At 44.0% G+C, this 72,089-nt stretch overlaps 3 long non-coding RNA genes across 4 annotated transcripts; all 3 read right to left on the bottom strand.

Annotated features, from left to right (window-relative positions):
- Window positions 1–22,293: 22,293 nt before the first annotated feature.
- Gm46149 lies at window positions 22,294–30,876 on the bottom strand. The gene is made up of 3 exons (XR_001779354.1): window positions 30,819–30,876; window positions 25,917–26,162; window positions 22,294–23,014 (listed from the first exon to the last, which is right to left on the bottom strand). It is a non-coding gene; the product is annotated as a predicted gene, 46149 (long non-coding RNA).
- A 16,263-nt stretch (window positions 30,877–47,139) lies between these two features.
- Window positions 47,140–49,461, bottom strand: Gm33357. The gene is made up of 4 exons (XR_379736.2): window positions 48,956–49,461; window positions 48,724–48,873; window positions 48,298–48,418; window positions 47,140–47,393 (listed from the first exon to the last, which is right to left on the bottom strand). It is a non-coding gene; the product is annotated as a predicted gene, 33357 (long non-coding RNA).
- A 10,154-nt stretch (window positions 49,462–59,615) lies between these two features.
- On the bottom strand, window positions 59,616–65,770 carry Gm33302 (predicted gene, 33302). 2 transcript variants are annotated; one of them, NR_168655.1, is made up of 3 exons: window positions 65,594–65,770; window positions 62,566–62,800; window positions 59,616–60,043 (listed from the first exon to the last, which is right to left on the bottom strand). It is a non-coding gene; the product is annotated as a predicted gene, 33302 (long non-coding RNA). The 2 variants fall into 2 exon arrangements; NR_168654.1 differs by lacking the exon at window positions 62,566–62,800.
- Window positions 65,771–72,089: the final 6,319 nt, after the last annotated feature.

The raw sequence follows: 72,089 nt of genomic DNA, 5'->3' as shown, positions 1-72,089 counted from the left end.
CAAGTAAGTTTCCCTTTTGGTTTTTTTAACATCTCCCAAGAAACTGACCTTTCAATGTCCCGCACTCCTCTGATACTCTTAGACAAGGGCATTTTCAGCCGCCGCCCTTAATGCTTTCATGAATCCCGCCTGAGTCACCTGTTCCCATTCCATCACCCTGGAAGCTGCAGCCCTGCAGTTTCCATAGGCCCTGCTAAGCTATAGTGCCCCTTCCTGCTCTCCTTTTCCTCAAATCTTTCCTGTGGATGGAACCCCTTTCTGTAGCTCGGTTCTCTGACTTCTGGCTTTTCCAAAAGTCCTGGTGCCAGGCACTGAGCCCCTGTCCACCCCCCACTAGCCCCCCACCCCCACCCCCCACTTAGCCAAGCTAAGCTCTGACACACACTGCCCCCCACCCCCCCCCACCCCCGTTGAGTGTGTGACTAAGCACTGAATGGCTTGTGTCCACATTTTTGTCCTCCCTGGATCTGAGGACACCCATGATTACAGGCTGCAGTGACACTCCACTCCCCCTTTCTCATCCACAGGAAAGACCCTCTCTTTCCCCGCCCTGGGATGCCTCTCAAAAACTCTAAGTCCTAAACTTATTCGCCTTTCCGATCAAATTTCTGCAAATACTATAAGCGATCGGGAAAAATGGAAAGTGATTTTCTATTTCTCTTTTCTCGAAGCCAAGCCTTGCTTCTTCCTGCCTGGTCTCAATCAAACCACCCCTGGGACGTTAGGATCATTTCTCTGTGATTCCAAATTCTACTGCGGTTCATTTCCTCCGCAAGGAACCAGCTCTCCTAGTGTGGCTAGCCAGTGTGGATCCATGTTCACCCCTCCCCTATCCCACCTTCTGGCTTCCCTGCCCCTAGTCTACAGACATCTGCCTGAGGACACTTGCTCAGGCTCCAAATTTTATTTCTTATTTCCAGATTCTCACCATAAATGATTCAAAAACCTTTTATACTTAATTTGTTCTGCCTACTCTTAAACTTCTACTTTTAAAAACAAAAACAAAACAACAACAACAAAAACTGATTTCTTTCCATTCTGCTCTTAAACAAATATAACAAACAAACAAAATGTTTTAATCTAGGTCGACTGCTGGGTACCTGCTTGGTTGAGTAAGGGCACCAGGAGGGGAATCTCGGCCCAGAGCGTGCAGGCGCACAGGTGCCCACCTAGTATGATCTATACCTTTTCCTGGAGGCAGCCCAACATGCCTGGTATGGATTTTTGTATTTTGTATTCACTTGATGTGAATGATTCTGGGGATGTAACCAACACATGGCTTATTGCCATCTTTGTTAAGGGCTGAAAAAGACTGAGTCATAGCTTCACCACCATGATGAAAGGCAGTCACATGTCTGCCAGCCATCTTTGTTGTGTGAAGTCCTGACTTCACCGCCATCATGCTTGACAGCAGCAATGAGTGACCTGAGCAGACTAGGAAATTAGGTCTCCAAAAATACTTTTGAATTGAGATAAGATTCTCATATGATCTCTATCCTATCTCAGGAAATTGTTGTGATATGTTTTGACTCTTTAAAAGATGGTTTATTTTAATATCACTTTAGAGGTTTATAATGTTTAAAAGATTAAAGATTGTTGCCTTAATGGTATGTTAGCCATGTTTTTGCTAATGTTATTAAGTTATAATGTAGCGTTATATTTTTATAAGCTATAGATACACCATGTGAATATCTAAGGTTCCCAAAAGTTTATCCACTATGCTTATAGATTGAAAGGTTTCCTGTTTTGATACTAAAAGAGCTTCAACTCAAAAATCATAATTTTTAAGGCTCAAACCTAACAGGCTTTAGTCTCAAAAGCCACTATAACAGTTCTAGTCTCATAAAAGCTACAATAATTTAAAAATACAAGCTGATAGTCAGTAGCCCTATAAATAGTGACATCCTCTAATGTGTTTAGAAATAATTTTAAAGCCATGCTAAGAATCAATGCAGTTAATTACAATATTAAACTTAAGCTTCTGGCCCTTCCGGTCCACTCGAGCACCGGGGTGCCTCACCAGTGGAGTCTCCCGACACCCTCAAGGGCCCACACAGGATTCCCCACGAGATCCTAAGACCTCTGGTGAGTGGAACACAACTTCTGCCAGGAGGCAGGTTCGAATACCAGATATCTGGGCACCTTCCCTGCAAGAAGAGAGCTTGCCTGCAGAGAATACTCTGACCACGGAAACTAAGGAGAGAGCTAGCCTCCCAGGTCTGCTTATAGAGGCTAACAGAGTCACCTGAGGAACAAGCTCTAACCAGAGACAACTATAACAGCTAGCTTCAGAGATTACCAGATGGCGAAAGGCAAACGTAAGAATCCTACTAACAGAAATCAAGACCACTCACGATCATCAGAACGCAGCACTCCCACCCCACCTAGTCCTGGGCACCCCAACACAACCGAAAATCTAGACCCAGATTTAAAAACATTTCTCATGATGATGGTAGAGGACATCAAGAAGGACTTTCATAACTCACTTAAAGAAATACAGGAGAGCATTGCTAAAGAGTTACAAGTCCTTAAAGAAAAACAGGAAAACACAACCAAACAGGTAGAAGTCCTTAAAGAAAAACAGGAAAACACATCCAAACAGGTGATGGAAATGAACAAAACCATACTAGAACTAAAAAGGGAAGTAGACACAATAAAAAAAACCAAAAGCAAGGCAACGCTGGAGATAGAAACCCTAGGAAAGAGATCTGGAACCATAGATGCGAACATCAGCAACAGAAAACAAGAAATGGAAGAGAGAATCTCAGGTGCAGAAGATTCCATAGAGAACATCGGCACAACAATCAAAGAAAAGACAAAATGCAAAAGGATCCTAACTCAAAACATCCAGGAAATCCAGGACACAATGAGAAGACCAAACCTACAGATAATAAGAGTTGATGAGAATGAAGATTTTCAACTTAAAGGGCCAGCAAATAGCTTCAACAAAATAATAGAAGAAAACTTCCCAAACATAAAGAAAGAGATGCCCATGATCATACAAGAAGCCTACAGAACTCCAAATAGACTGGACCAGAAAAGAAATTCCTCCAGACACATAATAATCAGAACAACAAATGCACTAAATGAAGATAGAATATTAAAAGCAGTAAGGGAGAAAGGTCAAGTAACATATAAAGGCAGGCCTATCAGAATTACACCAGACTTTTCACCAGAGACTATGAAAGCCAGAAGAGCCTGGACAGATGTTATACAGACACTAAGAGATCACAAATGCCAGCCCAGGCTACCATACCCGGCCAAACTCTCAATTACCATAGATGGAGAAACCAAAGTATTCCACGACAAAACTAAATTCACACATTATCTTTCCAAGAATCCAGCCCTTCAAAGGATAATAACAGAAAAAAAAAAAAAAACAATACACGGACAGAAATCACGCCCTAGAAAAAGCAAGAAAGTAATCCCTCAACAAACCAAAAAGAAGACTGCCACAAGAACAGAATGCCAACTGTAACAACAAAAATAACAGGAAGCAACAATTACTTTTCCTTAATATCTCTTAATATCAATGGACTCAATTCCCCAATAAAAAGACATAGACTAACAGAATGGCTACACAAACAGGACCCAACATTCTGCTGCTTACAAGAAACCCATCTCAGGGAAAAAGACAAACACTACATCAGAGTGAAAGGCTGGAAAACAATTTTCCAAGCAAATGGTCTGAAGAAACAAGCTGGAGTAGCCATTCTGATATCGAATAAAATCGACTTCCAACCCAAAGTTATCAAAAAAGACAAGGAGAGACACTTCATACTCATCAAAGGTAAAATCCTCCAAGAGGAACTCTCAATTCTGAATATCTATTCCCCAAATGCAAGGGCAGCCACACTAATTAGAGACACCTTAGTAAAGCTCAAAGCACACATTGCACCTCACACAATAATAGTGGGAGACTTCAACACACCACTTTCATCAATAGACAGATCATGGAAACAGAAACTTAACAGGGACACAGTGAAATTAACAGAAGTTATGAAACAAATGGACTTAACAGATATCTACAGAACATTTTATCCTAAAACAAAAGGGTATACCTTCTTCTCAGCACCTCACGGGACCTTCTCCAAAATTGATCATATAATTGGTCATAAAACGGGCCTCAACAGATACAAAAATATTGAAATTGTCCCATGCATCCTATCAGACCACCATGACCTAAGGCTGATCTTCAATAACAACATAAATAATGGAAAGCCAACTTTCAAGTGGAAACTGAATAACACTCTACTCAATGATACCTTGGTCAATGATGGAATAAAGAAAGAAATTAAAGACTTTCTAGAGTTTTTTTTTTCCTTTCCATTTTTTATTAGGTATTTAGCTCATTTACATTTCCAATGCTATACCAAAAGTCCCCCATACCCACACATCCCCACTCCCCTACCCGCCCACTCCCCCTTTTTGGCCCTGGCGTTCCCCTGTTCTGGGGCATATAAAGTTTGCGTGTCCAATGGGCCTCTCTTTCCAGTGATGGCCGACTAGGCCATCTTTTGATACATATGCAGCTAGAGTCAAGAGCTCCGGGGTACTGGTTAGTTCATAATATTGATCCACCTATAGGGTTGCAGATCCCTTTAGCTCCTTGGCTACTTTCTCTAGCTCCTCCATTGGGAGCCCTGTGATCCATCCATTAGCTGACTGTGAGCATCCACTTCTGTGTTTGCTAGGCCCCGGCATAGTCTCACAAGAGACAGCTACATCTGGGTCCTTTCGATAAAATCTTGCTAGTGTATGCAATGGTGTCAGCGTTTGGATGCTGATTATGGGGTGGATCCCTGGATATGGCAGTCTCTAGATGGTCCATCCTTTCGACTCAGCTCCAAACTTTGTCTCTGTAACTCCTTCCAAGGGTGTTTTGTTCCCACTTCTAAGGAGGGTATAGTGTCCACACTTCAGTCTTCATTTTTCTTGAGTTTCATGTGTTTAGGAAATTGTATCTTATATCTTGGGTATCCTAGGTTTTGGGCTAATATCCACTTATCAGTGAGTACATATTGTGTGAGTTCCTTTGAGAATGTGTTACCTCACTCAGGATGATGCCCTCCAGGTTCATCCATTTGCCGAGGAATTTCATAAATTCATTCTTTTTAATAGCTGAGTAGTACTCCATTGTGTAGATGTACCACATTTTCTGTATCCATTCCTCTGTTGAGGGGCATCTGGGTTCTTTCCAGCTTCTGGCTATTATAAATAAGGCTGCTATGAACATAGTGGAGCATGTGTCCTTCTTACCAGTTGGGGCATCTTCTGGATATATGCCCAGGAGAGGTATTGCTGGATCCTCTGGTAGTACTATGTCCAATTTTCTGGGGAACCGCCAGACTGATTTCCAGAGTGGTTGTACAAGCCTGCAATCCCACCAACAATGGAGGAGTGTTCCTCTTTCTCCACATCCTCGCCAGCATCTGCTGTAACCTGAATTTTTGATCTTAGACATTCTGACTGGTGTGAGGTGGAATCTCAGGGTTGTTTTGATTTGCATTTCCCTGATGATTAAGGATGTTGAACATTTTTTCAGGTGCTTCTCTGCCATTCGGTATTCCTCAGGTGAGAATTCTTTGTTCAGTTCTGAGCCCCATTTTTAATGGGGTTATTTCATTTTCTGTAGTCCACCTTCTTGAGTTCTTTATATATGTTGGATATTAGTCCCCTATCTGATTTAGGATAGGTAAAGATCCTTTCCCAATCTGTTGGTGGTCTCTTTGTCTTATTGACGGTGCCTTTTGCCTTGCAGAAGCTTTGGAGTTTCATGAGGTCCCATTTGTCAATTCTCGATCTTACAGCACAAGCCATTGCTGTTCTATTCAGGAATTTTTCCCCTGTGCCCATATCTTCAAGGCTTTTCCCCACTTTCTCCTCTATAAGTTTCAGTGTCTCTGGTTTTATGTGAAGTTCTTTGCTCCATTTAGATTTGACCTTAGTACAAGGAGATAAGTATGGATCGATTCGCATTCTTCTACACGATAACAACCAGTTGTGCCAGCACCAATTGTTGAAAATGCTGTCTTTCTTCCACTGGATGGTTTTAGCTCCCTTGTCGAAGATCAAGTGACCATAGGTGTGTGGGTTCATTTCTGGGTCTTCAATTCTATTCCATTGGTCTACTTCTCTGTCTCTATACCAGACCATGCAGTTTTTACCACAATTGCTCTGTAGTAAAGCTTTAGGTCAGGCATGGTGATTCCACCAGAGGTTCTTTTATCCTTGAGAAGAGTTTTTGCTATCCTAGGATTTTTGTTATTCCAGATGAATTTGCAAATTGCTCCTTCTAATTCGTTGAAGAATTGCACTGGAATTTTGATGGGGATTGCATTGAATCTGTAGATTGCTTTTGGCAAGATAGCCATTTTTACAATGTTGATCCTGCCAATCCATGAGCATGGGAGATCTTTCCATCTTCTGAGATCTTCTTTAATTTCTTTCTTCAGAGACTTGAAGTTCTTATCATACAGATCTTTCACTTCCTTAGTTAGAGTCACGCCGAGATATTTTATATTATTTGTGAATATTGAGAAGGGTGTTGTTTCCCTAATTTCTTTCTCAGCCTGTTTATTCTTTGTGTAGAGAAAGGCCATTGACTTGTTTGAGTTAATTTTATATCCAGCTACTTCACCGAAGCTGTTTATCAGGTTTAGGAGTTCTCTGGTGGAATTTTTAGGGTCACTTATATATACTATCATATCATCTGCAAAAAGTGATATTTTGACTTCCTCCTTTCCAATTTGTATCCCCTTCATCTCCTTTTGTTGTCGAATTGCTCTGGCTAATACTTCAAGTACTATGTTGAAAAGGTAGGGAGAAAGTGGGCAGCCTTGTCTAGTCCCTGATTTTATTGGGATTGCTTCCAGCTTCTCTCCATTTACTTTGATGTTGGCTACTGGTTTGCTGTAGATTGCTTTTATCATGTTTAGGTATGGGCCTTGAATTCCTGATCTTTCCAGAACTTTTATCATGAATGGGTGTTGGATCTTGTCAAATGCTTTTTCTGCATCTAACGAGATGATCATGTGGTTTTTGTCTTTGAGTTTGTTTATATAGTGGATTACATTGATGGATTTTCGTATATTAAACCATCCCTGCATCCCTGCAATAAAACCTACTTGGTCAGGATGGATGATTGCTTTAATGTGTTCTTGGATTCGGTTAGCAAGAATTTTATTGAGTATTTTTGCATCGATATTCATAAGAGAAATTGGTCTGAAGTTCTCTATCTTTGTTAGATCTTTCTGTGGTTTAGGTATCAGAGTAATAGTGGCTTCATAAAATGAGTTGGGTAGAGTACCTTCTACTTCTATCTTGTGAAAAAGTTTGTGCAGAACTGGAATTAGATCTTCTTTGAAGGTCTGATAGAACTCTGCACTAAACCCATCTGGTCCTGGGCTTTTTTTGGCTGGGAGACTATTTATAACTGCTTCTATTTCTTTAGGGGATATGGGACTGTTTAGAAGGTCAACTTGATCCTGATTTAACTTTGGTACCTGGTATCTGTCCAGAAATTTGTCCATTTCGTCCAGGTTTTCCAGTTTTGTTGAGTATAGCTTTTGTAGAAGGATCTGATGGTGTTTTGGATTTCTTCAGGATCTGTTGTTATGTCTCCCTTTTCAGTTCTGATTTTGTTAATTAGGATTTTGTCTCTGTGCCCTCTAGTGAGTCTAGCTAAGGGTTTATCTATCTTGTTGATTTTCTCAAAGAACCAACTCCTCGTTTGGTTAATTCTTGAATAGTTCTTCTTGTTTCCACTTGGTTGATTTCACCCGAGTTTGATTATTTCCTGCCGTCTACTCCTCTTGGGTGAATTTGCTTCCTTTTTTTCTAGAGCTTTTAGATGTGTTGTCAAGCTGCTAGTGTGTGCTCTCTCCCGTTTCTTCTTGGAGGCACTCAGAGCTATGAGTTTCCCTCTTAGAAATGCTTTCATTGTGTCCCAAAGGTTTGGGTACGTTGTGGCTTCATTTTCATTAAACTCTAAAAAGTCTTTAATTTCTTTCTTTATTCCTTCCTTGACCAATGTATCATTGAGAAGAGTGTTGTTCAGTTTCCACGTGAGTGTTGGCTTTCTGTTATTTTTTTTGTTATTGAAGATCAGCCTTAGTGCATGGTGCTCTGATAGGATACATGGGACAATTTCAATATTTTTGAATCTGTTGAGGCCTGTTTTGTGACCTATTATGTGGTCAATTTTGGAGAAGGTACCATGAGGTGCTGAGAAGAAGGTATATCCTTTTGTTTTAGGATAAAATGTTCTGTAGATATCTGTCAGATCCATTTGTTTCATCACTTCTGTTAGTTTCAGTGTGTCCCTGTTTAGTTTCTGTTTCCATGATCTGTCCATTGGTGAAAGTGGTGTGTTGAAGTCTCCCACTATTATTGTGTGAGGTGCAATGTGTGCTTTGAGCTTTACTAAAGTTTCTTTAATGAATGTGGCTGCCCTTGTATTTGGAGCATAGATATTCAGAATTGAGAGTTCCTCTTGGAGGATTTTACCTTTGATGAGACCGAAGTGCCCCTCCTTGTCTTTTTTGATGACTTTGGGTTGGAAGTCAATCTTATCAGATATTAGGATGGCTAATCCAGCTTGTTTCCTCATACCATTTGCTTGGAAAATTGTTTTCCAGCCTTTTATTCTGAGGTAGTGTCTATCTTTTTCTCTGAGATGTGTCTCCTGTAAACAGCAAAATGTTGGGTCTTGTTTGTGTAGCCAGTTTGTTAGTCTATGTCTTTTTATTGGGGAGTTGAGACCATTGATGTTAAGAGATATTAAGGAAAAGTAATTGTTGCTTCCTGTTATTTTTGTTGTTAAAGTTGGCATTCTGTTCTTGTGGCTGTCTTCTTTTAGGTTTGTTGAGGGATTACCTTCTTGTTTTTTCTAGGGCATTGTTCCCGTTCTTGTATTGGTTTTTTTCTGTTATTAACCTTTGAAGGGCTGGATTGGTGGAGAGATAATGTGTGAATTTGGTTTTGTCGTGGAATACTTTGGTTTCTCCATCTATGGTAATTGAGAGTTTGGCTGGGTATAGTAGCCTGGGCTGGAATTTGTGTTCTCTTAGTGTCTGTATAACATCTGTCCAGGCTCTTCTGGCTTTCATAGTCTCTGGTGAAAAATCTGGTGTAATTCTGATAGGCTTACCTTTGTATGTTACTTGACCTTTTTCCCTTACTGCTTTTAGTATTCTATCTTTATTTAGTGCATTTGTTGTTCTGATTATTATGTGTCGGGAGGAATTTCTTTTCTGGTCCAGTCTATTTGGAGTTCTGTAGGCTTCTTGTATGTTCATAGGTATCTCTTTCTTTATATTTGGGAAGTTTTCTTCAATAATTTTGTTGAAGATGTTTGCTGGTCCTTTGAGTTGAAAATCTTCATTCTCATCCACTCCTATTATCCGTAGGTTTGGTCTTCTCATTGTGTCCTGGATTTCCTGGATATTTTGAGTTAGGATCCTTTTGCATTTTCCATTTTCTTTGATTGTTGTGCCGATGTTCTCTATGGAATCTTCTGCACCTGAGATTCTCTCTTCCATCTCTTGTATTCTGTTGCTGATGCTCAAATCTATGGTTCCAGATTTCTTTCCTAGGGTTTCTATCTCCAGTGTTGCCTCACTTTGAGTTTTCTTTATTGTGTCTACTTCCCTTTTTAGGTCTAGTATGGTTTTGTTCATTTCCATCACCTGTTTGTATGTTTTTTTCCTCTTTTTCTGTAAGGACTTCTACCTGTTTGACTGTGTTTTCCTGTTTTTCTTTAAGGACTTGTAACTCTTTAGCAGTGTTCTCCTGTATTTCTTTAAGTGATTTATTAAAGTCCTCTTTGATGTCCTCTACCATCATCATGAGATATGCTTTTAAATCTAGGTCTAGGTTTTCGGGTGTGTTGGGGTGCCCTGGACTGGGCGAAGTGGGAGTGCTGGGTTCTGATGATGGTGAGTGGTCTTGGTTCCTGTTAGTAGGATTCCTATGTTTACCTTTCGCCATCTGGTAATCTCTGGAGTTAGTAGTTATAGTTGACTCTGTTTAGAGATTGTTCTTCTGGTGATTCTGTTACCGTCTCTCAGCAGACTTGGGAGACAGATTCTCTCCTCTGAGTTTCAGTGCTCAGAGCACTCTCTGCTGGCAAGCTCTCTTACAGGGAAGGTGCGCAGATATCTTGGTTTTGGACCTCCTCCTGGTCAAAGAAGAAGGCCCAAAACAGGGCCTCTCTCAGAAGCTGTGTTGCTTTGGCAGTTCCCAGAACCTGTCAGCTTCTGTGGTGCAGACTCTCACCTGTGCAGACTAAATTCCTAAGTTCCAGGGAGTCCTGGAACCAAGATGGCGACCGCTGCTCCTGAGGCTGAGGCCGCCTCCCGAGCCAGGCGGACACCTGTCCTCTGGTCCGGACGGTGGCCGGCTGTCTGCAGCCTGCAAAGGGTACTGCCTCAGCGGCTCTGTGCTTCTGCCTGTCCCAGAAACTGTCCGGTTCTCTGGTGCACCCTCTAACCTGTTCAGACTAATTTCCTAAGTTCTGCTGAGTCCTGGAACCAAGATGGCGACCGCTGCTGCTGAGGCTGAGGCCGCCTCCCAAGCCAGGCGGACATCTGTCCTCTGGTCCGGACGGTGGCTGGCTGTCTGCGGCCCGCCAAGGGTGCTGCCTCAGCAGCTCTGTGCTTCTGCCTGTCCCAGAAGCTGTCCGGTTCTCTGGCGCACCCTCTGACCTGTTCAGACTAATTTCCTAAGTTCTGCTGAGTCCCAGAACCAAGATGGCGACCGCTGCTGCTGAGGCTGAGGCCGCCTCCCGAGCCAGGCGGACACCTGTCCTCTGGTCCGGACGGTGGCCGGCTGTCTGCGGCCCGCCAAGGGTGCTGCCTCAGCGGCTCTGTGCTTCTCGACTTTCTAGAGTTTAATGAAAATGAAGCCACAATATACCCAAACCTATGGGACACAATGAAAGCATTTCTAAGAGGGAAACACATAGCTCTGAGTGCCTCCAAAAAGAAACAGGAGAGAGCACACACTAGCAGCTTGACAACACATCTAAAAGCTCTAGAAAAAAGGAAGAAAATTCACCCAAGAGGAGTAGACGGCAGGAAATAATCAAGCTCAAGGGTGAAATCAACCAAGTGGAAACAAGAAGAACTATTCAAAGAATTAACCAAACGAAGAGTTGGTTCTTTGAGAAAATCAACAAGATAGATAAACCATTAGCTAGACTCACTATAGGGCACAGGGACAAAATTCTAATTAACAAAATCAGAACTGAAAAGGGAGACATAACAACAGATCCTGAAGAAATCCAAAACACCATCAGATCCTTCTATAAAAGGCTATACTCAACAAAACTGGAAAACCTGGACGAAATGGACAAATTTCTGGACAGATACCAGGTACCAAAGTTAAATCAGGATCAAGTTAACAATCTAAACAGTCCCATATCCCCTAAAGAAATAGAAGTAGTTATTAATAGTCTCCCAGCCAAAAAAAGCCCAGGACCAGATGGGTTTAGTGCAGAGTTCTATCAGACCTTCAAAGAAGATCTAATTCCAGTTCTGCACAAACTATTTCACAAAATAGAAGTAGAAGGTACTCTACCCAACTCATTTTATGAAGCCACAATTACTCTGATACCTAAACCACAGAAAGATCCAACAAAGATAGAGAACTTCAGACCAATTTCTCTTATGAATATCGATGCAAAAATACTCAATAAAATTCTCACTAACCGAATCCAAGAACACATTAAAGCAATCATCCATCCTGACCAAGTAGGTTTTATTGCAGGGATGCAGGGATGGTTTAATATACGAAAATCCATCAATGTAATCCACTATATAAACAAACTCAAAGACAAAAACCACATGATCATCTCGTTAGATGCAGAAAAAGCATTTGACAAGATCCAACACCCATTCATGATAAAAGTTCTGGAAAGATCAGGAATTCAAGGCCCATACCTAAACATGATAAAAGCAATCTACAGCAAACCAGTAGCCAACATCAAAGTAAATGGAGAGAAGCTGGAAGCAATCCCAATAAAATCAGGGACTAGACAAGGCTGCCCACTTTCTCCCTACCTTTTCAACATAGTACTTGAAGTATTAGCCAGAGCAATTCGACAACAAAAGGAGATGAAGGGGATACAAATTGGAAAGGAGGAAGTCAAAATATCACTTTTTGCAGATGATATGATAGTATATATAAGTGACCCTAAAAATTCCACCAGAGAACTCCTAAACCTGATAAACAGCTTCGGTGAAGTAGCTGGATATAAAATTAACTCAAACAAGTCAATGGCCTTTCTCTACACAAAGAATAAACAGGCTGAGAAAGAAATTAGGGAAACAACACCCTTCTCAATATTCACAAATAATATAAAATATCTCGGCGTGACTCTAACTAAGGAAGTGAAAGATCTGTATGATAAGAACTTCAAGTCTCTGAAGAAAGAAATTAAAGAAGATCTCAGAAGATGGAAAGATCTCCCATGCTCATGGATTGGCAGGATCAACATTGTAAAAATGGCTATCTTGCCAAAAGCAATCTACAGATTCAATGCAATCCCCATCAAAATTCCAACCCAATTCTTCAACGAATTAGAAGAAGCAATTTGCAAATTCATCTGGAATAACAAAAAACCTAGGATAGCAAAAACTCTTCTCAAGGATAAAAGAACCTCTGGTGGAATCACCATGCCTGACCTAAAGCTTTACTACAGAGCAATTGTGGTAAAAACTGCATGGTCTGGTATACAGACAGACAAGTAGACCAATGGAATAGAATTGAAGACCCAGAAATGAACCCACACACCTATGGTCACTTGATCTTCGACAAGGGAGCTAAAACCATCCAGTGGAAGAAAGACAGCATTTTCAACAAATGGTGCTGGCACAACTGGTTGTTATCATATAGAAGAATGTGAATCGATCCATACCTATCTCCTTGTACTAAGGTCAAAACTAAGTGGATCAAGGAACTTCACATAAAACCAGAGACACTGAAACTTATAGAGGAGAAAGTGGGGAAAAGCCTTGAAGATATGGGCACAGGGGAAAAATTCCTGAATAGAACAGCAATGGCTTGTGCTGTAAGATCGAGAATTGACAAATGGGACCTCATGAAACTCCAAAGCTTCTGCAAGGCAAAAGGCACCGTCAATAAGACAAAGAGACCACCAACAGATTGGGAAAGGATCTTTACCTATCCTAAATCAGATAGGGGACTAATATCCAACATATATAAAGAACTCAAGAAGGTGGACTTCAGAAAATCAAATAACCCCATTAAAAAATGGGGCTCAGAACTGAACAAAGAATTCTCACCTGAGGAATACCGAATGGCTGAGAAGCACCTGAAAAAATGTTCAACATCCTTAATCATCAGGGAAATGCAAATCAAAACAACCCTGAGATTCCACCTCACACCAGTCAGAATGGCTAAGATCAAAAATTCAGGTGGCAGCAGATGCTGGCGTGGATGTGGAGAAAGAGGAACACTCCTCCATTGTTGGTGGGATTGCAGGCTTGTACAACCACTCTGGAAATCAGTCTGGCGGTTCCTCAGAAAATTGGACATAGTACTACCGGAGGATCCAGCAATACCTCTCCTGGGCATATATCCAGAAGATGTCCCAACTGGTAAGAAGGACACATGCTCCACTATGTTCATAGCAGCCTTATTTATAATAGCCAGAAGCTGGAAAGAACCCAGATGCCCCTCAACAGAGGAATGGATACAGAAAATGTAGTACATCTACACAATGGAGTACTACTCAGCTATTAAAAAGAATGAATTTATGAAATTCCTAGGCAAATGGATGGACCTGGAGGGCATCATCCTGAGTGAGGTACCACATTCACAAAGGAACTCACACAATATGTACTCACTGATAAGTGGATATTAGCCCAAAACCTAGGATACCCAAGATATAAGATACAATTTTCTAAACACATGAAACTCAAGAAGGATGAAGACTGAAGTGTGGACATTTTACCCCTTCCTAGAAATGGGAACAAAACACCCTTGGAAGGAGTTACAGAGACAAAGTTTGGAGCTGAGTCGAAAGGATGGACCATCTAGAGACTGCCATATCCAGGGATCCACCCCATAATCAGCTTCCAAACGCTGATACCATTGCATACACTAGCAAGATTTTATCGAAAGGACCGAGATGTAGCTGTCTCTTGTGAAACTTATGCCGGGGCCTAGCAAACACAGAAGTGGATGCTCACAGTCAGCTAATGGATGGATCACAGGGCTCCCAATGGAGGAGCTAGAGAAAGTACCCAAGGAGCTAAAGGAATCTGCAACCCTATAGGTGGAACAACATTATGAACTAACCAGTACCCCGGAGCTCTTGACTCTAGCTGCATATGTATCAAAAGATGGCCTAGTCGGCCATCACTGGAAAGAGAGGCCCATTGGACATGCAAACTGTATATGTCCCAGTACAGGGGATTCGACAGGGCCAAAAAAATGGGAATGGGTGGGTAGGGAAGTGGGGGGGAGGGTATGGGGGACTTTTGGGATAGCATTGGAAATGTAATTGAGGAAAATATGTAATAAAAAATATTAAAAAAACAAATAAATAAAACTGTTCTGGATTTCAAAAAAAACTTTAGCTTCTGTTTTGTCTTTTCTAGTTACAGCTGGAAGAGATAACTAGAAACAGACACAGATTCTCTAACTCAGATATGCTTAATAGACACTAACTCTCAATTCTATCAGAGATCTGGTCAATATGGCATTAAATGTTTAAATTTACTATGACAGACAGAGACTCCCAAATCCTAGCAGTGCCCCAACCCCCAAAGTCTCCAAGGAGATAAGGGTACATCGACAAAGGACTCTACCTGGATTGTGGTATGCCAACCACTGGACAACACTGCCCCAATGCCTCTCCCACTTCCAGAGATCAGTCTAAACTATGGACAAACAGAGGACACCAGGAGACTTCAATGTCTCATATTGCTAAGACAAGATGAGGCCATCTCTCCCATGTTCTCCTCACAGGGCTAAAAGGAAAGAAAAAAAAAAGCCTCTCATCTTCTAGGCTTAGTGGCCAGACCACCTCTGACCCAGTTGCAGCGAAGACCACGGAGACCTAGAAAACTGCTTAGGTAGTGGGCTATACACTAACCTTTGCCATTTTAATTAATATATGGCACCTAGATTATGATTTATCCTTCTCAGGTCTATGATCGCATTGGCTGCTAAGTTAACTACAGTTTGACAGCCAGAGAACAGACAAGAAGCTCCTTACCCCCAGGTAATGCACCACTCACTGTATTTGATCATTAGTCAATTAATTAACAAGGTAAGACTACCAGATCTCTTATCATAAAGGCAAACAGGTTTACAGGCTTCGTGATAAGATATAAACGTTTCAGATGTAGTCTTTTGCTATTCACTTATCTAAAAAAAAAAAAAAGAAAGAAAGAAAGAAAGAAAGAAAGAAAGAAAGAAAGAAAGAAAGAAAGAAAGAAAGAAAACCCTGTTTTCAGCGACTGCTTCCCAGTGATCAACCACCAGTCTCTCGTGGTAAATAACTGTATAGAAAGACATAAAGTTTATGCAAGGTCTGAGAATACAAAAGCTTACATTGGTGAGGATCTAAGACAATGTTTGAGGGTCTAGGAAGGAGGTTTGAGGCCAGTAATTATAAGATATAAAGGTTGGAAGACATAAGAAACACTTGGATGGTGATTGAAAAATAATTTAAGATACAAAGTATCTTCAGATTTCTTCCCCTTGCTGTGCCACTGTTATATTAAGACTTCAAAAGTTTAGAGTTCTAACTTTAATCAATGGGATTCTGATAAATTAGCCTAACTCTATATGATCTGCTATATGATACACTTTCATAATCACAAGTTCAAGCTTTGAAGTTTCCTTTGGTTGTCTTTTAACCATAGGCTTAAGGTGTTTCTCATGCTAAACCTAATGGTCTGGAAGTTCAAGATTTTAAGTTTCCTTTAATTGTCTTTTAAATATAGACTTAAAGATGTTTCTTACTATGCTAAGTTTATATACATTCAGCCTTCTGGATACAGGCAAAAAGCCCCTCTGACCCCACGAAAGGTTTTTGTCTCATCTGAGCTCTTCTTAAAGACTAAACAGTCTTTAAGTTTATACTGTTAACAAACTTATCTCTTTCATAAACTTAAAAAGATTCTTGTAGGCTTCAGGAAATGCACTAGGATCTACCTCTCATGGATCAAATAAACTTCTATCCAGTAAGTACCCCTGTCAATCAATAGCCTAAGTTCCCCAACTGTTGCCTATTCAAGAGGGTAGGATTCCTCCCAAGTTCCTTGGTTTGGGGACACACACACCCCCCCTTTGCACAACCTCTAAAACCATGGGCCTAAGGGTTTCAGATGCACACCTAAGAAAAAGTTTTTCTTCCAAACCCACATGTTATGCTTTGTATATACTCAGCCCAGGGAGTAGCACTATTAGAAGGTGTGGCCCTGTTGGAGTACCTGTGTCAATGTGGGTGTGGGCTTTAAGACCCTCATCCTAGCTGCCTGGAAGCCAGTATTCTCCTAGCAGCCTTCAGATGAAGGTGTAGAACTCCCAGCTCCTCCTGCATTATGCCTGCTTGGATGCTGGCATGTTCCTCCTGCCTTGAAGATTATGGACTGAACGTTTGAACCTGTAAGCCAGCCCCAGTTAAATGTTTCCCTTATAAGAGTTGCATTGGTCATGGTGTCTGTTTGCAGCAGTAAAACGCTAAGACACCACATAACTTTATTTTCTGCCTCTAATATTTGTATATATTTCACCATCTTGCTAAATCCAGGTGTTTACTCAGAATCTACATCCAGGACAGCTCCAGAGAAGCAGCCCACATATGCTTTGGTCTACCCGCACAGATGCTTCTACTGGGCCTGCACTTACCTAGCCATAGATGGTCCCACAAACCCTGGACAGCAATAAACCAGCCAGCTCTCCTGGGACCTGACCAGGACTCTCATCAATTTTCTTAGGTTCCCAGAAGACAACCATCACCCCAAAATCAGCAGGAAGCAGTTAAAGAACATGACGACCCACTCCTGCCCCATCATCACCTCTTTCTAGTTCCTCATTTTTAATTAAACCAAACTGGAGGACTGTTAGCATTTCCTTTAGGCTCCACCCAACAGTTACCTAGCAATAGCTTGCATCTCCGCCCACCAGGTAAGAGCCAGGAGACAGACATATAAGAAGACCATACCTTCCCTCCCTCCCTCTCCTCTCCCTCTCTCCCTCTCCCCTACCTTGTTCCTGGCCAGCCTCTTCTCTTCCTCTCTCTCTCCTTTCTCTTTCTGTCTTTCCTATCTCCCTCCTTTCTCTGCCTATACCCCCTTCTCCAGGTACCCCTCCCTTCTGGCCAATAAACCTTCTTTATCTTAGATCTGTTGTATGGCTCAATTGTTCAGGGGGACACCTGGGCCAGCCTGCTAAGGTGCTCCTTCCCATCACATTACTCCGCCATGGTTTTATAAAACACCACACTCCCTAACTCAAACACAAAGAGGGTTTCTTGGTTTCCTTGTTTGGGTTTCTTTTTCCTTTTATCTTGTTCTCTCCAAGCACACACACAAATGTGTGTGTGTGTGTGTGTGTGTGTGTGTGTGTGTGTGTGTGTGTGTGTGCTTTAAAAACAAAAGCTTTGCCTGTTTTTCAGATCTGAGGGGACCTGTGTTGGTTTTCCTCCACACCACCAAGCAATCAAAATGCCCCACTTGATCAGCTTCAGTTAATGAGAACATGAAGAACACCTACTGTTGTGTTTTATAAAAAACAGTGTGGTATAATGCAGGCAGGAGGGAGTACTTTAGGGAGCCTAGCCAAGATATTCCCCTGAACAGCCACGCCATGCACCAGACCTAGTATGAAGAAGGTTTACTGGCAGGAAGGGAAGGGAACCTGGAAAGGGGGTAGAGGCAGAAGGGAGGGAGGCAGAGAAGGACAGAAAGAGAGGAGAGAGGGGAAGGAAGAGAGGAAAAGTCTGGCCAGGAATACATCAGGGAGAGGTGAAGAGAGGGGGGAGAGAGAGAGAGAGAGAGAGAGAGAGAGAGAGAGAGAGAGAGATGCGAAGCAGTCCTTATATGACTGGCTCTTGGCTTGTACCTGGCAGGAGGAGATGCAAGCTGTTGCTAGGTAGCTGTTGAACAGAGCCTAGAGGAAATGCTAACACAACAGTAACAGTAAGCTCTGTTGGATAACATCTTCCTAAGCCTCTCCTGCACCTCTGGACAGTCCTCCTCTGGACAGTCCTCCTCTGGACAGTCCTCCTCCTGTACCAAGCCTGTGCTTCTTCTATACTCTCTGCTCCCTGATGAAGTTTCCAGAAGCCTCTTCCTTGAAATAAAAAAGGAACTGCGAAACTGAAGAAATTGCAGCTCCTTTTTCTCCTTTCATTCCTTTGCAAGTGATTAAGCACCTGATTAACTGCAATTCAAATCTTTTCCACCAGAGGGTGGTACACAGTTACCACAGACCCAACAGCAATGCAGTTCTCCCTGATTATATGAGTGGATTGGTTTCTGGGTCCATCCATCTCCCTGGCCCATGCCACCCTCCCTGACACCAAGGCGTGCAGGTGTTCAGGTTCCTTACATAAATTGTGTGTGTTTGCACATAACCTGCTTACATCCTCCTGTTTATGTCAAACCGTCTCTAGATTACATACAGCACCTAACACTATATAAATGCTATGTAACATGGGTGTTGCTTTGGGAATCGTGACAATAAAAAATTATGCCGGTTTAGTACCAGTGTATTCTGATCTAATATTTTAGATCAGAAATATTTAAATCAGGAAACACGGTTGGTTGAGTCTTTGGATGCAGAGCCTGCGGGTGAAGAGGGCCAGCTGTATGTGTATAATGTCAGAGCCGAACACAAGCATCTGTTCTTTTAGCTCCTGTGGGGAGAGAGATTAAGAGCAAATCTTTTCCTGTATCTTTTTGCTTCCCTTCCATTTTCAAATGAGAATATATTTATTCAATAATCAGAAAAGATATGTGTTAGAATTTTTTTTAAGTTCTTATGATAGGAAAGCAAACAGCAGAGATAGCAAAAAATAAAAATGGATGCTTATCTACTGCCTACAACTAACCAGTGAACGTGGGTACTCTGTTCCGTGGTGTACCTGACATTTTCAGGAGCCCTTGATATAATCACAGCCTGGAGTCTGCCTACTCCGTTAAGTGGCTGCTGATTGAAAGGCTGTCCTCACGATGCCGCACTCTGTGTGTTAGGTGGGCTCAGGGGACAGGCTCCACCTGCTGAGGCCCGCACTTCAGACTCTCGTGCTCTCCTGCGGCCTTGAGACAGCCTTTCAATCTTTCACCGTCCATCAGTGTGTACGCAGCAAAATTTAGAGACAGGATGGGAAAGAAGTGGGCAACTGTGGTGTTTTTTTTTTCCTGGCTTTATCCTCTCAGTCTAAATCAGATTTATCACTGGGGCTTCCAATTTTTACATTAGAACTGCCAGTCTGCGAAGGTGACAAAGAGTAATGTCTCTTGTAACAGCAGTTGTAAAGAAACGGTATATGAAAGTATTACATTGGGCTTCCTTCCATGAAAAAAAATTACTACAATCTTCATAAATGTGTTGTTGTTGTTTCAGCAATCTTGTTTTTAGGTATATGTGCGTAAAGACATATGTAAGATGTTATTTTAAAAAATAAAACATACATACACACATACATGCACACACCTCTCTGAATACCGCCCAAGGCCTTGGTTAAACGGCGATATAGCCTAAGTTTAAATGCTCTAAGGTCATAAATAATAATGGGAGAAGGGCATACATTTTGGCATGGAAAGATATCCAGCATTGTATATAAAGGTTAGAGAGGCGGACAGTAGGGATTGGTTTGGGACTCTTCATTTGGTTGAATAAAGCTCAGAAAGAAGATGCTGCATAGACACTCACTCGTTTTCAAGCAAATCGCTGGACACAGCACACAGCACCTGTTGAAACCCAGCAGCCAGTTACACACAAGAAGATTCCCAGGAGCAGTCATTGAACACAAACTAGATCCGGCCTCCTCCGTCCCTTTGCAATGAGAGTGGGAGTGCCTTAAGACAGGAAGGAGAGAAGTGACTGAAGATAAGGGATGCTTGGAAACCTCTCCTTCCCCAAGATGGTGGGATTGTAGTCAGCTAGTTCTCTGATAGCCAGTGTTCACTCCCTAAGCCATTTCTGCAGGGCTGTTCTTTCCCTTGATGTCTTACGGTAGCCCAGTGGCAAACAGCACATGCCCACCACTGCATCCCTGGGCCTGGATGCAATCATAGGACTTACCCAGGCTGTGTGTGGTATGAGCAGAAGCTAGCATTAATATGAAGTATAAGGTGTGTTCCTTTATCATCATATCATCTTTCCATCATCTCTTAGGCACTACTTCCTTGGGGTAGCTGTCATTTCTTACCTTTGGTCTAGATCTGCGGTTCTCAACCTGTGGATAGCGATTCACAGGGGTCACCTAAGACTGCTAGCAAACAGAGATATTTACATTACAGTAAATTCATAGCAGTAGCCAAATTACAGTTGTACAGTAGCAATGAAAATAACGTTATGGTTGGGGTCGCCACAGCATGCAGAACTGTATTAAAGGGTCGCAGCATCAGAAAGGTTGAGAAGTAGTGGAGCAGATGGGGCTGCACTGCTCAAATCTGAGCCCAGCCGTAAAGAGCCAAGGCCAACAAGAACCACAGTTTCAGCCAAGCTGCTTTGGCAAGGCCGAGTGGTGCAGGTTAGACTGTAACCCGTGATGATAAGAGTACATGCGCACAGTTACATGGAGCTGAGTTTAGGGGGTGGTTTGTGATAGCATTGATTGTGCCAATAGTTGATTCCTCTACAAAGGGGAGAATCTTTCAGACACCAACAACTTCCTCTGGGAGTCTGGGACATAGTCTAGGGACTCATGATTGACTCTTGCTTGGGAAATTATGCATACCTGGCTGGCCCAAGGAGAGATAAGGTAAAATTGAGCACATTGTCCTAGCACTTTTAAAGAGGTGCAAGGATGTACAGCTCTGGCGTGTTAGGTGGATGCCACAGGACTTAAGAGAGCTCTAGTTTTCCCGATGGAATCTTGCTCCAAATAGTGTCAGTTACATGTGAGGGAGCCATCAGTAAAAGGTGGTGGGGGTTCATTCAGGAGCCACTAGGAAAGCAGGGTAGCAGCTGGGAAGAGAAAGAAGTCATCACATCCTCCTGTCTCACTAGAGGTCCCTAGATATCTGGGCCATCCTAACTGGAAAACATAGGGAGATGCAATATAATATTAAATTTCGTATTTCGATTTGATGAGTCGTTTTGACACTGAAAATGAGATCATTGTAACTGACAAGAGACTGAAAGTTATGGAATCCTTTTGTGGTAACATCAGGAGGGGAATAAAGAGATCTGACAGGTTGTGTTTGAAAGTAATGATGGGAGCTTAGCCCATTCAATAAAATGAGTATGTCATTATATCGCTTATATGTGTGCATATGTGCGTTGTAAGTGTGTAATGGTTATACAGGTGCTCCTCAACTCACAGTGCGTTTATAACCCCAATAAATCCAGTCTGAGTTAAAGAAACTGTAAGACACAGAATCCATCAAACAGTCTAGCTTAGCTGAGCTTCCTTTAAACAGGTTCAGGACACTTACATCAAACCAGCTTGCAGTTGGATTAAAACATTCCCTAACACAAAGCCTATTGTCTAACAAAGAACGAGATGTAGCATGTAATTTATTGGAAACATGAGATACAAAATGCAAACAGACTCCCTGGCGACACAGTACACAAGAGCCATTGTTTCCCCTGGTTGACTTCATGGCTGACAGAGAACTGCAACCCCCTCCCACTGCCCAGTATCACCAGAGAGTATTGGTAAAAGATATTCAAAATGTGCTACATGGTTTCTACTAAGTTCTCTTGGCTTGCACCCCGGCTTACAACCGAAAACTGGTGAGTTGAACCATCTCGTGTTGTGAGGTTGTTGTCATAGTATACAGTGAGTGTGCCCATAAGGCTTCAAAGTGGAGAAAGTGGATATGGGGGGTGGGTCGGGGACGCCTCCAGTAGAGATGAATCCTGTGCATCTCCCTCTCCTTAGTTCTCTTGGTTCTAACAATACAACTATCACACAGCCAATCTCCCTGCAAACGCTCAGCCTGCGGCAGAGATTACTTTATAGCTTTTATTTAATATTCCTTTGAGAATTATCATTTGCTTTTACAGAGCATTACCAAGAAACGAAGACAACAAAACACGTTTTTATTGTCCCAACACTTGTGGCTCTTCTTCTTGGGGATGAATACTGATCAAACCAGACCCTGCAGAGGACAGAACCTGTCGGAGGCATCAGAGGACTAGAGTCTTGGGAAGTAGGTGTCTCGGATGCTCCGGGTGACCTGAAGCAAGGACCTCTGCCTCCCGAGCTGTACTTTATTTCTCATTAAAGCCACCTCAGGGCACACCAAAAGCATCCCATGTGACAGACCACGGTTTGTTGTGGGAAAGCCCCAAGCTAGGCTGAACCTCTGCATGCTGGGTTTCCCTGTCCCTAAGGCCCCAAGAAACACATTCACTGTCAGGACACCCATTTCCTTGTCCTTACATAACGCATAAGCCAGGTCTTCTGTGCTGGAGTGGCTGTGCAAGGTTCTCACAGGCTCAAGGTGTTTATTCGGTGTGAACGTGAACCTGTGAGGTCCTGCATGGGCTCTGGGTTGACTCTGTGGGGTGAGGGAGTGTGAAAGGCCCCACACTGTTGTGTGCTGTTGATCCCATGCTAGAGTGGGTACGGAAGGTCCCACAAGGGCTTGTGTGTTGAAGGCCTGGTCCTCAGATGCTGGTGCTCCCACAGGAGGTGGTAGAGAGCTTAGCATGTAGAGGCTACCAACAGAAGCAGGCTATAGATGGCATACCTGTGTGGAGAATGGCACTACTCACTTCCTCTCTCCCTCTCTTTCTTTCCCAAACTCCATGAGACGAGCACTTCTTCCACATGTTCTCTATCATCATCTTCATCCTAGCCAGAGAACAATGGAGCTAAGTAATCATGAACTGGAACTCTAAACCACAATTAGCCTCTTCCCCTTTGAGTTGTTTCTTGTAGTTGTTTATAACAGCTGTGAGAAAACGAACACTCCCTCCACCACATAGGGTTTTGTCATTGCTATGATAGATAGATAGATAGATAGATAGATAGATAGATAGATAGATAGATAGATAGATAGAAGATAGATAGACAGACAGACAGATAGATAGATAGATATGATATGATATATAGATATATACACGGAGATAGAGATATACACACAGATATAGTGCTGTCTGCTGGTTTGTATTTTGTTTGTCCACAATACACAGTAGTTCATACAGCCATTCATTTCAGTCATGATTATGTATCTTTAGAACTAAACGGAAGTCATCTTGTTACTTCATCTTCACCTGCATAACATCAGCTGTTGCCTTCACCACAGAGGACTTGATTCTGTGATGCCATCTCATCCTAGAACCTAAACATTCCTCTCGGACCTTCTGTCAACTCTAAAAACTCACATACATAAATTCTCTACATAAAGGCTGGAAAATAGTGAAGCTTTCTGGTGGCTAACAATTCCTTCAAGAACCAGACAACATTGCTTTTTGCCCTGCTGGTCAGGACAACCACAGCCCACCCAGATTCTAGGATGTGGAAATGAGCCCCTGCTCTTAATGGAGGCGTGCCGAGGTCACACTGCAGAAGAGCATATGGGGTGGCAGATATTGTCAAGGCTACCCTGGAAAAGAAAATCTGTCACATATTGTTTTTGTCACTATTCTGCAGGAAAACTATGACAGATGGAGAAACTGAAAACTTAAATCTTCATGCTTCTTTCAAGTGCCTTTATGATCCTCTTTGATTTTCCATTTTTAATCTACTTCAGTTTGTGTGACTCTGAGGTGAGCCATGAGTCTAGTCACAGCCTAGATGCAATTTCTATCCTCCAGTTCACCTGCAATTGAGACTCCCGGCAACTCCTACAGCAGGAAAACACAGGGCTGCTAATGCAGAAGAGGTTTTACCCATTAGTCATGGCCTGGCTATATCATATGATTATGATTTGAGGAGTAGCAACTTAAAATCAACACCATGTGATAAGAACTGTGTCACCATATCTCTCTTGATGAACGCCTATCTCTGCTCTATCCTAAGACAGGCTAACATGCATAGACCTTCTGAGACTAAGCTAGAAATCACATCTTAGGACACAGCACTGGCCATCACGCACTGACTCTTAGAGTCTCCTACAAAGAAGTGAACCAATTCCACAGTTCCAACACAAGCCACACAGCACATCCACTGTCAAAGGAATATGTGTGTGTGTGCGACCTTGTCATGCCCAGGAGGACAGGCAGAAAGAAGAAAGGCAGAAAGGCCATTTTAATGACACATCACTGGGACTAGGATTTCTCATGATTCTACTAAAGAATGCTCCCCCCCCGGCCCCCAGCAATGGGCAAAGGGACACCTTGTTGGTATTGCTCTTACATGCCAGAGGCAGGTCACATGGCAATCCTTTGTTCCTCCTAGGTTGATGCCTGGCTTGGTAGCCAAAGTTGTTTTACGGCTAGGACTCATAATGATCAAATCAAATCCAGGCAGTACAGCTCAAGAGGAAGACAACAGAGACCGGCAGACTACCATACCACCCACAGACCTGCCCTCCATCCAGCACATGGCACAGGCCACCTTTGTCACCCAGGGACCGGTCAGCTGGGGCCAACCTGCAGCTGGGGCCTCCACCACATGTGAGGATGTGGTGGTCAGATGGGAGAGAAAGAGAAGTGGACCAGCTTGAGCATTATGAAGAGACATGGACCTGGAGACTCAAGGGTGGAGAGGAGCAGCCTGTTGTGAGTGGCCAGCCCCACCACCTGGGGCCATGGTGAGGTCCTGAGCTCATGTCTGAGGGTCATGTTTGAGTCTGTGGCCATGCAGCAGCAGGGGTCGGTGTTGATGTTCGTGGCTCATATTACCACTAAAGAACATGATGATGTCCTGGTTAAGAGCAGCCACCTGGGATGATGTGGATATCCAGGGACTGGGCAGAGCTGGCCTCACCCTTCATTGGCTACCACACTCTGGGGAGCTGGCCCCATCTTACACTAGCAGCAGCACTGTGAGTGGGGCCCTGAGCCTCACCCAGGCAGCAGTAATGGAGGTGTGGGTGAACCAGCCCCCAGGGTGTGAGTGTGGGAGACCTGACCCCACCACTCATCTGATGTAGGGTGGCATGAGTGTAGAAGTGATACCTCACTGCCCCTGTCTGTTGTCACCTCCAGCAGCCAGGAGAGCTGTCTACAGGGTCATGAGTTTGGGAGAGCTAGCCCTGCCTCCCACCAGCTGCAGCACTCAGGAGAGCCAGCCCTGTACCTCACCCAGACAGCACAGCAGAGCTCACCCGGGTGGCTGGGCCTCAGATAAACCAGCCCCAAAGTAAGGAAGAGATGACCCCTCTACCGAGAGGAAACCTGCAGTGATGGGGGTGTCCTCTGCCCTCCTCACCCCTCTCCACCTGAGGCACTTGGGAGAACTGACCCTGGGGTCATGGCAGCAGGTGAGCTGGTCCTGTCCCTCACCTGCTGCAGCACCCAGGAAGGCAGGTCCTGTACCTCACCTGGAAGCACAGTAGTGCTGGCCCTGGTGGAGGGAATGCGGGTGAGCCAACCCTGAGGGTGAGAGTGTGGAAGAGGTGGCCCGACTATTCATCTATTGGGAGGTTGGGAGGTGACGTATGTGTGATGCGATGCCCTTCCCCATCCCCCCACAACCTTAGGCAGTTGGGAGAGCTGGTCCCAAGGGCATGAGAGCCCGGAGTGTTGACCCTGTTTCCTTCTGATGGCTGTTGTGGGTGGCCGAGCCCAAGCAATGCTCGAGAGCTCACCCTGGTGGTGGAGATAAGGAAGAGCTCAGCTTCCACCCAGGCCCAGATCCAGGGCTCTGAGTTGGCCCACACCAAAATCTGTATCATCTGTGGATGGCTGTCATGGGTGAAAGGGCCAGTCCTGCAGGACCTCCACGACACATGCAGCAACAGGATAACCGGGAGGAGTTCCAATGAGGATCCAATATCGATGGTGTCACAGAAGCCAGAGATCTTGAACTAGATGTGTCTCGTTGCAATGAACATCTGCAAGTAAAGATTTGTGGACAGAGGGACAGACTGTGGGACACACTGTGACATGCTACAGCTTTTACAATGAGATATTTCCTATGCTTTGTGGTGGTGGTGGAGAGAGAGAGAGACAGAGAGAGAGAGACAGAGAGAGAGAGAGTTATTTTGGGGAGAGGTTGCAAGGGTGAAGGGTAGATACAAGAGACAGGGAGATGAGCAGGACTGGAGTGCATGATGTGCAATTCACAAAGAATCGATAAAAAGGTTTTTTTTTTAATTAAAGAAAAGAATGTTCTCAGAGCCTATTCTCACTGTAGAGGGTAAAGAAATATGGCATGTTACTACAACCTCCCATCTAACACAATGTAGCATTGATTTCATTATTGTTACTATGTTTTCTGGGGAATGTGTTGCCTTGGTTAGGGTTTAGTTATTCCCATGTTTCCCTTCCTATTTCTTATCAGATATTTCCCAAGGGGAGGTGACAACGGTTGAAATCCTGACCTTGCCTGGAGACTCGTAGAAAGCAAAACGTTCCCAGGTGGCTAGTTCACGAGCATGGCTCACTACCATCACACAGAGATGCAGCCCACATACACAGCAGCCCACATACATGACTCTATGTCCAAAACACCTTCCCAGAGCCTTTGTGGTGGTGTAGATTGAGCAATTCAGCAAGAACGGCCCCTGACTAGCCTGTGACTCTGTCCTGGGTGCTTGACTCTATTTATCAAGCCCCAGTTTTCCCATCAGTGGAGTGAGCGTCGGGCCATGCTCACTTGAGCGGCTGTTGTAGGACTCAAAGGGAAACTACTTAGGAAATAACTAGAGGAGCTCTTTCTGAGGCTGGTGGTGCCCTACTTTCCCAAGTGTTATAAGCCTGGGACTGCTGTTGAGCCCATGTATAGATCGGCAGTTGCCCTCAGAAGGCCAGGCTCTCGATGTTCATAAGAGACAACATCACAGTTAGGGGCTGTGAGGGTGAAATATAAAAAGATACAAAAACAGAAGACCATTTAATTATCATGGGAGAAGACAGTTTTGTGCGTAGGGCAGGAAAGTAGTTATCTTTCCCTATCCAAAAATATCTTCCCTACTAACCTGCCAAGATGCCTGACACTTTACCGTAACAAACTCATTCCTTTGGCTTAACTGCTGACATATCTAAGTGGTTCATAAACATTCACAGAGTAAATGAGAGCCACCAGGGCTTTACAGGAACCGCTATAGTGTTATATCAAGTAGCTGATGAGTAGCCTGAGAAATATTTCCTATCTGGAACCTCCTCCCAGCACCCAAGCAGGGGTACACAAAATCCTACCACACTGATGACATTTAAAATTCTTGCTAATTTTTTTTTGTGCTATCACTGAAATAGTTTGTGGGCCAACATCCTTGCCTCCAAACAGCCTGCTCGAATCCAGCTTTCGATTGCTGCCACAAATAGAAATGATCATGTCAGACCTTGTTCTGATGCTAGTGTTTCAGGACAGATGATGGCTCCTCCGTGTGGGATGGGGGTCCTCTAATACCACAGGCTCTTTCTAGCTGTAGCCTTCACTAATGACTTGCTCTCTCGTGCAAGCCAGCATTCCAACCATCCCATAATTAAAGCCAGCCAGGAAGCATCCCATTCCTCACCTTTCATTTTTTCTAAGAGTTGGTTGCTACCTTCCCCACATACAACAGACATCATGGTCTGTGGGAACACTCTCTCTCTCTCTCTCTCTCTCTCTCTCTCTCTCTCTCTCTCTCTCCCTCCCTCCCTCACTCTCCCTCTCTGTTTCCATCACCATTACTATGTGATTTCTGAGGGACCAGTGTGGAAAAATGTCACCTTCCCCAATGTGAGAGACAGAGCCCCAGATGCAAGGTAAAGGATAGCAGACTCTATTCTATCCTTGGATCCAGTTGAACCTAAGGATTATGTGGCATGCCTTCCTTCAGAGATGAGCCAGTTCTCCTCCCCTAATGTGTGGGGCTGAATTAATAATGCCTTGCTTCTAATGAACAGACTGGTAGAAATCAAAGTATGACGTGTCAGGGTCTGTCTTCAAGGCTTTGCTGCATCTACTTTGCCTTCTCTTGGGAGACTTGCACTAAATGAAGCCATTTGCCACAGTAGGAGACAGACAACCAGACCTGTAGAAAGGGCCACATGGTATATAACTCAGGCCACCTTCCGACAGCCAAAAGCTGAAGACATTTGCCCACAGCCATTCCATGAGCCAAAGCAGAAGTGGGGCCTCCAGCCCTCGTCATAACATCTGCTGCCACAAGGCTAATACCTTGTCTGCAACCTCAGGGGAGACCCTGACTCAGAATCACCCCACTATAATGCTCCCCAGTAGTGACCCCAGCAGTTATGAGATGAAAAACTCTTTTGAGTCGAAATATGTTTTGGCAATTTGTTTCTCAACATGAATGGCATAACACACAAGGCCACTGCAGGTCCATGCTTGGCCACCTCATGTTTCCCCTTCATTGAGCTTTTACATCTGTGATTTCCCTACTTTGAATGCTCATTGGAATCTTCACCAGCTGCCACATCTTGGCAGGCTATCACTCCCTCTGGGAATGCTGTCTCCACCCTATGGTTCACCTCTGCATTCTGGTTTGAGCATTCCTTCTCTGAATACCCAGGCACCCAGAGTCCCCTTATGCTCTGAGTAACCAAGATCACTTTCACAGGCTCTTTCAGCTCTAATCTGGACCTCAGGGCCTAGACTCTCTGACCGCTACATCATACCATGGGCAAGATTTCATGCATCAGCACTGCAGGGGTTAATCTTCATTGCCCTAGGAGACATGCTTCTGGGCGTGTCTTTCAGGGCTTTTCCAGAGAGGTTTAACTAGGGTAGCAAAGCCTACTCCAAATGTAGGCTACATCATCCCATGGGCTGGGATTCTGAGCTAGCTAAGAAGATGAGAATAAGAGAGTACCAGCATTTAATCTTTTCTGCTTCCTGGTTCACACAGGTATGAGCAAGTTACCCCAACCCCAGCCTCCAGGTACCTCCCAGCCATGATGGGTTCTAGTTCCTGCCCTGGGAGCCAAAATAAACCTTTCTTCCCTCAGGTTGCTTCTTGCCAGGGATTCGATAGCATCAAGGAGAAAAGTAATACAAAGACCTTACCCAATATGGTGAACTGTGTTGGCTCCCCATTCGCCCCTTCATTGTCAGGGAGTAAGAAACAACTCTTTCAGTTTTCCAGTTTTTCAGTTTTCCCAGGACTCTCCCAGTTTCAAAGTAGAAAGTCCTGAAGACTAGGAGTGTTGGATCAACCTTCCCTCACTTTATTTAAGGTGTATCTCTGTATTGTCAATTGTTAATTATATCCCAGAAGTGAACCCAGTGCTAGCAAGATTCTGGTATTGTCGTTTCTATGGCCCATCACAAGGTTTTCTATTTTGTAAGTGTTCATCCTTCCTCGCCTGCCTAAAGGCAATCTAAGAGATGGATCGGGTGTTGTCTGGCTGCTGATTGGTTGTGATAAAGATTGAATGGCCAATGGCTGAGGCAGGAAGTACAAGGGCGGAACTTCCGGTCAGAGAAAGTGACAGAGAGGAGGAAGCAGATGCAGTGGACTTGAAAGCAGACACAGAAGGGAACAGTTGTGGCCTGGAGCCCGAGCAAGGAGGTAAAGAACTAGCCACGTGGTGGGTCATAGGCTAGAAGAGCCAGGCTAAGTTTAAACAGGAGCTGGGAGACTGCCCCACCAAAGGCCAAAGCTTTAAACTATATTAGAAGTCTCTGTGTCATTATTTAAATCAGCTGTGGATCCTAGAAGGTCTCACAATAACAGAAGTCCCTCAATTAGGGATTCTAATGAAGGCCTGGAACCCTACCCTTGCTTAGATCTTTTCCCTGCCCCTCCTGTTTCTCTCACCTCCTCCCAGATACCTTGTAGAACAACTCATCCATATATCACACACAATGGAATCCACACTAAGACAGTAAGTACTTGTTGAGTGAGTGAATGAATGAATGAATGAATGAAAAATCTTAGGAGGGTCTTATGAATGAAAATCTTATGAATAAAAAAAAAAATTGAAGGTCACATCTGTGACCCTCAGTTTCCCAGTCAGTAAATATGAATTAATGATACCTACACAGTCATCTTGAGAATTAAGGGAGCAATATTTACAAAGTGCTGGTACCAATCTTTCCTCACAAGAGCCATCCCACCATTCAATTGTGCTCTCTGATCTTCACCACCTAAAGACCAGGACATGGGTAGTTCTCTCTACCTATGCAGGTATCAGGACTTTCCTTCTCCTACAGCATCCTGAATTTGACCTAGGGCAGACTAAGTCTAATGTCAGGCAATGGAGTTCTTCCTGAGTTAAGGCACTGTGGAAAGCCAGGCAAGTTGTCAGGAAATGGCCCAAAGCCGTTAGACAATGGGTTACAGTGGAAATGCTGTTTTTGCTAAACAAACAAACCAACCAAACAGACCTTACTACTAGCTTCCTAAAACCAACAGTTCCTATTTTAGAGAGCGGCAGTACGTAGACTTTCCCATTTTCAACTCCTTCAGGCCATTTGTCCTGTTGGTGAAGAGCTCTAGAATATGAGCAAGATCCTAGACACCAGGGCCTGGGGACAGTTAGGGAGAAGCACCTGCCCCTGCCTAGCCAACCTGCTAAATAAATGCGAGTCCCTTTACCTGAGGGGAAATGCAGGGTTTCTGCTCAAGTTTGGAGACTGTTGATCTTGCTTCAGAGCCAGGAGCCTGTGTGGGGATGAACAGCAAGCCTTACCTCTGGTGCTGTAGGGGAAGTGGCTTCACCCCCACCCCCACATGTGACAACGGCAGTCCCCAGGGTAAGGGAAAAATACTGAACCAAACCTGAGAAAACCTCAGCTCACAGAGACCGAGAATCAGCAACAGGCTGAGATGAAGAGAGCCTGGCTCCCTCTTACTGCTCTGCAACCTTGATGAGGTCACATGTCCCCATCTCCCCACCTCTACTCACTCACCTATCATATGGGTATAGTCACTTTGGCTTCCCAACACCAGCAAGCCCCTGTGTCCGCCTCCCTGCCATGCCCTTCAGTCCTCATCACAGTTCGTAAAGAAGGCATTCCTGTCCCAACTTGTAAGAAACAACAACTGAAACTCAGAGAGGAAGTACTTACTCTCTGACTTGATGGTCAGGAAAAATCAAGTGGCCGAGCTGAGACTTCACTCATGCCCCTCAAATCAGCCTGAACTGTGGTGACTCCCCACGTGCCACCTCTGGCCATTTTTCCCCAGGAAACTGAGGACTTCACACAAGTTAAATTATTCTCACTGGGATGAGGTGTCCTTTCGCTGGAAAGGAAAATGATTTCTGGCTTTATTCAGTAAAGTCCCCAGTTCTCTGCTCTGTCCTTGGAGAAAGTGAGCTGTATCAGGGCAGAGCCTGCTTGCTGGGTCCTCACTAATGGGGCTGGCTTAGCTCTCTAGGGCTGCCCACAGGAGACATACCTCTCCTCCACCCATACCATACCTCCCCACCTCCCTGCAGCTGAGACCACGTCTCTGTGGATCTCCGGGCCAGCTGTGCAGACTAGCTTAGCTAAGGTTCCCTGACTTTTATAGACATGAGCCAGAGCTGGGTCATTAAGCCTGAATCTCTTGAAATCCCAGAGATTCATCGTCCAATCTAACATGGGCATCGAGCGGGGAGTGGGGTGGGATACACATGGTCTGTTCTTGAAGGTTTAAAGCCTATAACTGGGCATCTGAGGACCGTGGCAGGCCTGGATTAACTTTAAAGGACCCTTGGAGCTGAAAACCAGGACAAGCTATAAATCTGCAGAAGACTTCTGTGTAACCAGCCACAAGGAGGGCCTATTTGGGATGCAGGAGGAAAGTAAGGGCCCCTTTACTGAGGGTCTTAGAACAACAACAAAAAAATGCTTGTCAACAAATGCATAAACAGAAGGAATGTGTGTATGAGCCATGTATAACACAGAAGCATGTTTTACAGGAGAATATACAACGCCCCCAAAAGGCAATGTGGTTTAAACACACAAACACACACACACACACACACACACACACACACACACACACTTTTCATGTCTACCTAGTTTATGTCTCTTGCCATTAGCACAATAAGGTCCTAACAAGTAGTCCTAAACTTACCTAACCATACAGATGGGAGAAAAGGCTGTGATGGCCAAATGCTGAGGAAGTAGTCTTGCTTCGTAGCCAGTGCTTTGCATATGAACCACAGGCAGTGAGGGAACCCATTTTCCCTTGGACCTAGGACAGGGACACATGGTTCCAGACCCTAAGACTAATGTACATTGCCTCGTCAAACTTGGTGCTGATTAACCCCTTAACAGGGGAAATCAAAGCAGATAGGATAACCTGTTTAAAATGCCTCATAGGCTAGGACTGGAATAACATTGTGTTGTATTGCTTCTCCTTATCTAACCAGAAGCCATTCCTAAGGACTCCTGCACAAAAGACCATGCATGCAGACCAGCAATGCAAAAAGGCTGAGGACTGTGCTCACAGAAGTGGCTCTCCTCAGACACAGACCAGGGAGCTCGGGTCCCCAGCTGGATGGTCTCCCTCTTGGCTTGAAGACATCAAGTAAGGCCAACCACCGTCTCTTTCTGGGGCTAAAGTTCATGTTGTAGAGCCAATGAGCAATGCCATGTTGGAGAAGAAAACATCCACTTCTCATCTGATGTCCTATTTTCCCCCGAGTTAAGAGCATGAGCCTGCAGGAGCAAAGTCACCTCACCGCCACCTCTTTCCTCCTTGATCATGGAGTGCCTCCCTTGTGACCACGGCAAGCCCCTATCCTCGCATTATCTACCCCTCTGGTACAATTAAACCGATCCTGCCCATTGTTTGATGAGGGGCTGAGCTAAATAAAAAGCCCCTCTCAGGTTTTAAATCCTTGATTTTTATGTCAGAGTTGGGGGGAGGGTGGCCAAGTTACAATAAACTCACCCACAGAGAATTACCCATAACTTTTTTATTAGCATTATTCTCCACGGACCTTCAGTCCCCAGAGCCACTGTGCATTCACACACCTGTGTCACCTTGCACATGTTCTTTGTCCCCTAACTGCTTGGAGGCCCTGCCTCCTCATGCAAACGGGAGGTGAGGTTAGCTGACTCACAATGTCATTACCAAGATAAATGAGATAATGTCTGCAAATCACCTAGCTCCCAAGATACACCAGAAGCCCAGCACTTGTTAATTCTCCTCTAGTCCCTTCAACATCCCCTGCTCAGACAAAAATTCCCCTAGGAACGTCCCTAGCCTTTCCTCTCCGGCCACTTCACCACAGACCTGGGCAATTTCCTGTCTCACTCATGTCCTTCCAGAGCCAGCTGTACCACCTTGTGTGGCACCTTGTGATTTTCTTGTCCACTGGGTGTGGTTTTCTCCAGGCACTGGGTGACTTCCTCCTGAATGGCTGTGATGTCTAAGACAACAATCAGCAGCTTCCCCAAATCTGAGCTCCTGCCCCAGACCCCAGTTTCCAGATTGCCTCTGCTAGTAGACAAAAGGTCACTGCCCTTGTCACACTCTGCCTTAACCCCGCCCTCTCCCCCCTGAACCTCCACCTCCCAAGCCTTCAGAGCCCACAGGAGCAGGAGACTAAACTCCGTGGAGATCTTTGCTCATAAAGCACAGCTTTCCTCCACAGTAAGCAAGGGTTTTCCACAAGGCCCACGAGGCCAAGGGCCCACTGACAGCCACCGTAGGTTTTCCAACCTGGCCTGAGAGGAAGCGGCCTTCTGTTGCATCAGATAAACCCAGCGGAAAAACAACTTCTAAAAAGCTTTTCACCCAGACTAGAAAATAGGGTCTGTTTCGAAAGTGAAACAATTGTGTTTAAATGGAGCACATGTGAAGGTGTCTTCTCCCTGTGAACTGAAAAAAAATTCTAAAAAATTAAAAACATAAAGAGTAACAAAATGATCCCCCACAAACTAAAAACCATAGATCTGTCTCTCTCTCCCTCCCTCCTCTCTCTCTTCTCTTCTCTTCTCTTCTCTTCTCTTCTCTTCTCTTCTCTTCTCTTCTCTTCCCTCCTCCCCTTTCTCATTCTCTCTCTTACCCTCACCTAATTTCTCTTATAAACACTTTCCAACACTATCTCTAAACCCTCACAATAACCCTGTGGGATATACACTCGCATTTTATACAAGGGGAAACTGAGGCAGAAAGAAAAAGAAACCCTGAATTTCAAGTCAGCCACCTTGGTCAAGGGAGCCAAGAGTGTTCTCCAGCTTGAAGTCGTGTAGCTCCACCCTTCCTACCTGTGCCCTCTCTCCAACCTTCCCCAGGTCACACCTCTCCCATGATCTGGCAAACTCCTGCCTGTCCTCAAGTTGACACTCTCATAAGCTGCCACAGAAAGAGAGCTGCATTTTCTCTCTTGACCTGTTTCCCTTCTCAAGACTTGCTTGCCTGGAGAACTCCATGGGAGACTGGCAACTCTAGCTTTCGGGCTGCCTAGGAGGCAGGCTTCTTCAGGATGGCCCCAGAGATGATGAAAAGAAAGGCCGACTACAGTGGATGCAGCTTCTGAACCCATTCCACCATGGACCTGGGGCACCTAGTGCATGGCTCTACGGGCAGAAGGGAGAAATGTGCATTGACACTCTATATTCTGAGTATGGACTCTCATCAACTGAGGTACAGAAGTATGAGTATAACAGAGATGATATAACAAATTTAAACAGCAGAGCAACATGGAAAGTAACATGTGAGAAGCAGGTCTCACACTATATTCAATTATTATTTATGAAAAAAAGAAAAAGTTACAGGGGGGTCAAAGAACTAGAAACAAAAACTTTAATAAGTCACCCAGACATCGATTTTGATATGAATAGGGAGATTGATCTAAAAGCATAAGAAAATGGAAAAATCCATATTCAATAATCATGACTAAAAGCTATATTTTAAATCAATAGCCATAAGTTGAGGAAAAATAGATATGAATAATTCCGTCTAGGCTTTTATGCAGTGACCATGCTATTCCCATAAAATTAGTATTCTCACCTCAAAATCAGAATTTCAAATCAATACATATTAAAACTGTACTGAGACCATTCCTGTGGAAAAAATACACAATACTCCTTCTCACCTTTACATTAACAAACACTCTGCTTTCATTTCAGGCAAGTGCATGGCATCATATCTCAGCTTAGCATCATCCAGTTCCCAACACTGCTCTTGGGGCCCATCTCTCTGCTCACACACAAAAACACCTATGACATCATGTACACTACCGAAATGATCACCAAGGTGATCTATGAGTGCAGTCCCATGGAAAACCATAGAGCACTTGCTGTGCTGGGGCTGAGAGGGAGAGAAAGGAAGCTCGCTGGGGCTCACAGGCTGCCAGCCCAACTCCACTCTCAACAGACCTTGTCTCAAAGAAGTAAGACAGTAACACAGCAGGGTACCAGATCTGCAGCCTCCGCGCACCTGCACACATAGATATCACATATACATTCACACACACACTGAATAAACATATTTTTAGGGTTTTTTTTAATGGAAGACTTTTTTGTAACACAAATGGTTCTCAAGTGTGAACCTCGTAGATGACATCGTTATGTCACAGGTCAAAAGGTAAGATACACTTGCTAGATAGTAACCTGTGGCTTAGTGTCTCTAAATATCTTACTGCCAAAGCTAAACCCACAGAGCTGTGTTGTTCGTCATTACAATCCACAGCATGACATATCATTCCATGGTGGAGAAGAGCAACATAGTTTCCAGATTCCCACTCCTTCAGACTACAGCAATGAGCCTTTGGGCAGACCTGCATTCACTTAACTATCGCTGAAGGACGGACACCTAAGAGGGAATTGCTGGGTCAAGACTACAACATGGCATGTGCTGAAAAATTATTTCCAAAAATGAGGTAACAATGAATCTCACACTGAGTGAGTATCAATAACTAAATTTATAAAATAAATTGAGGGGTGCTGCCATCTTTCAAATGTTGCCCAGACACAGGTTGTGCCTGTTAACCTTCATCGTGCCTCCTCTCGCATGAGTAGGACCCCCTTTTCATAAGAACCAATCCTAAGATCCAGATACCTGAACTGTTTCTCACTCTAATGCTTGCTCAAAATGCTCCTGTTCGCTCATCTTTCCTTGTCCTCTTATATCAGCTCCAGGCCTTCTTGAAGTGAGTTTCTCTAGGAAGCTTCCTCCCTTTGGCACAGAGCACTCACATGGCAAGTACAGAGATACCATGGAGCACCCACATGGCAAGTTCTGACACCATGGAGCACTTACATGGCAAGTGCACAGATACCATGGAGCACTCATATCTTCTTCATTTTAAACAAATGCCAGTGCTGTTCACATCCGTTGTCTTCTTTGATTCTGATGTCATTCCTGTAGGGAAGTTACTCTTATTCCTGTCTTGAAGCTAAGAGTGGGTTTTGTAGAGGCTATGTGGTGATGTGAGGCCACATAGCTCAGATCTTGAGCTGAAATAAACTCTACCCCCTCCTGACTGGCACAAGCCAGCTCCCTCACTGTGCTGCGATGCCTTCTTAAGGACAAAATTACATGTTATATTCATGACCTCCTGCTTCTACAGGAAGCAGTCTCCAACATGTAAGAGATCTGGGCCAATGTCACTCTTTTGATGTTACAATTAGCTTGGAACAAGTCTAAACAGTTCCAGACTTGAACAAAACCCATTGGGTCTCTACTCAGAAGATACCAGTGTGTTGAGCACACTTTTAGTAACTTCATGAGCAAGGTTTCAGCAATGAGAACAAATGCCCTGGTAAAAGGATGGGTCTCACGCTTTTGTCTCACAGCTACTTTGTCCTCCATTGCTTAAGCTACCAACTGTAAGAAAACACAAGAAAACCCTTGCCTCTCTGCTGCTCCCCCTCAAACTCTCCCCATCACCCCAACAGGCTCATCCCCCCTGCCTCTGAAATGCCCATGGCAGTATGGTCAGCCACTTTACTAGTCATCTTCGGATTACTATTGTGAAGTCACTGAGATTAACTTTGAAATATAAACAGGATTTGTTTGGCCCACAGTTTTTGAGCTTCCAGTCCAAGGCAGGGTGGGGGGGGGTGTCCATTGCTTGAGCCTCTGGCAGCATGTGCCAAAACTCAAGCTTAGGCCAGGAGTGAGCAAATAAAAGGGGAAAGGAAGGGACCAGAGTTGTATACTCCCTCAAGGGCACGCCCTCAGTGACCTCCAACTCCCACTAGACACTCCCTCCTAAGGCCTCCACAACCTCCCGCTAGTGTTGCTGTGGAGACAAAGCCTTTAGCATGGACTTTGGGGAAGCCGTCAACATCCAAGTCACAGCAGCCACTCTGAGGTGTGAGCATGTGGAGATGCAGAGGTTATCAATACCCCAGTTAGAGGCCCCTTATCCCATCCCTGAACTGAATCATTCCAAGGTTTCCAGAAGAGTTCGGCACAGTGGTTCCCTCTTTGACAGCACAGCCTTTGACCTGCTTTTTCTTCTAATTCCCCTTCTCTCCGTCCCCCTCTGCTGTTCCTAGGAATCTTAGCCTAAGGTATCAGAGGACCATGCCTACCCCATGCCCCCTAAGTCATATATGTATGCATGCTCAAAACACACACTGACTAGATCCTACAGACTCTTGGCATGTGGGGCTCTTCTTTTCTTTTTCTGCACAATGAAGCTCAACTATACACAGGGAAGATGAGACATTTGTCCTTTCAACATCATCAGTGCCCTTTGTAAACACCATTATCCTTTATGACATAGCAGATGACGTCACTAAGAATCCAGAGTCTGCTTACTCAATGTCAATAAAATCCATGCCAAGCTCATTTAAGAGCAATCGCTTTTCCATTTCTCTTCCTATGCCTGATCCCTGTCTCTGTGTCCTCTCACCTATGGGAGGAGGAGAGCTAAAGGACAACAATGGAGTAACAAAGTGTGGTCAATGATACTGTGAAAACAGAGCCTTAGATCACATCACTGAACATCCTCCTAATGGTCAGAAGCTAGGTGGACCACAGCCAGCCTCTGACTTACACTATACCCTAGACAAAGAGTTTCTATGTACATAATCCTCTGACCCTCCATCTCCATCTATAAAATGTAATTGCTAGGATTTTGTATAGTGTTATTTGCATATCTTTTTAGGGTTACTTAGTATTAGATAACCAATCGGTGTGCTCTCCCCTTGGAAAGATATTTCTCTTGCTCTCAACATTCTGTAGGCTCTGCAGTTCTGGTTGAGGCCTCGCGGTCTTTCTGCTGTGCACATTAGCATGTCTATTGGATTGTCCTTGTTTGGGTCCTATTTAGGCAGCCATGTTGGTGCAAATGTATGGGTGTGGCTTTAGACATTGGTAGGAAACACAATCTCATAGCAAACTCCCTGTTCTTTTGACTCTTACAATCCTGCCCTATCCTCTGCTGTGATCCTTGAGCTCTAGGTATAGGAGCTGTGTTATAGATGTGTTATTTAAGCCTGGGTCCAGTATTTTGACTAGTTGTAGTTTTCTATAATGATCTCCATCTTTTGCAAAGAGGAGTTTCCCTAATGACAGGTATCTTATCTGCAGACATGATGACAACTATTTAGAATATAGTTAGAAACTATGCTTGTATAGTAAGATTGTAGTTGTAGCTTCCCCTCCAAGATTCATGACATCAGGAGCCCTGGGTAGTTGGCTCAGTTTCCAGTCCCAGGAATGATTTCCTTCTTATTAGGCCAATGTTGAGCCCAATTAAGAGCTGGTGGTTTCCACCAAAGTTTGTACGCCACTACTGTACTGTTAGGGTTATTATGCTGTGCTTGTCTTTGTTGTGACTCATAGGTATCCTATCTTACTAGTAATTTTGCTTGCTTCTCTCCTTTGGAAGCTTGTAAGTCCCCTTCTGGTCCCATGAAAACTAGACCTCAGGGAGGAAACTTTCAGGTCAGATTCAGCTCAGGGCCTATGAATCCTGTGTTCAAAGTGTGCGGTTTCTTTAGCAATAAGGACTTACCTTCCGACTCTGGAAGACAACCAAGGACAATAGAAATAGACTATAATGTTTTGGGAGTCTCTTGGATATCCCTATGAAATGTGACTTTTATACACCAGATATAATTGTCATCTCAGAGGCTTAATGCTTGAATAAAATCACTCTTTCTAGCTCTTTCTGAACTCTGGTTGGTTGGTTGGTTCAACTCAGCTGCTCTGGCTCAAATGCCTCTCCAAGCTGACTGATTCGATCTTGCTTCTCTTGGCTTCTCACTGAATTGCTCTACTTGGCCTCAAAGTAACTCTGGCAATTTGTTCTAATCGTCTGGATCCTTATTCTCTGACTTCAACTACCTGTACTGCACAAACTGAATGGGACTAAACTCAACCTCACTGCACTGCCTTCTGTACTGACTAATCTGAATTGACTCAACTCCCTGCTGCCTCTCTCTCTCTCTCTCTCTCTCTCTCTCTCTCTCTCTCTCTCTCTCTCTCTCTCTCTGTCTGTCTGTCTTTTCTCTGCACTTCCCTGAAACAGCTTCTCTTTTCTGCATTGTTCTTGTGAGAGTTGGGCATATCCTATTTCTGATTCATTCTGTCAAATCTTTCTCTGATTCATCACTTCATCGGCCTCTCAATTAGACAGCACTAACTAATTTACCTTAAAGTGTGTACTAAAGTTTTGTTTGTATTCCGTCCAGAGAGATTAAAGGTGTGTGGTATGTCTGCATTCCAGCAGGATCTACAGACCTAGGTCTTTGAATATGACCCCCTTACCAAAGCAGTCATGTTGCTGGATTAAACTTCCTCTACACCTGACCACCAACTCAAAAGAGGGTTTCTCATGCCTTGAGTTGGAGGATTTTGTTAGATGGTTTATGGTTCTTGGGGGATGGAAGTATTGTCATCCCAGATGATAACTTTCATTTGAATTATACATGTATATTTATGCACCAACTTAGGTAGATCATTAATAATGTGATTTCTTATATTATGTTAATAATGATTTTAAAGACATCCTTGCTGTTGTTTTATCCTCCTTCTTCTGTATTTACCTCCCTACTCCCTCCCAAATTAGAGTCACCCATTTTCCCTATTTCCCTACAGATCACTTGTGCCCTGCTATTCCCCTCTCTACTGCAGACAGACAGACATACAGACAGACACACACACACACACACACACACACACACACACACACAATTCTCCCTTTTTACTCTCCTGGATTCTGCAGTTACTTCTGGCTATGGATTCACATCTGAAGACTTGGAGCTAGGAGCCTCAGATGAGAAAGAGCATGAAATGTTTGTGGTTCTAGGGAACCCATTCTTCTTTATTAAAAGGGAATGTCACCTGGCTTTGCTTTCTCAGCTGAATGTGCTGGGCATTCCCACAGAAGACTGGCATTCGAGTTTGTGGTCTGAGTTGAAAAGATCTGCCTTCACTGTGATCAGTGATACACACTCTGCTAGGATCCCAGACAGGACAAAAAGACAGAGGAAGGATTCTCCCTCCTTCTCTTCTTCTCATCCTCCACACCCCTCTAGAATGTTCTCTAGCCTTTAAGCTCAGTGGATCCATTCCTGGACTTTGCACCTCTCCTCCAGGACCAAATGTTACATCATCAGCTTTGGCCTTGGATCTGCTTCCCAGGTTCTCCAGCTCTCAGATAGCCTCCTATCTCTGCCCCCATAATCATGTGGTCTGAGTCCCCTAATGAATAAAACCCTTCTTGTTTCTCTCTATATAATCTAGCTTCTGTGCGGTCTGTCTTTCTAGAGAATTTGACTAAATTGTAAGCTTCTGTGGGCCAAGAACCCATGCATGCAAATTCTCACTTTCACCCAAGTATTAGTTCCTTCTTCCTGATGTAACAGATTGCTGCAGACTGACTTATAGCAACATATATTAATTTCCTTACATTTCTAGAAGTCAGAAGTCAAAACTGGTTTCAATGGCTAAAAACCAAGGTGTTGGAGGTGCCACACTCTCTTTGGAGGCTTTAGGGGGGACAATCTCTTCCCTGCTTCTGCAATCTTAACAGCTGTATTCCTTGGATAAATCAAGATAATATCCCCATATCAAGATCCTAATTTAATGTCTGCATGGGCCCTTTTCTGTATAAATTATCTTGAGCTCTAGTCATTAGAGCCTAGCCATCTTCAAGGACAATAGTTCAGTCCAATTCAAGAAACTCTGCATACCTTTCTGAAGGCACACAGACAACACAATTTGAACCACCCTAGAAGAGCAACTCAAGGAGTTACTAAATACTTACAGGGTCACCAGCACACACTATGGGCCTGAGTGCAGAGGCCAATTTGTAATAAGCTTGTGCACTTGTGACACCCATCATCCAAAGGCAAAGGTGCCTCTGGTGCTTGGTTTGCCTCACCACATCTGCTTGCCCTCAGCTGTTCAGGGTCCGCACGATTTCCCTTGCCCTTCCTTTCTTCCACATCAAGCTATTCCCAGCAGAGAAGGATATCAGCACTTTACTCTTCCAGGACCTTGCAACCTCAGCTTAATTTTTAATGATGGGACAGACGCTCTTGTTCTCTGCAGAAGGGATTCTCGCCATCAGAAGGTGCCTGAGAGCATCCTACCCTCACTTCTTAAGATTGCTTTTCTCACCAAGGAGACATTCAGTGCCAAACTAGAGTCTTGCTTCTCTAGAAAACGCATTCCCATTATCAGCATCTTTGGCTGAGTAAAGATGTTACTGAAGACTGACTCCCTTTCTCCAATCATTGCCAGCAACACCTGCTGTGTTTGCTAAACAGACTGTGGCATTTTGGACTCTGCAAGAGCATCAACTTCCAGAAGCTATGATGCCCAAGAAGGAAGGGTGTTTATCAGGGTCCTGAAGACTTTACTGTCTAAATACAGAGGTTCTCTCTCTCTCTCTCTCTCTCTCTCTCTCTCTCTCTCTCTCTCTCTGTGTGTGTGTGTGTGTGTGTGTGTTTCTCTCACTCTAGCTCTCTCTTGCTCTCTCTCTCCCTCCCTCCCTCTCCCCCCTCTTTCTCCCTTCCTTCTTTCCTCCCCGTCTCCTTTTCTCTTACCAGACTTAATAGACCTTGGAAGATGCTGAGACACAAAAGCATTTTAAGCTCAGGGAAAATAAAGACTACTAGTGATATGTGGAACACCATAATAGACCAGAGAGGGAGATCTATGGTAGGAAGATAATCACCCAAGTGACCACATGCCCCACAAGTTATGTAAAATAGGTATAGCCACTTTCCTTGCTCCAGCTCTGCTGGTCAAGTGCATTGTGCTTCAGGCCTTGTCTGCTGCTTACTAAAAGACAGCAGAGATCACCTCAGGCAAGTTTCCCAGGATGCTGGCCTCTCACCATTTCCCAGGCAGCCCTCCTTCAGCCACATGGCAGGGCTCAGGAGCCCTCCCAGAATTAACTCTAAGTAGGTTCATCTCTGTATGACTGACCAAAAGGCCCACTGTGGACCCTGATCCCTTCAGAGAGAGGCCTGGGAAAGCTGTGTAGGTTTGTCCAGCCCCACAAAGCTTGACCAGTACTAACCTAATCCCAGAGTTTGACCACTACTAAGTTAGAAACTCGAGCAAGTTATTTAACCTTGTTTTTCCCCATATGGAAAATTCAAAAGGCACCTCCAAGGGTTTAGTTGGGGAAACTAAATGAAGAACATATATAAAATGCATAACACAGTGAACACTACACATCAGGCACTCGATAAATGTGCTGTTATTAATGCTATTTCTAGTAATAATAATACAGTCACACTGCTAGTTTATAGATTATGATCTAAAGTCATAATCTATAGCTTTCTGAGAGCAAGAGTAATGACCCACATGCTCTCCCTTTTTATGCTTTACTATTAAACATCTCCCAGCCCTTTGAATATGGAGCAAACATGTTTTACTATGCTCTCCAATATCCATAAATATCCATGAAGTGCTTGCTATGTGCAGGAAACAACCCAAGCTTAAGAAGTGTAGCGGAACCCCAGGGGAATCACTTCTCAGAGAGGAATCAAGAAGCAACAGGCAAGCAAAAGTGGACAGGCTAGGCCTGGTGCTACCTACTGTGAACCCAGAGATCCAGAGGCCAAGACTGGGGAGAGAGGAGTCATGAACTCACATCTAGGCTAGGTTACATAATGAAACCTCCAGCTTTCCAGAATGTGGAGACAGTAAAGGTCCCAAGGCAATGATGGGAACTGGTCCTTGAAAGATTGGTAGGACAAGGACATGTTGGGGATGATACAGAGGTTGGCAGGCAGGAACCTGGGGAAGAAAACATGGGGACTTAGGCTGGGGACCCTTCCTCCTTTTGCCCCCAGTTGCCTTTGTGGCAGCCACCAAGATGCTACACTGGGGCTAGAAAGCTCCCTGGACTCTGTAGTTCTGAAAATAGGCTCCCAAGATCTCTGTAGGAAGTTCAGCCTGCGAGCTTCCTTCCCTTCTGTAAGAAACGGTCCCTGCCAGCATGGGAGGCCCTTCTCAGTCCACAGAGGGAAAGAATGGTCTTGCAAGTTTGCTTTCTGGAACATTTTCATCATTCTCATTAGCTGCAGCTTGGTGTTAATCCCTGGTTCTGAGCTAAGAACTAGCCTCACAGACAGGTGGGTGGAGTTTGCGTTCAATTACCAGTTCCCGGCAATTCTGTCCTCTCAAAGGGCTCTGTGGACTTTCCTGGAACTATGGCGCCATCTCATGGCTCTTAAGTCTCTATTTGAAAGGTTCTCCTTCAAACACATTTCAAGAACTGGGCAGAGAACTCAGGGCTTGCTGGCCGGAAAGATTATAAGCCCTGGTGTCTGGATTCATCCAGCTTACACACACACATACACACACACACACACACACACACACACACATTTGGGGAGGAAAGGGGTTGCCCTTTCTGAACCCAGTGCTGGACTCAGGGTCTGCAGAACGGGATTGCAGGGTCTATTGTGGCAACTGGGACCCTCATCTAATGCTTCATGTCAGCACCTGTCACTGTCTTCACAAGATAAGCCAATCAACATTATAACATGGCCTGGGAAGGGGTTCATGACCCCACCCCAAATGAGGAGTGATGGACAGTTGATAAGTTCTGGGGGAGGGGGAAGGCAACTCAGTTTTCTCTAAAGGAAAGGCTCCTTGTAGATCCACCGTCATCCACACCCATAAGTATTGACACAGCACAAATTGAGCCGATGGTTTATTGTTGTTGTTTTGTTTTGTTTTTATGGCAGGAAGTCAGGAGGTAAGGAGATAGAGAAAGAACTAGAAGGAGTTACAGGCAGCAGTGGGGGTGAATCTGACCAAAATACACCATATGAAATTTCCAAAGAATTAATAAAATATTTTTAAGTGTCCCTCTCATGGTCAGCAAAGACCAGTCCTGGCCTTGCTCATTCGGTCAATGCAGACTTGCCATTGGACTCTACACGCAAGATGCACACACTTCAGCCGGAGATTAGAAATGTTTAGGGGCCTTACTTTGCACGACCAGCCACAAGATAAGAAAACGTATCCGCTGCATAGACCGTGTAGCCCTCTAAGAATAGCAGAGTCCTGCTCAAGTCGGGTAGAGGGAGGAAAGGAGTTGCAAAGGCAGCAGAAGCGGCAAGCGAGGGAGCAACAGTAGTTATTCCTGCAGGAGCGGGATTTTAAGAGGAAAAAGGGGGGGCGGCAGTCTGTGCTAGGGTGAGCTGGTAAGACCTGATTGGACCAGTTGGCCAAATAATGAATTTTGATTGTTGGACCTTCATGTTTAGTCTCAGAAATTAGCCAGTGGTCGAACAAGGCAGTGGACCTTGGGACCTAACTTTGGGAACGTAATCTAACAGTTTTTAACCAGGGGGAGAAGGATGAGGAGCAAAACTTGTTAGTGCCGTGTTTGCCATGCTCAGAACTACTAGAGCCCCTCACAGACCCTAGGCAGGGTGGGTGTTATGAAGCAATTTCCTCCAAGATACCTTGGGAGGAAGATAATTAAGACACAGGAAGTTCTGAAGGGAAGTGACACTTCCCACCCTGCAGGGAAGTTCCTTAAGCTCAGGAAGGAAACAACTAAGCCTCCAGAAAAGTCCCTGAAACCAACAGGATACACTAGCCTATTCTCTCCCCAAGCACAGATAAGGAAGAAAGCCTCCTTAGAGATATTCTCAAAGCAGTCGAAGTGCCTTGAAGAGACTCTCCAGCCTGAGGAGTTGCCAGCAGGCTGTGTAGTCCAAGGTTCCAGCTTTCTGGGCCATGCTCGGAGCAGGGCAGGCTTTGGTGATGCAGATGTCTTCGAGTCATTTCTGCTCCTGCCAGTAACCCCCTCATCCATACTTCTTTAAATAAAAGTCATTGATTCACCAAATCTGAATACAGATTGACAAATCAGCAATCAGTGAGAGAGAAAAGAGCTGCTCGTGAACAGAAACTCGTCCTCCACCTAGAGGCCAGAAAAGGAACTGCACAGACAAGGTGCTCAAAAGGCTGGGCTCACCTGAACTGTGGTTTGGATGTTTGTCCCCTCCAAATCACCTTGAGATTTAATTGCCCCTCTAACCGCTGGGGCCTGGAAGAAGGACTCAGAGCTCGAGGGTTACACCTTAAGGTCACTGTCAGTCAAAGAGCAAACTTATCCCTCTACCGAGGAATGACAAGGCAAGAATTCCAGGTGCTGGCCTCTCTGCCCCAAATCTTTAATTTACCAGTCTCGTTTAGTTGCTTTAGCAACTGTCCCCCCCCGGTCTGTTATGTTGTGCTATAGCATCACACAATGGAGTGAGGTCTCCTGAAACTCCAGGCAATAAGGAAGGGGCAGGGGCTAATTAAGAGGTGACACAATAGAGTTGTAGAGTGTGAGGACATGTCCCCAAATGTAATGATACAAGATATGGAGTGACACAAATAAACTCAAACTTAGACTGTCTGCATGGCTGGGTGGACACACACAGTGTATCCCTGGGTACGGAGAGGCTGCTATCCATGGTGAGTGACACCGTTGTATAAACAGCTTTTACTCAGGACCAGGAGCTAGCTAACAAAATCAGTGTGTTCCTGTGTGGGTGGATGGAATGCCAGACGGAGAAATCACCCACAGGCCCAGCGTATTATTGACGAGGAGATGGTGGATACACAAGTCCCCTGGTAAGTCACCACGTGCAGTGGAGGGCTATGAGCCTCTGCAGGGTGGGATCTACATCTGAGGTGCCTGCAGCCAGCAATTCCAGCCTACTGTATATCGCAGCATCTTTATTCATTATGGGTGCATTTTCTTGATCATTATTCCTGTTTTCACCATGAAAACAGTCCAGTCTGTAAATAGCAGTGTGGTATTATGAAGTTAAAGACTTCTGAAAAAAGAATTACGAATTTTGCTCCAAGCCCCCCACCTTCCTCTCTACGTTAGATCAACAAATTGTTCTGCTTCTCTCTGTAAAGATCTGGGTAGAAATGATGTTTCTGAGTGTCAATAGCTTTCTCTCTGTGGCAGATTATTCAGAAAGGAGCAGGTCTGAGAAGACAGAGAACCAGAGCAGTACCAGCTCTAAGCATATGGAACTTCAGTTTAGTCACCTGCAGGCTCTATGGCCCTTTTTGACTGATGTCATTGTGTGGATGCGACCTCCAGTCCTGCAGTCTGAGCACTAACACTTGCAGTGTGAATCTGAGCCTCTCCTTGGTACTCAGACATCTCCTGGATCACCAGCCAGCTATGCAGCACCCTCTCCACCTACCCACGAGCTTGCAGCAGAAGCTCTGTGTGGTTATGCAGCCACCCTCCATACTTGGGCCTGTACAGCCAAGACAGCACACTAGGGATAGAGAACAAGGCCAGACTCTCCAAGAAGCGTGGTCTGTCATACTCAAACATAAGTACTGTCAGCAATGGCCCATATCCACCATGAGAACTTGGGAAACAGAACTCTAGACTGCTGGGAAGAGACACCATGACCAAGGCTCCTCTTAAAAAGGCAAACATTTAATCAGGGCTTCTAGTCTTAGATTTTTTAAAAAACCTACCTTAATAAAGGTTCTTAAATGTTTCAACCTCCCTTCTAGCAAACCACCCACCAGAGGTAGTGGAAAAGAAAGGCTAACAGGAAATGGGGGTTGTGGATCTGCTTAGAAATAGTTCTTTGGGGTGATTCCAATCTCTACTGTCAGCAGTCCAGTCCTCTAGCAAAACACCAACACAAATCAGCAGTGGCAGTTTGATCCAAAAGAAACTGCAAGGATCCGATGATCTGCGCGTCCACAGAAGCAGCAGGAAACCACCAGCATATCACAAGAACTTCTTTGGTGAGTTGCTCTCTACAAAGTCATGACAAGCAAAAATCAGCAATGCAGTGTAAGGTGCATTGATACAAGAGCATCAAGACTAGAGAGGCAGAGCAGGGTGAACCAATGCCGGAGCCTCCTCCCACTATCTATGGCATCATGTTTATATTCTTTCTAAACATCACATGTTCTCTCACATCTGTGCTTCAGCAAAACATGCTTTCACATGTCTGCTTCAACACTCTTTTATGTGTCTGCTCCAAGCAAAACATCCTTTCACCTGTGCCTGTTCCTGTAAAACAGCATATGACATAATTGAGTTTCCAAGGGAACTAGAAATTTCCACTTCAGGGGCTGGCTTACAGTTTCAGAGGTTTGGCCCATTATCATGATGGTAGGAAACATGATAACCTGCAGGCAGACATGGTGCTAGAGGAGCCAAGATCCAAAGGCAGCCAGGAGGAGGCCATCTTCCACACTGGGTGGACCCTGAGCAAAGAAAACCTCAAAGCCCGCCTACACAGTGACATGCTTCCTCCAAAATGTCCACACCTCCTAAGTGCGCCAGTCCCTGTGGCTAACCAATTAAACACTTGAATCTATAGGGGCCATACCTATTCAAACCATCAGAACTGTCCACTGCAAAACAGAAGAAATGGAGAGATAAGGAGTGAATGGCACAAGGTAAAGTCTCCCTGGATTAGGGCAGTGCACCAGGCCACCTCTGGCTCTCTTGCCTGGCTTTACCAGCAAGGCCAGCCTGAGCCATCCACCCCAAACTTATTCCTTCCAGGTCCCCTTTCACTTGAAGCTGAAGTTTCTAGGATGCTCAAGTAGCATACAGACCAGAAATTCCTTTGAAGGTAGACAATGCTAAAGCCTGACTCCCCAGATGATGAACAAATTGCCTCCCAGCCCCACAATCTGGGCAACATACCCTGGCATTGCACACCTCCAGACAAGGCTTCCCTGCATGACGGCATCCACGAGACTCAACAGCAGGGCTTCGTGTTTAATGGGCTGCTTGTAGACACTTCCTTCCACAATGAGGACATCTTCTATTATAGGGACAAAATGAAAAGGGACTCATTCATTTCACATGCAAAAAAAAAAAAATGGGGACCTTAAAAAATGGAAACACTGTCAATCAGACTGAACCACAAGCTGTGATTAAAGCCTCCAGGCTCATTCCATTAATGCGAGCAGAGTCGGGTATCAGCCCAACACCAAGCCTGTATTGTAAAAGGTCTAATGTATTCAGCTTCAAACATAATGCCAACCGTGTTGTAAAAGTAAAATGCTTATCTCTGAGTCAAGCAAATTTCTGTTTCTGTTCGAAGGACAATCGCTGTGTTTCATTTACCGTCTCAGCTCCAAACAAGGTTTTCCTAATCAGGGACAGGAACACAAAGTTGGGCTTCCAGAAGTCAAGTTCTCTCCCCAGCCCTGGGACCAACTGTGGATTCATTTTGGGTATTTCTTTCCAATAACAGTGCACACCCTGCACTTGGAGCTGGAAAAAAACAAAAACAAAACAAACAAACAAACAAAAAAACAATGAGATGTGGTCCCTGCCCTCAGCGAAAAATCCCTACCTTGTGTAGTCAAGTAAAAGACAGCCTTATTAACCAGAAAATAGGGTCACAAAGAGGAGCGTCTGTGTAGAGGAGCCAGCGAAGGATGCTTTAGTATGTCCTGTGCAGAGAGAGATTCATTATTGGGCCTTGCTGATGTGATTACCGATAACATCTAAGTCTGCAGCCAATAATCACAAGCCCATAGAGCGGAGACTCAGAAGGAAGAGCAGCTGCTTCGCCCCAAACACAAGACCCAATGTGCGGGCTGTGAGAAGCCAGGCAGAAGCGCCTCTCACTCAATGGAATCCTCCTGTTCTCTTCAGGTCTTCAGTTGAGTAGAGGGAAATCTGAGCCACTCAGTTCTCTGATCCAAACACCTTTTATGCCCATGTAGAATATTTCTTGACTTGGATGCTATGGCCCAGCCAGGTAGGCATATAAAAAAAATTAAAAAGAGCCAGACATAGTAACTCATACCTGCCACCCAGTGGTCAGGAAGCTGAGGCAAGCAGAATTGCCATGGTTTTGAGACCAGCTTGGGATACCAAGCAGATACCAGGGCAAACTGAGCTACATACAAGACCCAGCCTCAGAAAACTAAACTAACAACAGCATGGGCCTTTGTATCTGCCTCCTCCACTCGGTGTGGACAACCAGAGAACTAACTGGGTCTTATTTGTCCTAGAGTCCTGAGAATCCCATTTAATGCTTGGAATACGGTAGGTGCTTAGCAAGCATTTGTTGAAAGTGCCTGACATCTCTGACTCCAGACTCTTATCTAAGAGAGGTTTATAAACTTGGCTCATATCTCTGTGTCTTGAGGCAAGAGATGGTAAAGCAAGGATGGTGGCAAAGGGCATGGGTTGTGTTGTACAGACAGTGAGGATACACCTGGATCTGAGCAGTGGCCAAAAAGCAGACATAAGAATTTCAGAGCTTAACTCTGGACTCAAGCCACTTTGACCCCCAGCTATGATGTCCCTGACCTGCTGGTTACAACCTGTGATTCTGGTCAAAGACTTTGGTGGCCTCAGTCTCTTGCTCCTGTAGGGAAGACAGTGGAGGTGACCACAATAGATCACAATAGCTTTCCAGACTTCTCTGAAGATTGAATGAGAGACTCCGTGAGTAGGAAGGATGCATGTGTTTCAGAACACTTGGGGAAATGGCCTTTGTTTCCTAAACCTGATTAATTTGGGCTTGGGTTGTATACTCAGAATTCCTACAATTAAATAAAAAAATCCTTTACTTAAGATGGTTAAAGAGGTCCAGCAAGATGTCTCAGCTGATAAAGTGCTTGCCTGCAAGCCCAAGGACTTACTCGAGTTCAATCCCAGAGCCTACCTAAATGTGAAGAAATAATTCATAAAATTTTCCTCTGACTTCTGCATGCACACACATGAGCGAATATAACACACATGCATACAATAATAAGTGCTTTTTAAAAAATCACCCTCCAAAATACTATTGGCTCTTAACGTCTTAATTGACATAAGTAAAATAAATGGGCAAAGATTTTTAATAGACATTCTTGATACAAATGGTCAAAAGGCACATAAAAATGTCCAAAATACCACTTATAGAGAAAAGGAAAATTAAATTCATACTCCCTCACATCCATTAGGTTGACAACTATTAAAATAAGTAAAAGTAAAAACAGAACAATAAGCATTGGCAAGAATATTTTTTAAAAAGTGATCAAGGGCATGATGGCATATGCTGGTAACATTGCCCCACCATTTGGTGGCTGAGGCAGGAAAATCATAAGTTCGAAGCCAGCTTGGGCTTCATAGTGGGAGACTATCTCTAGAAACAAACAAACCAAGATGTAAAGAAACCAAAGCCAACCAGGCGTGGAGAGGGACAGGCAGATGGATTTATGTGAGTTCACAGCCAACCCGGCCTACAGAACACGTTCCAGAACAGCCAGGGCTACCAAGAGAAACCCTATATCAAAAACAAAACAAAACAAAAAAACAGGCAAACAAACAAACAAACACCTTAAAAACAGAATCACCAGGTGACCCAGAAGTGGAATTTCTGAACAAGTCCCTAAGAGTAACGCTGGAAGCAGCATCTTCATGAGAGAGATGTGCACCATATTCACAGTATCATTATTCATAGTAACCATCTGTAGTGGTTTGAATAAAAACGGCTCCCACAGACTCATAACTTGAATACTTAATCACAAAGGAGTGGCACCATTAGGGGGTGTGGCCTGTTGGGTTGAGTACACAGTCTCCATATTGCCAGGGGAAAGGAAGGCTAGAAATGTGTCACACATAAGAAGGCTATGTGGCTTGAACATGACTAAACAGTATGCTGCAAAATGTTTGAATTAGAAACAGATTCAGAAAGATGTATTTATATTTTCATATATATGTATATAAATCACAATTATTCAATAAAAAGGGGTAGGAACTTCGGGAAGTAAGGGGTGGGAGGTGGGGGGAGTCATGGGAGGAAATGGAATAAAGAAAATATGTAATTGTATTTTAATAAAAATTGCAAAGACAGATTGTCTCATATGTGCTATATCATAATTATACACACCAAATAAATTCTGTCCTCACCTCATACTTATCTGAAGTAAGGTTTTTGCCTCCTTCTATCACCCCATATTACCAATGGTCTACACTCTTCTCCAAACAATTAAGAAAAGTTTCTCAGACCCTTCCCCTTTCTATTTTCAGCCGTAGAGACTGGAACCCAAGAGAACAGGCAGCTTGCTCATGGGTGTACTGCTAGTGTGCTAGTTAATTGTGGTTGTCAACTTGATTGCTTTGGGGAGAGCTGAAGGGTTTAATAAAGCTTTCCCCTAGGTGTGTCTGTCAGGGTGTTTCCAGAGATGATTAAATCACGAGGGCTCAGGTGTAATCACTGTTTTAATCCATTAATGGTTTAGAAACTAGCTAGAAGGTGGACAGCTGGCCCTCCAGCCTCACATTTACAGAGGCACAGCAAACAACCATTAGCCCAGCTCAGCATCTGCTCCCAAGACCCAAAGTTGTCCACTCTGCTCTAAGAAGTCACAGGTCCTGCCAAGCCAGAACCACAGATGTGACCTGCATCAGAGAGGACAAGAGCCACATCTGCTAATAAATTTAGAGCAAGATCCTTAATACATGCAAGATCCTGCCCTTCTGCATTCTGCATGTGTCACCCAAGCAAGTCGTTACTAAAGGAGGTCTTCTGGATGCTGTATGCAAATGGGTCAAACTGCTGTTTCCCTCGTGTAGTTACTAGCTTATGTTTTTTTAATCACAGCTTTTCTTTGTTGATTGGCTGTTGGTTTCCCATTCTGGAACACAGCTTTATCAATGTGTCTGTCCTATGGCTGCCTAAAACAATGTTGGGGAAATCCCTAAAATAAAGCCAATGGGCATGTATACGTTGGTTATCCTAGAGAATATACGACTGTGTTTCTCTGTGGGGGAGGGGAGGGTAAACATCTTCTCAGTGATGCTTCTTGTCATTGCTGATGTTTAGTTTCTGTGACTACTGAGTCTCAGCACCAACCATGGCAGAAGGCATGAGGCCAGAGGTGCTTCTGAGTGTTGGCTGTCATTCTTAGGGTTCTCCATGGAATACACACTCTTCCTCTAAGTCTATATAATGAATTTACTATGTGCCAGGCACCATAGAGTGAAAAAAGTCACTACCTGCATTTAGCCTTTAGCTTTACAGGAATATTAGCATTAACCAGATGGATACACAAAAGGACATGCTTGGGTGTGCTTAACCATCCACCAGAGATTTACTGAGTACCAAGTATGGAAAGCTCTGTCCCAGGTGTGTGCATAGGACCATGTCACAGGGCAAGGCTGTGAAGACAAGCCCCCTATGGAAGCGCCCTCAGGAGCTCCCTAGCAAGAGTGGAAGCCCACACAAATCCAAGGAAGAACACAATGAAGGTCTTAGGGCAAGGTGACCTGGGAGAATGAGAAAGAACCTCACGAGCCAGGGAAAGGTTGAACCAGAGAAGGGACGTGGACTCTTGCAACTCTGAGAGGTTCCACTAAAAGGTATCACTCGATCCTAATGGTAGGAGACTCTTCCAATGAGCTTTGAGCTGAAGACAGACATTCCTATCATTAACACCATAGATTGTTTTCTTCTCTACTTTGTCAAGGATCTAGAGCCATCAAGTACATCACATGGACCTTCCTGGACATTCATGTTGGAAGCACAACACATTCCTCACTTTGAAGCTTTAAATGTGGTTTTGCTTTTTTTTTTCCTTCTTGGTAAGCCTCTATTCATACGTCAGACTGCACTCTGCCCATTGCTTCTGCAATGTTCTGACTTTGCCAGTCCTACCTCCGGTACCGATGAGCTCATAGTGTGAGCCAGCAGCAGGGGACAGTCACCAAGCTGTCATCCACCCAGTGAAAGCAAGGGAATGAAGGAGAGTGTGTAGGGACGTGATTATACAGAGCAGTCATGACTACTGCATCTCATAAAACTGCGAAATGAAAACTTGGAGCGCTTTTATCTCCTGTTTCTAATGATCCATTTCTGTTGTATTTTACAAAAGCATCGACCCATACTGGATTGAAATTTATTAAAAGCGAGTAGGGACTGTCCTATCGTGCCTTCTATTGCTGCGATAAACACCATGACCAACATCAACTTGGAGAGGAAATAGCTTCATGGGCTTATACTTCCCAATCACAGTTGATCACTGAGGGAAGTCGAGGCAGGAACCTGGAGGCAGAACTGAAGGTGAGACCACAGATCTGTGATTCTCAACCTTCCTCATACTGTGACTCTTTACTAGTTCCTCATGTTGTGGTGACCCCCCCCCAACCATAAAATTTTTGGCTGCTACTTCATGACTGTAACTTAGCTACTGTTATGAATAATAATGTAAATATCTGACATGCAGGCTATCTGACATGTGACATCCAAAGGAGTCATGTGATGGTTTCTATATGCTCAGCCAAGGGAGTGGCACTATTAGAAGGTATGACCCTGTTGGAGTAAGTGTGGCCTTGTTGGTATATATATGTCACTGTGGATGTGGGCTATAAGACCCTTATCCTAGCTGCCTGGAAGCCAGTATTCTGCTAGCAACCTTCAGATGAAGATATAGAACTCTCAGCTCCTCCTGTACCATGCCTGCCTGGATGCTGCCATGTTCCCACCTTGATGATACTGGACTGAACCTCTCAACCTGTAAGCCAGCCCCAATTAAATGTTGTCCTTTATAAGACTTGCTTTGGTCATGGTGTCTGTTCACAGCAGTAAAACCCTAAGACAGGTCATAACCTACAGGTTGAGAACCTCTGATCTAGAGGCATGCTGCTCGCTGGCTTGCTCTCTGTGGCTCGCTTTCTTGTACAACCTCTGATCAAAAAACCTAAGGATAGCACCATGCACAGTGGGGCTGAGTCCTCTCAAATCAACCATTAATCGAGAAAGTATCCTAAAGACTTGTTCATGAGCTGCTCTGATAGAGACTTCGCAATTGAGTTTCCCCCTTTCCAGATGACTCTAACTTATGCCGACTTGACAAAAAGCTAATCAGAGCAGATGCTTTGCCAGATAAGAGATGAGAAGTGCTGTCCAGGGACCCACACTGACAGACATTCTCTGCTCCTTCCTCCCTCTTCTCTCCCTGAGTCACTGCAAACTTGCTGCTGCATTTCACATTCACAACAGCTACACACACACACACACACACACACACACACACACACACACACACCTGGAAAGCAGCTTCTACCCTCTCTTCTCTGCTTTCACTGGAAATGACCTCCTTGGAGGTGAGACATAAGTCAAGTCCCTGAACTGTATTCTTATTGTTGCTCTAAGTGCGACCCACTGGCTTAAAAACACAAATCCTGGAACTTACAGTGTCAGCTGTCACAAAGCCTAAACTGATGCATTTGCTGTAATCGGTGTCTTACCAGAGCCCTGTGCACCCCAAGTCTCTGGAGAAGAATGCATGTTCTTGCCTCTACAGCTTCTAGATACTGTCCTTATCTGTTGGCTCACAGCCCCTGCCTCCATCTTTGAATCCTGTAGTATAGCATCTCTCTCCTCTTACATGGACTTTTATGATTACTTTGGTTTGCTAGATAATCCAATGTAATCTCATTCCAAACTTCTTAACTTAATGCTGTTTACAGAGTCCCTTCTGCCATGTGAGATAGCCTATCAAAGTTTCCAGAGACTGGGACATGGAAATCTTTGAAGGACCATTGTCCCACATACCATGATGTCCAATATCACCCACCTAACGGTGCACCTATTTCCAGGATTCAAGCCCAAGTCCTGGCCTCAGAACCGACATGCTGGTTTTGTTGGGGGTGTTGTTGTTGTTGTTGTTCTTGTTGTTGTTGTTGTTGTGATTGTTGGTTTTCCTTTGCTTTTACTAGCTACACCGGTTTGCCTTCTAATTGTATGTGCTTTGTTTGAAAATGTTAGACCATAGCATGCCCTGGCATGTGTGAGAAGAGGACTTGTGAGATTGCTCCCTCAGCTGTGGAGCCCTATGAGACACACACACCCCCAGGCAGTTCTGCAACCAAGAACCTTCCCAGCTTAAGCTCCATGAAGTGCCAGAAATGCCTCGGCAACTGGGGCCAAGGAGAACCCGAGATAAGTCAGCAGCACAGCGCCGGTGTATCTCAAGATCCCTCTGGCATGATGAGCGCTCCTGGGTAGTTGTTCCTTTTTCATACTTGAGCAGATAGATTAGTAAATAAATGATGCTTATTAGCAAGGATAAGCTGCACAGAGTTTCCCCCAGGAAGGTGATTAAGTTGATCCAGAAACACAATCTACCACCAGCCTCAGTGAAATCCTTGTGGCAAACTATACATCAGAAATGTGATCCCTGAAGAGTTTGATCTGTGATGGCACTGTTGATGCAAATACTAGCACCATCCACCATGTGGGGGTCATTGAATCACCAGGTTTCCCTCACACCATCGGTTCCAGCTTGCCCCACCTGGACCCTTAGACCCTCAGTTCCTCTGGAAGACCACGATGGCCTTCCAGGCAGCACACTAGAAAGAAAGATGTTCCTTCTAGATACAGACCATTTGCTGCCCCCTCCCTGCAAGGCCTGAGTAGCTGTCAACCTGCCCAGCTGTGACACGTTAGGAACGGGGCATTAGGGACTTAGCAGGAGTATGTGTATGGTGCATCCCATCCGCTGATGTGGCATGAGGGCCTAGGGGACTGGCTACACTCAGACTCTGTCACTCAAGCAACACTAGACAGGCAGTGCAAAGATCCAAAACAGAAAGGGTCATGCTCACAGCCTGAGAGACTCAGAGAATCCAGAAGCAGCTTGTGGACTTCAAGAGGTGATGGTCCTGACTGTCACCAGATTGGATTCACTCTTGGCAGGTTAGTAAAATGTACCTCTGAGTTTATCCATGAGGACATTCCCAGAGGTGACTAGCACATAAAAGCTCAGATCAAATCAATGGTTTAATCTACTGATAGACTCTAAATATGAACAGCTTTAAACGGGAGTTGGGGGTTGAACTATGGAAAAACGGGGCATAGCTGGAGGAAGCAGATCACTTGCAAGCTGTCACTGAAGAGTGTATCTTGCCCTGGCCCCTTCCTGCTTCTTGTCTTTGTTTGCTGGGGGCTGTGATTCATGCGGCTTTAGTCTGCCCTGCCTTCTGTGATGTTTCTGCCTTGCTACAGACTTACAGGCAATGGAGGCAGCCGACCATGAGCTGAAATCTCTGAAAGGCAAAATAAATCTTTCTTCCTTTAATCTGTTTTTTTTTCTTGTTTCTTTCTTCTCAAGTATTTGTCACAGCAACAAAAGAGTAAATATCACACAAGAGCCTTTGAGGAGCTAAAAAAGCACCCCCTCTTTTCTGCTCCCTTCCATGCTCCTTCACCTTTGTCTTATCTACCGTGTCACGTGGGTTATATTCATTTATCATCCCTTGTCTGCGGAGCTGCTTGATGGATGTTCACATTGTATGCTGTGCAAGGGCACCTCCCCTAATGAATGTCAGAGATTTTAGCCGCATAGTCACTTACCTGAGAGTGCACTGACCTCCGAGCTAGGTGTGTGCTGTGACAGCAGCCATGAGTCATCCAAGGACCCAGCCAGCTGTGTGGACACTCAGCAAAAAATGCCCGTACAAGGTATCTGACATAACCTCTGTGCAGCCACACCTTCCCCCAGTTGCATTTCTCTTGCCAGGCCACTGTTCTTGGAGATGTGTCTCAACGACAAACATGTCCTGGTTGGCTGGTTCTGGGCTTGACTCTATTGCCTGAGCATAAAACTGTGGGGAAGACAGGGGCCTGAGAGGATGAACCTCTACCTCCAAGGGTGTCATGTATGCAATTACAAGTCCAGTAATAATTTTTAGGGCTTAGCAAAGGTCACCCAGGGAAAGTCATTATTGCTCACATGGAATGGTGGTTAACTATTTTTACATCGAATTCAAGGCCATTGTGACAGCTATTTTGAATTATTAGAGTGATACAATTTGCAAATACCTGAGGAGTCTCAGTAAAGGACTGAGGTGCCCTGTGGCATGTCTATAAGGGATTAGCTTGATGAGTGGGGAAGATCTGCCCACTGTGGGTATACCATTCCCTTGTCAGGGGATCCTGGATAGTACAAAATACACAAATCTAGCTGAGCACTGGTATGACTAGATAGATTCTTGCTCTCTGCTCTTGACTGTGGATGCAGTATGACCAGTTGCTTTAGGTTCCTGCTGCCTTGACCTCCCTGCGGTGATGGGCTATAGCCTAGGACTGTGAGCCAAATAACCCCTTTCTTACACTTCTTTTGTCGAGATGTTTTGTCAGTGCTACAGGAAACAAAACTAAGGCATGCAGAAAACACAGCTTAGCAAACAGAAAAGAACCAAAATAAATTCTTCTATCTTATCAGATCGTACTAGAATACACCTAGAAATCAATAGCAAGAGTAATCACCAGACCTGCCTCAATGCTTGGAGACTGCACAGATACACTTGAGTGAACTATGTATCACTGAAGAAGCAGGGAGGAGATTTTAAAATTCTAAGAAGACAATGAAAACACAGCTTATTGGGAACCTTTGGGATATGACTAAGGCAGTTCTAAAAGGGAAGTTTACAGCTATGAGTGCTAACACTTAAAAAAATCATCTACTAGATATCCTTATGAAAATACAGTGCTGTGTACAACTAATAAATACAATGGAATTAAAAGGTCACCTATTATCCAAAATCAAGCTGCCCAGGGGAGCTGAGAACAGAGAACTGTCACAAATCGCCATGATTCAAGCCACAGCTACAGGGTGGGACACTGCCCTGGGACACAGTTGTGGAGAGCTATATAGCTGAATAGTAATGAAATAAAAGCACACTTGGCAAAAGGTTTGGTCTATACAGTAAAGAGCATAGGGAAAGAGTACCCTTGGTAGCAGATCTTATCAACTGAGAATAACTCTGGAGTTTGATGGCCCTCAGCCTGACGTCAGAACATGAGTCAAGCTCTCCAAGTAACCATGTGTCTCTAGAATCACAGCTGAGTCTCCAAACTCTGAAACTCTAGTACTTAATATCCACAAAGACATGCTGCTGGCAGGGTGGCCAGTGTCTGGTAGATTTTGAAAGTATCCAGGCAGAAACATCTGCGTAGGTCTCACTGTCGTGGTTGCTTCCCAACTCCCAAAAGACTTTGGAGAAACCACCTCACTGTACTTCAGTTACAGCATTAGCCACCTGGGCAAGTCTGAGCTGGAGAGTCTTCAGAGAGAGCATTAGAACACAAACCATCCACCCACACGCTGCACAGCTAAATGTGACCAACAGAAGCACCTGTATGCAAAGAAGAGATTCTAAGTAAGTGAAGAAAGCTCTCCCAGACACAGGACACATAGCCAGAACAGGCTCAACACCATCATAAACCACAGGAAAGTCAAGAGTGCACAAGGCAACTCCCCAACCCCTCCAACCTACCAGCAGTCAGTTTCTAAGAGCACAAAAACATGGCCTGAGAAGGTGGCTCCACAGGGAAGCACTTGTTGCTTTTGGGGAAGATTTTCTCTCAGTGACCACATAGTGGCTCACAGCTGTGTATAACGAAAGTCCCAAGGGATCCAACACCCTCTTCTGATTTCTACATATGTGCAGGCAAAACACATAACATAATAAAATTAATTAATCTTAATCTAAAAGACTTTTGAAGAGTTTAAGAATGAGTTGCTTGCTCTAAGATGTTGCCTCTTTTCCGTTGTGTCTGCTGTTTTTTCCTTTCCATTACACTTCCGGCTGCACTTTCGCTTTCCCATACTTTTTTTACAATTAGAAAACTTTATTGTTCATTGTTCACACATTTGTAAAGTTTTGTTTATGCATTTTCATTAATGGGCAATCTTTTTAATTTTCTTTTTGTGTTTTTTCTTTGGTGGGTGTTTTTCTTTGTCTTTCTATTAAACTTTAATATATTTTAGTTTTACTGTTTTTTTTAAATAATTTTCATGTTTTTCAGCCACTTTCTTACATTTGTGTTATTTTTGTTATAAATTTTCTTTCTGCCAGGAAAACTTTTTGGTTCTTTTTCTTCTTTGTGTTGTTTTGTTTTGTTTTGTTTTGTTTTGTTTTGTTTTTTTAACCAAGACTGGGTAAGGATATAAAATAAAAGTATAGACTAATATACCAGATGAAGATGAATACAAAACCTGTCAATAAAATGCTTGCAAACCAAATTCAAGAGCATTTATAAGATCATAACCATAACCATATTGGTTTCATTATAGCAGTATAAGTGGTTCAGCTCCACAAGTCAATGAATGTAATACTGCACATACATAAACTTAAAGACAGAAATCATATGCTCATCTCAATGGTTGAAGAAAAGGTCATTGACAAAGCTCAACATTCTTTCAAGACACAATCCATAGGAAAAGAAGGGGCATGTATCAATGTTGTGAAGGCTAGCTATGAGAAACCTACAGCCAACAAGATACTGACTATGGGAAAACAAAGCACTCCTCCACACTCTGGAATAAGACAATGTGCGCAGTGTCTCTTCTCTTCTCTTCTCTTCTCTTCTCTTCTCTTCTCTTCTCTTCTCTTCTCTTCTCTTCTCTTCTCACCAATGTAGTATTCAAAGCCTTAACTAGAACAGGAAAAAGAGAAGAAAATAAAGGGATGAAGACAGGGCAGGACCATTATCCTGTTTCAGGTAGCATGGTCCTGCACTAAGTAGACTTAAAGAGTACACAGAAAAGTCTCTAAACTGATAAGCACTTTCAGCAAAGTAGCATGATTCAAAAGACAACATATGAAAGTCAGTGGCTTTTCTACACATTAATAATAAACTTTCTGAGAAAGAGGTCAGTGACAACATCCTGTTCACAATAGCTTTTTAAAAAGAAATTTTAAGTAACTAGAGAAAAACCCAACCAATGAGGCAAAAACAAAAAACAAAACTGTACAGTGAAAACTTAAAAACACTTAAGGAAGAAACTAAATGAAACTCTGGAAGATGTCCTGCCATGCTCATGGATTAACAAAATTAATATTGTGAAAATACATTGCTAAAACCAATCTATAGATTTAGTATCTTGAAAATCCCAATGACACTCCTCACAGAAGCAGAAAAACAACTCTAAATTCACAAGGAAGCATTAAAGATCTCTAATAGCCAAATAGAATCCTAAGCAGAAAAGGTAATGCTGGAGATAGACCACAGAGATGCACAAGACAGGCACACAAACCAATGGAATAAAAAGAGGACCTGGAAATAAACTCACAGAGCCAAAACCATCTAACCTTTGACTAAAGTGGAGAAACATACATTATGGGAGTGAAGAGATACATCTTCAACATACAGTGACAGGAAACTGGCGAAAATAAGGCAGAGAATGAGGGGGCAGAAAATAAAGAGAGAAAAAAATAAAGGTGATGAGGAAGGGAAGGAGGAGGGGAGGGAGGGAGAGAGGGAAGAGAGGAAGGAACAAAGGGATTGAGGGACAGAGGGAGGGACAAACAGATGGAGGGAGGGAGAGGGATAGAGGGAGGGAATTCAATCTTCTCCCCACAAAAATGCCTATTGGGTCAAAGACTTCCATGTAAGACTGGAAAAGCAAAGATCACTATATTGAGACCTGTGTTTCTTAGAGAGAGAGACATGAGCAAGGCTCTCAGAGATCGTTGTAAGCTTTCTGAGGACTCCAATAGTGCATGAAATAACTGGAAGAACTACTGCTGGGATCTTGGAATGAGAGCGGTCTGCAGATCAAAGGAAACAGTGGTTGGCTGAAGAGACCACTGCAGAACAGGACAAGAACGCTTTCCTCCTCTGACAAGCAGTTAATGTTTAGAATCTATTAAGAAACCTGAACTTTGGGGGCTGGAGAAATGGCTCAGTGGTAAGAGCACTGGCTGCTCTTCCAAAGATCCTGAGTTCAATTCCCAGCAACCACATGGTGGCTCACAACCATCCATAATGAGATATGACACCCTTTTCTGGTGCGTCTGAAGACAGCTACAGTGTACTTACATATAATAAATAAATCTTAAAAGAAAAGCAAAGAAAAGAAAAGAAAGGAAAGGAAAGGAAAGGAAAGGAAAGGAAAAGAAAGGAAAAGAAAAGAAACCCGAACTTTTAACATTCTTAAAACAAAGCATACAACCAACAAATGGATTGATGAACTGAATAAATAGGGTTTCCAAAGAAGAAACATAGAGAGGCAAGGAATGTCTGGCCAAGCATTGAGCTCCAGGAAAGGCAAATTAAACCTGCTTTGAGATTCCCTCTCACCCCAAAGTGGATACTGGAAAGAAAGCAGCTACTGGCAAAGGACTCTCAAGGAGAGAGTTCTTACACATTGCCGAGGGTCATGTGATCTGGTACAGCCCCTATAGAAATCAGTATGGAGCAAAATCTAAAATTAGAACCCTCATTTGATCAAGTTATTACTAGGCACATGTCCTGAAGAATACTAAGTGTGCACACCACAAAACTACGTGTTTATTGCCGAACTATTTGTAATAGCCGAGATAATGGAATCCGATGAGATGCCTATCAACAGATGACCAGCAGGCTGGTTCTGGTGGCACACAACTATAATGTCAGAGCAGGAGATGACCAAGAGTTCAAGGACATCCTTGGCCAAATGGTGAATTCAAGGACAATTTGTGTTTACATACGACCCTATGTCAATAAACAAATTTAAAATGAGCAGATTAGTAGATCAAAAAAATGTGGTACATATACACAATGGTATATTGTTTATCTGTGAAAAGAGTGAGTTTGATGTCTACAAGAAAATAGATGAAGCCAAAGATTATAAGTCAAGCAAAAAAAGCCAGACTCAAAAAGACAGAGGCCTGATTGAATATCTCACAGGGCTTTTTAATGCAGAATCTAGTTTTACATATAAACATACACACACACACACACACACACACACGAGGGAGGGAGGAGGAAAAGAGGGGAGAAATGTTTTCCCACAAAAGAATTATAATAGAGACATAACAGGACTCATGTGAACTAAAGCACAAAGTATCTGGGGAGGTACTAGGCCAACAAGAGATGACAGAAGAGCATCAAGTAAGAATGAGGCAAAACGATGGATGTGTGTGAATATGCCACAGTGAGACTCCTTAGTTTGCCTGCTAATTAAAATGACTCACTTTTAAATGTCCTGGCTTGCTTTTAACCTAAGAAAAGGTGTCCTCAGAAAGCCATCTCATGTTCCACCTCATCTTCTACTTCTGCACTGCAACGAAGGTCAGTAAGAATTTGATGCTTTCTTGTCGCAGGCCATCTCCGCTCTGGCGGAGACAGGAACAACACGGACACCAAGTCAGGTTCACGAAACAGCTTCTCCTTTTACTTGTGGCCTTTTTCCTTACAGCTCTCTTCACTCTGGCAAGGGTAACAACAACAAAACTCCTATACTCGCACCAACTGACCTCATCTAGCTCCACCCCACCTCATCCAATCAGAATTCACACACGCTCCAGGTCGGTCACCGATAGTCTGACAGGTCCGGATCATGAGGAACAGGCTGCGGCCCACACATGTAGCCTCACTGCGCATGCTCAGGCAAGGCAGTAAACAACTTGGCCCATGTGGCTGCACCTCCTTCCCGAATCTCCCCCTTTTTGTTTTATTAGTAGCTCTGGGATCAGCATCTGTCTTAGGTTGCCCCATCCGTGCCACATCCTTACCCATCATGGGAGTGACGAACTCACTTTCGCCATTCTGTCTTAGGTTGGTATGAGCACATAAGGGTCTTACCCATCATTGATTACTGATCCAGCATGTTGAGCCAACATTGGGGGGATGTTCCTGCTTCCAAGGCTGCCATAGCCTGCACTAAGGCTCATTTATCAGCCCTGTGCCGCCTTCGCATACGTGCCATCCACCAAAGCATTCCTCCACACACAATAGTCAGCAGGAGCGCTCAAAAGGCCATCCCTCCCCAATTTTTTAAGAATCCCACAGTTCCCTGGATGATCTCCATCCATTGCTTTGCAGTTGCAATCTCCACATGGGTGTTGTTCACGGCAACAATCGATGCTAGCAATTCCTTCATCTTTGTGTCGAGATCATGACTCCAATTTCCTAGCCACATCGCACCAATTGCACACGACACATTTGCAGCTTTGGAAAAATTCTGATACTGAACAGAGGTTACACACATTCCTGACATATGAGTAATGCAGGAAGCAAATACTAACTGCTCCAAAATAGTCATCTGTTCCCGCAACCAATCCACTCTTTGGTTAACCATAAGGATACCAGCTTTCAAATTTGTATTCCAGTGGAGCTGAAGCCCCGATTTCCTCTTTTCAGTCCCCTTGAAGGGAAGCTAGCATGGTGACTAGGCAAAAGCAAAATTTGAACAATTCTATCTCCAGGGGAAATAGCAGACACCCCTCTGGGGGAGGAAACCATGATCTTATTTTTGTGAACACCTTATTACTTTCAAAACACAGAAGTACATAAAGAAAAACTTTTTATTCAAACTTGGCTATATTCTGTTCTATACCCCCCACACCACACTACCTTCTGTTCCCTGCCTGTTCACTAAATGTCTTTTCCATATCTTTTCAATGCTTACTGAAATACAGATTTTATAGACATAAATTTGTAACATATTTACATAGAGCATACATATGCATACCTAAGAACTTTAAGTGTTTTTATCTTACACAAAACAATGGTCCCTTTCATAGTGTTGTTTTCCTTCTAATACTATTGGCTAGTCCTCCCATCCACTATATAAGACCATCTTTTCTCTTTTTCTTTCATTTAAGGCATTCTCCTTGAATGGCTCAAGTTCCTACTACTGAGTCTTTAGGAGCTTTCCTGCAGGTTGCAATGTTTTATCTTTGAGAAAATTGCTCAAAAAGTACCTAACCTTAACTCTTACTGCCTTTATCAGAGTTTAAATGTGTGTTCGAGATTTTATAAAGGCAGGTTGGACCCCATAAGTCGAACTGACTCCTTCAATCTTTGTACAAACTTCCAATCCAGGGGTTCATGATACCATTGCCCCTGTTGGTCCTGAAATACTGGGAAGGCCCCCACAATGGCGGGCACATTTTTCCAGACTTTTGCATGAAGACTATGCTTTCTCTTTTTGTCTCCCTCATCTTTATAGGGGGGAGGAGAAGGCAATGGAGGGGCTGATGGTTCGGGTGGCCTATGGCGCCTCAACCTCCAGCGGGACATCTGACTACAGATGTCACTGTCACTATCGGTCCTGTCGCTGTCACTAGTAAACCCTTCAGAGCTAGATTCCTTCTTCTCTTTCTTATCTTTGGTTCGTCGTCTAAGCTGTTTGGGTTTTCGGCAGCTAGCCTGAGAAGCAATCCCCCTAGCCTCCTCAAGCGCGCTGCTTTTTCCTCCACTTCAGCAGTGTACTTTCCACTGGCATCCCTCAAGCACGCCCTGACCAAGATCTAGATGGCTAACATTTTTACTTTCATTTTAGTTGCAGTTGAACCCATGTCATTTAAATTCCCTCTGTCTCTATATCTGAGATCCTTAGTGCTTTGTTCCTTCTTTCCCAGGAACCTTACCTTTGTCTCTATTCCTGAGAACCTTAAGGCTTCATCCTTTTTTTTCTGAGAACCTTACCTTCGTCTCTATACCTGAGAACCTTAATGCTTCATCCCTTTTTTCCCAGGAAACTTCATCTCTATACCTGGCCATACTATCTATGCAAGTCCCATTTTTAAAATGTAAAGCTGCCTGGTCTATAATTTAGATCACTTTGGACATTTGCCTCTGCTCTGCTCTGCCTCTCCTGTCTGGCCTTAATACACCCATACTATCTCTTTGGCTTGTCTACTAAAATCTGAATTCCCTCCATTTGAAAACTGCATTTTCCTTCGCCCTTTACAACATGGCATCACTCGGATCTCTCATTTTCAAGTATCAAACAGAACTAAGCACAACAAAAAACTTAAGAGAAAGTGAATTGACAGAGAACATTTAAGATAACTACAATAAATGTTGACATGTGCCTCTGACAGAGTAGAATAATTTTTGTAAGTTCCACAGACTCTTACAGTCTAACTAAAGACGTTCTAAACTGGCCACTTACCTAAATTTTCTTACTGCTGTTTATTAAAGTTTCCTTACCGCTGTTTACCAAAGTTTCCTTACTAAAATTTCCTAAGGCCTGTACTTTCTTTCTTTACTTACCGTTGCCGACCGACATGATGAGTTCCCCGTACGGGCCACCACTTGTCGCAGGTCATCTCCACTCCAACGGAGACAGGAACAACACGGACACCAAGTCGGGTTCACGAAACAGCTTCTCCTTTTACTTGTGGCCTTTTTTCTTACAGCTCTCTTCACTCCGGCAAGGGTAACAACAACAAAATTCCTATACTCGCACCAACTGACCTCATCTAGCTCCACCCCACCTCATCCAATCAGAATTCACACACACTCCAAGCACGAGCTCAGGTCGGTCACCGATTGGCTGACAGGTCCGGATCACAAGGAATAGTCCAGCCTGGCAGGCAGCCCACGCATGCAGCCTCACTGTGCATGCTCAGGCAAGGCAGTAAACATCTTGGCCCAGGCGGCCACACTCGATTCCCCCGCACTTTCTGTAACCTAACAACCAACAGGTGATAAGCTCTTTGCCTAAATGATGCATAGAAGAAAGGAAAGGGGAAAGGTGTAAAGAAGAAAGAAAGAAGGAAGAAAGTAACAGCATTTGTACAGACTGATGGATGCATGTATGAACTGACAGATGTCCAATTTCCTATGCTGCTGAGCTACAGAGGCTCTGTCCCCTCAGTCACACACAGTGTTTGACCCCAAAACACCTCCAGGCTGAGCCTCTGCTGGGTCTCACGTTCTGCCTTTACACAGCTGCACCTGGCCCTTTAGCTATCTTTTCTTATTCCCTTCCCTACCATTTTTGTTAGGTTACAGAAGGAAGCCCAGAAGTATGGGTTCTGATACCTTTCCAGACAAAGTTGTGAAAATGCAACACAAATGATTACCAGAAGGTGTTAGGCAGATAAGGGGGTGGGGGTGGAGAGTCTGAAATGAATAATTTAAAAGGATGACGTGTTTATTCTGACTCATGCTTTGAGAGCTTTCTACCCATAGTTGCTTGTCCTGTCACTTTGTCTCTGTGGCAAGGCACAGCATCATGGCGGGAGAACTTGGTATAACAAAAGGCTCATCACATTTATCCAGGAGGCAAAGATAAAAACGGGTGCTGAGGTCTCAATATATATACCCTTTCAGGACCTTCTTAAATGATCTAACTTCCTTTCCCTAAACCTCACCCTCCAACAGTGCCATAGTTTCAATGCATGCGTTTGCTGGGGACATTTCTGTTCCTAACCATAATGCCTACTTTGAGGCACACTGGGTACCTGGCACCATATTAAGTCCTTTGCCTAAATTATGTCATTTAATCATCACGATGGCAATTAATCTGAGACGGGGATTACTGACCCACTGAACAGAAATTAACAGCAATGGCGTGGATTCAGGACCTATGAGGGACCACACCCTGGGCTGGACCCTTCCTGTGCATTATCTTGCAGCTTCCTCACCACTGAGCTACCCGGTACAAATGTTTTGTTTTTCCCCTTGTACAGGTGAGCAGAGACTTGGAGCATTTGAATGGGTTGTTCAAGGCAGAGCCCACTGACTGTGGGTTGTCTCTATCTATGCCATACGTCTTCTCTCTGTCTAAGTCACAGACTACTCATCTGCATACACTGTAGTTGGCCTTGAGGTCTGACTTTGGGGAAAATTAAGACCATAATTTCTGCCACACCAAAAAAAAAAAAATTTGTTGAGAACATAAGGATTTTTTTTTCTTTCATTTTGGTTTTCTTGGAGCCCTGGGCAGGAAACTATAGAGGCACCCTTGGAGTTGGTGTTGTGAGAGGCACAGTGTCCCTCTCCAGAAGGCTCTGGCCTTAGGCTCCTCCAAGGTGTCACCTCACATTATCTCCAGAAACCCAGTGCAGCGCTCTGCCATGGTCCCTACTTGGGCCATACGTGGATACTCCACCTGGAACCAAGTCACCTGCGCAGACTGCTGACACTTTTCTCTGTCAGCCCCAGTGAAGCCCAATCAGTTTTAAAATGGCTTGCCTCCGGGAGCTAGCCCCGTCCTCCCCGGCAGCCTTCAGGCCAATAGAAATCTTGAAATATTTTTATAACGTAAAAACCCTATATTTTACAACAGGCAATCACCTCTCTTAAAACAATTACCCATAACTAAAGAGAAACCAAAGTAACAGCAAATGAAATCTGATTAATGGTTGTTAAAGCTGATGTTCTTTAAATAATTCCTTGAAATAATTGCACCAGAATAATCTCTCTGTGAAGAGGTTTCTTTAGGGGCTTAAGATAAATAGATTTATTTTTTCCCCAAAGCCCCTGATGACTAAATCACACAGCATTTGAAGAAGGTTCTGGTTATTTTTCCTAAGTAGCGAATTTTCGATGTGTTCCTATTTTCCCTCGAGGCCATCATGGATAAAGAATAAATTTCATTTTCCCCCTGCAATTATGTAGCTGTATTATTTTTGTAATAGGCTTATAAAGAACAAGCTCTCTGAGCGCGATTCTCCAACTGAAGTTTACAGGTTGGAAATCGAGAGACAAATCCTCTTTGCTTCTCTACGGGATTATTTAGAAAGGTCAACATTAATGACAATTCAGAAGTTTCGGTATCTCCCCAGCTGCTGAGATTCTGAGCCCACGTAAGATGGGAATGCGGAGCAGATTTAACCTGACGCATGAGTAAAATGAATGGCTAGGGACGCTGATTCTGTCGCCCACCTTCGCCAGCCCCATGAATCGAAGTCGCGGCATCGTAAAACAGGGGCATTGGGACAAAGAAGAGGGAGGAACTCGAAAGAGAGCTCGAGATTTCAATGAAGTGACCTCACGGAGCTCGTGCATTCAAATGCCTAGTCTCGAGCTAATAACAGTGTTTGGGGAGGTTGAAGAACCGTTAGGAGGTGGAGTATCACTAGAGGATTTGGGTCACTTGGGTCACTAGGGGAAAGACCTGACAGTCTTTACAGCCTGCCCCTGCCTCCTCTCCCATCTTCTGAGCCACTGTCCTGTAGCCCTAAGTGACTTTTTCCACCATATCCTCAGGGCCCTGATGGAATAGACTTCAAAAGTATGAGCCAAAATAAGTCCTTTCTCCGTTAAGTTGCTTCTTATATGATATTAAGTCACAACAATGAGAAAGGTAAATAAGATCAAAGTTTGATAATGGGAAGTGGAGCCATCGCGCAGACTACCTGACCACGTGACTGCTATCTGTAGAATTGATTGGAGGAGGATTGCTTTGACTACCTGACCACGTGATTGCTGTCTGTAGAGTTGATTGGAGGATTGCTTTGACTACCTGACCACGTGGTTGCTGCCTCTAGAGCTGGTTGGAGGACGAAGGTTGAGGATCTTAGGAAGGGAAGCTCTACAGTGATGTAGAAAGAGATTACTAGGCGGTCCTGATACGTGCTTGGAAGTCTAGAATGCAGATAAAAATGTGTACACTACAAGGCAGGCTCATGAGGTCTCAGAGGGAACAAGGACTCTATTGGTATCTGTGCTACAGGCCATTTATGTTATACACTGGCAAATAATCCGGCTGCGTTCTACCTCTGTCCTGACAACAGGAGAAAACTGAATTAAAAACTAATGGCAAATTGTTTTGATGGAAGAATCTTCACAACAAAATGTACAGGTGTGGAACGGTTATTACTCACGGAATTTATCAGGATTCATAGCTCGTGAGATCAGAAGGGAGGCAGCAGGATTCGGAAGTGTGTTGTACGAGCATGGGTGACAATGACGGTGACACAGATGAAGAGGGAGCAGCCAAGGCTGTGAGAGATTGATTCCATAACTGAAAAGCCCCAAGCTCTACACTGCAACCTGAAAACAAGACTCCACTCACCAAAGGCTCCAGCTTGTAAGACTGTAAACTCATTTGAAAAGAAAGAGTCCGAGCTGACAATTGCCACAGAAAGGGGGCCTGCTTGTATTCATCGGGGTTCTCTAAAGGAATAAAACTATATATATATATATATATATATATATATATATGTGTGTGTGTGTGTGTGTGTGTGTGTGTGTGTGTATGTATATATACACATACATACATACACACACATACATATACATACCAATATATATTAGATAAATATCAATAATACTGTATATAAATTGTGTTATATATCAATGAATATATATTATTATATGTTTATTATATGTACATATATACATATATGCATACACATACACATTCATATACACATACACACAAGATGTGATCCAGGTAGTTCAGCAGCAGCTGTCTCACAGCAGAAAGGCTGCGAGTTCAGTAGCTGTTCAGTCCACAAGGCTGGATGTCTCTGTAGTCTCTGTCTGCTAGGATTCTTGGAAGATGCCTGGAGAGATGCTCGTCTTTAGTCTACATGGGCTCCTGAAGCATCTGAGTTTAATACGGCCCACGGCAACAGAGAGACGTAGTTGCCAGCAAGAGTGAGAACAAGGAGGTAAAAACAAGTTTCCTTGTTTCATCGTCTTTCATGTGGGCTGCCCTCAGAAGGTGAGACCCAGATTCAGGGTCAGTCTTCCTGCTTCACACAGTCTTATTGAGAAAATCCATCACAGGAATGCCTTGCTGCTTGAAGTTTAGTTGATTCCAAGTGTAGTCAAGTTGAGAACTAAAATCAGCAGTTTCAAGCTCAACCCCTGTCAACTTGAAACAATGTATATTTACAATAACAGTTCCTGATGCCCAATTTCCAAATGAAAACAATAACCAGGTTATAATTCCACTTAACATGATATAACTATCCCATGAACAACCACAAATGAATTATATATTTTATAATAGATGGCAAACTCCCTTAAGAAATGCTTAGATTTTTTTACTGTCCTTTAACTTAAATATATTAATATCTATTTATAATTCTTAACCATTAATACTGTTTCAATTGATCTTATATTACGTAATAAAGAAAGAAAGAAAAGAAAATTAAAATCCCTGGTTAATATGTATTCACATATGCATAAACATGCTATTTAAAAATAGGACAAAAACACTTACATCAATTACAATCTTCACTTCTGCAACTGGTCATGTGACTTTAGCTGATATTTATAGCTGCCTTCCTCTAGCACCCATTCTGTCAGACCCTCAGCAAGTCTTGGTTCTTTCCCTAGAGGAGTGAGCCCTACCTTCATCCTTGAAGGGTCTGGGTCCTTTATCATCATGGCTGGGTTGGATTATTGTAGTTTCCCATTGACTTTAATCACAGAACATGGTAATATTGAGAGACATCCTAAAGGACCTCCTACACTCTAGACATAGTCAACTACACACCTCCACTGTGGACAAGTAATCCAAATTCTCCAAGGTAGCCAACACATTGATTACTGTTAAATCCTAACCCTTCCTTTCTTGTGGTTCTGGTCTCCTGGTCATCACAACTGCTTCTTCATCCCCAGATGACCAGAATCGCATATTCTTAATTCAAACTACTACACAAATGTCTCTGTGTGAATCTTTCCTTCCCTCTGAAATTGCACAAGCCACACCTCCCACTATTTGCACCTCTTTCAGCAGTGTTATCTCCCTGTCTCCCATAGTACCTCATTAAGCTTTGAACACTCAATGGATTTTTCTTGGTGTTTTAGGGTTGTTTGTTTGTTTTGGTATTTTTGTTTTGTTTAGTTTACCTATTCTATAGGTGATTTTTATTAAATTATTTTATTTATTTACATTCCAAATGTTGCCCCTTCTTATTCCTCCCTCCCAGAGATCTACACCCCTCCCTCTTCCCCCTCCCCCCTCCCCCTCTCCTTTGCTTCTGAAAGGGTGCTCCCCCATCCACCCATCCACCCCTACATCACCTCCACCAGCCTCCCCCTTTCCTGGGGTATCAAGTTTCGACAGGATTAAGCATGTCCTCTCCCACTGAGGCCAAACAAGGCAGTCCTCTGTTACATATGCTGGGCCACAGACTAGCCCATGTATGTTCTTTGCTTGGTGACAGTCTTGGGGAGCTCTGAGGAGTCTGGGTTGGTTGATACTATTGTTCTTCCATTGGAGTTGCCATCCCCTTCAGCTCCTTCAGTATTTCCCCTAACTCTTCCATAAGGGTCCTGGCCTCAGTCCAGTGGTTCCCTGTATCTGCATCTGTCTCAGTCAGCTGCTGGTAGAACCTCTCAGAGGATAGCCATGCTAGGCTCCTGTCACTAAGCACAACTGGCATCAGTAGTAGTGTCAGGGTTTGGCGCCTGGGCATGGTATGGATCCCAAGTTGGGCTGGTCACTGGATGGCCTTTCCTTCATTCTCTGCTCCATTTTTGTTCCTGCTTTTCCTTTAGATAGGAACAATTCTGGGTCAAAAATTTTGAAGATATACGGATGGCCCCATTCCTCAACTGAGGGCTATGTCTATCTACGGGAGGTAGTCTCTTCAGGTTCTATCTCCCCATTGTTGGTCATTTCAGCTAAGTCAGTCCCACATCCTAGGTCTCTGGGACTTTCTAGAGGTTCCCCCGCCACCCACCAGACACTGCTGCATATTTCCATTCACTCTCCTGGCCTTCTGAGCTTCTCTCCTGTCTCCCCCTACACCATACCTGATCCTGCCCTCTTTTTTCTTCCCCCTGCCCTCTCCCACCC

This window comes from Mus musculus, chromosome 9, assembly GCF_000001635.26.
Source record: "Mus musculus strain C57BL/6J chromosome 9, GRCm38.p6 C57BL/6J".
Taxonomy (NCBI): domain Eukaryota; kingdom Metazoa; phylum Chordata; class Mammalia; order Rodentia; family Muridae; genus Mus; species Mus musculus.
This window is presented reverse-complemented; position numbering and strand designations above follow the sequence as displayed.